Source organism: Pholis gunnellus (assembly GCF_910591455.1).
Source record: "Pholis gunnellus genome assembly, chromosome: 14".
Lineage (NCBI taxonomy): Eukaryota > Metazoa > Chordata > Actinopteri > Perciformes > Pholidae > Pholis > Pholis gunnellus.
Genome location: NC_136541.1, coordinates 8,235,673 through 8,306,368, shown reverse-complemented (window position 1 = coordinate 8,306,368; position 70,696 = coordinate 8,235,673). Strand labels below are relative to the sequence as shown.

General features: G+C 40.0%; 7 protein-coding genes across 11 annotated transcripts in view; 4 read left to right on the top strand and 3 right to left on the bottom strand.

The window, feature by feature from the left end:
• The window catches only part of ccl25a (chemokine (C-C motif) ligand 25a), a 2,423-nt gene extending 751 nt beyond the window's left edge, over positions 1-1,672 (top strand). Inside the window, exons 2-5 of the mRNA XM_079173528.1 lie at positions 1-11; positions 275-392; positions 731-827; positions 1,019-1,672. The exon at positions 1-11 is cut by the window's left edge and continues 75 nt beyond it. Of these exons, the coding sequence (XP_079029654.1) occupies positions 1-11; positions 275-392; positions 731-827; positions 1,019-1,024 (232 nt within the window). The 3' untranslated portion in view covers positions 1,025-1,672. The remainder of the gene's footprint in view (positions 12-274; positions 393-730; positions 828-1,018) is intronic.
• A 3,144-nt stretch (positions 1,673-4,816) lies between these two features.
• LOC306706041 (serine/threonine-protein kinase NIM1-like) lies at positions 4,817-7,298 on the bottom strand (the record flags this gene model as incomplete). Its single annotated transcript, XM_079172952.1, has 4 exons — positions 7,186-7,298; positions 6,790-7,032; positions 5,816-6,084; positions 4,817-5,572 (listed from the first exon to the last, which is right to left on the bottom strand). Exons 1-4 carry the CDS (start codon positions 7,253-7,255, stop codon positions 4,817-4,819), a joined length of 1,338 nt encoding a protein of 445 aa, XP_079029078.1. The 5' UTR covers positions 7,256-7,298.
• A 9,430-nt stretch (positions 7,299-16,728) lies between these two features.
• admp (anti-dorsalizing morphogenic protein) lies at positions 16,729-18,485 on the top strand (the record flags this gene model as incomplete). The annotated part of the gene is made up of 5 exons (XM_079173357.1): positions 16,729-17,023; positions 17,114-17,250; positions 17,362-17,484; positions 17,590-17,779; positions 18,058-18,485. 5 exons carry the CDS (start codon positions 16,729-16,731, stop codon positions 18,483-18,485), a joined length of 1,173 nt encoding a protein of 390 aa, XP_079029483.1.
• A 3,324-nt stretch (positions 18,486-21,809) lies between these two features.
• cib3 (calcium and integrin binding family member 3) lies at positions 21,810-25,520 on the top strand (the record flags this gene model as incomplete). 2 transcript variants are annotated; one of them, XM_079172565.1, is made up of 6 exons in its annotated part: positions 21,810-21,860; positions 22,729-22,763; positions 23,115-23,226; positions 23,667-23,814; positions 25,153-25,348; positions 25,499-25,520. In XM_079172565.1, 6 exons carry the CDS (start codon positions 21,810-21,812, stop codon positions 25,518-25,520), a joined length of 564 nt encoding a protein of 187 aa, XP_079028691.1. The 2 variants fall into 2 exon arrangements, with proteins under 2 accessions (XP_079028691.1, XP_079028692.1); XM_079172566.1 differs by lacking the exons at positions 22,729-22,763; positions 23,115-23,226.
• A 628-nt stretch (positions 25,521-26,148) lies between these two features.
• On the bottom strand, positions 26,149-31,360 carry LOC306705761 (ras-related protein Rab-8A-like). The gene is made up of 8 exons (XM_079172596.1): positions 31,195-31,360; positions 30,508-30,568; positions 29,916-29,976; positions 29,742-29,819; positions 29,543-29,629; positions 29,345-29,410; positions 29,211-29,261; positions 26,149-28,955 (listed from the first exon to the last, which is right to left on the bottom strand). Exons 1-8 carry the CDS (start codon positions 31,316-31,318, stop codon positions 28,866-28,868), a joined length of 618 nt encoding a protein of 205 aa, XP_079028722.1. The 5' UTR covers positions 31,319-31,360; the 3' UTR covers positions 26,149-28,865.
• Positions 31,361-32,277: 917 nt separating this feature from the next.
• Positions 32,278-41,462, bottom strand: LOC306706238 (tropomyosin alpha-4 chain-like). 3 transcript variants are annotated; one of them, XM_079173227.1, is made up of 9 exons: positions 41,180-41,449; positions 38,733-38,858; positions 34,928-35,061; positions 34,264-34,381; positions 34,102-34,172; positions 33,906-33,981; positions 33,452-33,514; positions 33,303-33,372; positions 32,278-32,623 (listed from the first exon to the last, which is right to left on the bottom strand). In XM_079173227.1, exons 1-9 carry the CDS (start codon positions 41,291-41,293, stop codon positions 32,541-32,543), a joined length of 855 nt encoding a protein of 284 aa, XP_079029353.1. In that variant the 5' UTR covers positions 41,294-41,449; the 3' UTR covers positions 32,278-32,540. The 3 variants fall into 3 exon arrangements, with proteins under 3 accessions (XP_079029353.1, XP_079029354.1, XP_079029355.1); XM_079173229.1 differs by lacking the exon at positions 32,278-32,623 and adding an exon at positions 32,676-33,099 and having other exon boundaries at positions 41,180-41,462; XM_079173228.1 differs by lacking the exons at positions 38,733-38,858; positions 41,180-41,449 and adding an exon at positions 36,227-36,523.
• Positions 41,463-46,161: 4,699 nt separating this feature from the next.
• LOC306706237 (AP-1 complex subunit mu-1) lies at positions 46,162-57,440 on the top strand. Of its 2 annotated transcripts, none has more exons than XM_079173226.1 (12): positions 46,162-46,311; positions 47,421-47,577; positions 47,706-47,773; positions 47,902-48,032; positions 48,642-48,789; positions 48,981-49,107; positions 49,415-49,554; positions 50,863-50,934; positions 51,237-51,395; positions 51,630-51,755; positions 56,119-56,194; positions 56,602-57,440. In XM_079173226.1, the coding sequence occupies exons 1-12, from the start codon at positions 46,270-46,272 to the stop codon at positions 56,622-56,624; spliced, it is 1,269 nt and encodes a 422-aa protein (XP_079029352.1). In that variant the 5' UTR covers positions 46,162-46,269; the 3' UTR covers positions 56,625-57,440. The 2 variants fall into 2 exon arrangements, with proteins under 2 accessions (XP_079029352.1, XP_079029351.1); XM_079173225.1 differs by having other exon boundaries at positions 49,412-49,554.
• The last annotated feature ends 13,256 nt before the right edge of the window (positions 57,441-70,696 follow it).

Genomic DNA, 70,696 nt, shown 5'->3' with positions numbered 1-70,696 from the left:
ACTGGCACAAAGTAAGACACTGTCAAAGCTGGCTTCTGGAATTAATGTCCCATTGATGACATTTAATACACAGCAAAGATAAAAAAAGAAGGCCAATGAGACAGGTTTATTGCCTCAGTAAGGGTGTGGGCAGATGTGGCCTCATTGTGCAATATTGCCCTGTTCAGGACCTTTAGTATTTTATTACCTTTTGATTGATTTATTTGACTATGTTGTACACATAATATTATACTGTGGGTTCTGACTTTACTGCACTGGATTTCTTATACTTCAGCGACCTATGAAGACTGCTGTTTTAAGTATGTGAAAACAATGAGCCGGCGCACTCAAAGACACGCAGTGGAGTACAGAAAGCAAGTGGTAGATGGAGGCTGCAACATCCCTGCTGTAATGTAAGTACACATGCATAGATGATGAGGAGATCCACTGTAAAACTGAACTGACTTTAAGTGCCTAAACTTACATTGTTCTCTCATTACTACTCAAAATAAACGTCTTATCAACTATTGCATCTTTTTATAGTGTTGGTCATTGTTGCTTTTTATTTATATATATATATATATATTTTATAATTCCACACATTTGTTTCACTACTTGTGTACATAACAGTCCTGTCTATTATTTACCTTTACCTGTCTGTAGAGAGAGATGCAGAGAAACCAGAGTCAAATTCCTTGTAAGTGCGCACATGGGCCAGTAAAGCTGATTCTGATTATTAATTATCCTCTAGCTTCACCATGAAGAGGGGGCTTGAGCTGTGCGCTGACCCCAAAGAGAAATGGGTTAGAGCACTGATAAAGAAGATTCAACACAAGAAAACCAAGAAGGTGGGTGATACCTCAAAGTGTTTGCGCTGTAAAACTGTCCATCAAATCAAGTCATGTCTGTCCATATTTAATCCCTAACAAAAGATTCTGAAAAACTCCGCCAGTGCAGTATATATATATTACCGGTTTCCTATGGATATCATCATTTTTTATTGTAGTAATATTCAAATGGATGTCTTTGCTCTTCACAGCACTAACGGCCGTACAGAAGCTGAGGGCAATCAGCCTGAGTCAATGGCCCCAAGCCATCTTTCATCTATCTGCCAAATCCTATCATTGAGCAACGCACGGTTTCATGGAGGTTTTATGGTGTCTTACTGGTAGGCAGTCGACATGGTTGGACAAGGAAACCTTGTAGCATTACTTTTGCTTTCACTCTTCACTAAGATAAAGGTCAAAGCTTGGGTAGAAACACAACAGCACTCTGTGGTACAGGAATGAACTGCTGATGCCAACTGGCCACTACATAAATACATAAATGCCTTCCATAGCATGGCTGCTTCAATGCAATATTTGTGACTGTTTTTCTTGCCTTTTAAGACACAAGGTATTCAATAAGCTGTTTAATTAATGGTGATAGAGTGTAAATGATAATATTAGATATGTATGTAACATTTGGAGTATATCTGGCATGATGTGTCTAAATGTCCATCAAATTGTTTATTTGCAGACACAAATTGTTAAATATAAATGTCTTCTGAAATGTGTGTCATAGAAATAGAGAACTCTTATCTTAATATGTTTAAAATATGTTAAACGTCTGTCTTTTCGTACATTTTTTGTATAGGTTTTATTATATGTTCCCATAAATGCATTATAACAATAAACTTGCTTATCGCTTCCCACTGTTTTCCTCTTTGACCACTTTTGCATTTTCACACTATATTTACTAAAACAGGGAACGTTATGTAAAGACAAAGAGAGGAAAGGGGACGCCCCATTCCAGTTCTTGCTCAAACAAGTTTTAATTTTGTGAGGAAAATACTCCTGAAAAATGAACGGTGTATACAAAGTTCAAGAACATATATGTAGTATGAACCCGAGGCATACAGCTTTAATAATCTAAAAGTTTACCTTAAATCATGAGCTCCTTAAAATGAAACACGCATATTCTATAAGGCTGCTATAAAGTATAATTCTCATCATCACCTGATGTTGCCATCATTAAATGTACTTTATGCTGACAGTATTTTACTTGACAAATGTTAAAACACAATTTTAATATGACACAGTTATATGTAACAAGTAGATACATAGAACAGATAATCTGAATGTGAGATGCTTTTAAAATGTCGTTGAGATGCTACAATAATTTCACACTGTTTACCTTCAAGATGCATACAGTCTTACTGTATATATCTGTTTGCTCCCCATTTTCATGTTTTTCTTATCCAATCTTGTCTTGAAACAATTAACTTCCCGGCTATTTGAATTTGCTTTGTACAGGATGCACAGGCAATTAAATCAAACAATTAACAAACTAAAAATCCCCAGATGTAAGCAGAAATATCTGCAGGAATAAATCAGACACAGATGAAGCTTTAATGAGTATGAATGTGTTGTGCTGATTTACAACCAGCAGTATGTGATCCGACATGGTGCTGGATTCACTCATTGATCTACGTGTGTTACTCTCTCATCTCCATGGGCATCCACAAGAACTGCTGGGACATGCAGCTGATAAAATCTCACTATGAGTAACGCAGTGTGTTTGACTGCACTGTCTGCAGTAATGTATGACTTCCACACAGTTTGCCCCGCAGAGGCTTCGTCTTGCAAACTGCTTGTGCCTTAATAGCAACATTATCAGACAATACAAGCCTTGGCACAACGGTGTATTAATTATCCAATGTTTGTTGATTAAAAGAAACGTGAGAACACATTATCTTGACTAATGTACACATGAATGAGAGGTGAGAGTGACACAAAGTTTTCAATCAACATTGAAAACGAAAGAATCCTCCACACACGCAGGTGCAGTATTTGTTTGAATAGGCTGCCAACATTGCCTAAAGGGAACAGTGATAGATAACCTGACAAACACATAATAATTATCATGACATTAATAGCACATCAAATATTGATGGACATTCAAAATTGCATAGGGTATGACTAATAGATGCACCACTTCCAGAGGTCAAAGAATTGGTGCATCTTGGGTTGCAGCATGAAAAGGATTTTGGTGCTGAGGCTTTCGCTTCTTCTTGTTTATATCACAACAATGCTGACAGTTGTGCTGCACTTTTTGCTTTTGCATGCTGAGGCAGAGAGAATTGGCTGGTTGGCATCGGGATCAGCCTTCTTTTATCAAGGGGAAGATACTAGGAACATAAAACATGAGACAGGGAAACAATATGTGGAGAAATTACTTTACACTAAAACAAATGTGATGAATAGCAGGAAATAGGATGATGAAGCACATGTAGACCAGAAAGCAAACATAAATTATGAAAAGTCATGGCAGAGACTTGTTTCCAAATGTTGTATCTCTGCCATCTTCATAACTTAGAAGGCTATAAAATTCATGTTAACAGAAGTCTGGGCAAGTTTGGTGTGAAAGACTTGGAACTAAATCATGAGTTCTGAGTGTACAAAGAGCACCAAGAAAGAAAGAAAGATGAAAGCAGTTGTAAAGCATTGCACACCACTAAGTCATTTGAAAATGACATCATGTGTAGCCATATTTTACAGTGATCAAATTTGTACTGTGTTTGCAGGATCATCGATCATCGATCATGCTAACATGTGACGTAGTGAGTTGTTTGCCGTTCTTAAAGGTCAGTAAAATTCAAAGTTGACTTCAGTTTATTATGGCTTTCAAGAGGTGAGATCAAATTAAGATATTTACATTTTTACACCTTTTGTACTATTTCAATAAAATAAAAAATACTGTACATATGAAATATAATGAGGTATGAGTGTAAAAGTAAAAATGACCTAATTTAATCGCTAACTCCACATCGTCCTTTGTACAAATATCTCTCGGTACATTTATGGGGAAATTCTGTATTTTTATGTCTACAGTATTTATCAGTTATTTTCTTTGAAATAAACAGGTAAGAAAGAAGAATGAAATCTCAATGGATCCCATTGTATTATTGTTTAAAAATACAATATCTAGCACAGAAACACAAGTAATCTAGTTCATATTTAATGTGTTTATTGAAAGGATATTGTTCTAGTCCATTTTGCCCATCGTTCGTCTCTAAAGTATTTTCTGCTCAGAATTTATGGAAATATATTACTAAGAGTTCTAAAAGATAAATAAGTGAGGTTGCAGGAAAATGAAGAAAAACCCCCTGAAAAAATAGTAGTAGTAATACAAATAATTATAATTATAATAATCTGTGTATATATGTATACATACATTTTATTTTCAATATAAAATATATTTAAAAAATATACCAGTGCTATCTATCACTTACCTTTTTTCTGATTAGTATTGTACTCATTTATAATAAACATGGTTTTGACGTTTCCACGTCCCTTTGCTGTACTGAAATAGGAATCTCTGGGTCATTGTCAGCCCTCATTTGCAATTTATTTCATGCTCAGTCGGTTTAATTGCAGCTCACTCTATACAAACTTTGGATGTTATCTTTGTGGACAGTGCCAAACATGATCACAGAGTTTGCCGTTAGGTCTACACTTTCAATCACAGCGACCTGCATTAGTGTGACAGCAGATCTTTTGTCAACATGATACTTTCATGTCATGAGAGATATTCAATATCAGATTCTGTCCATTTATCTCTGCTAAAACAAGAGATACACTGTTGAAGGGTCCAAACTATGAGTCACAACTAAAATAAAAACTAATTGAAACCAAAACCTTGGTCAGGAGGAAATTAGCTTAGCTTATATAAAGACTGGAAGACGGGGTAAACAGCTAGCCTGGCTCACTAAAAAGCTCCAAAAATACACAATACAATACAGCCAGTAAGGAAAATAAGCACATTTCCCAATATGTTGAACTATTGAGAAACTAAACTACATGATGATACAGACCACAGATTGGCGTTTGTTTAAGCGGCCATCTGAGCCTGCCCTCCATGTGAGTCTGTTCTGGGACTCTTTGGTGCAAGTCTGGCTGTAGCCCACAGCCTCCACAGTCCTCCTCTTTTGGATACGGTGCAGCAAAATCCGGTAAGTACCATTGATGGGGCTTTTCAAGTCTAGGCTGCTGTTGAGGACTTGGACCTTAGTAATGCCAAGATCCTCCAGCGCTGCCTTCACATTCAGTTCATCTGCACTGAGGATGTGGGAAGGTTCGACCAGGTGGTAGGGTGTGGGGCTACAAGCCAGGTAGGCCTCGGGGCATTCAATACCTCTCATCCAGTCACTGTCCATGATGTGTTCCACAGTGAGGCGATCCACAGGAACCGGCCTCAGGAGGCCCGCAATGACCTCCTTGCATGATCCGGGTACATAGGGAGGAATGGCATAGGAGCCCTGCAGGATACAACGCCTAAGCCTGCCTGTGTTTGCAGCTTTGAATGGCATTGTGGCAGTCACCATGAAGTAAAGCAAGATACCCAGCGCCCACATATCGGCATATTGACCAATGTAACCTTTCTCTTTGAACAGCTCAGGGGCTGTATAAGGTGGAGAGCCACAGAATGTGTGAAGGACGTCGCTGGGGCAGCAGAACGTGCTGAAACCAAAGTCACCCACTTTAATGCAGTAGGTGTTGGTGTAGAAGACATTCTCTGCCTTCAGGTCCCTGTGGACGATATTATTATCATGCTGGGGAAAAAAGAAAAGAGAGAAATGTTTGAGGCATTACACATTTAATCAGCTCTTCTGCACAGTTGGTTTAAGGTACGGGAGCCTTTATTCTCTAGTGTTATAAATGCCTGTTATCATTATTCTACAGCTCTATAATATTAGGTATATCTTCTAGAAACGTATCTTAAATGGTTGGCCAAGGAATTTTACAACAAAATGCACTGCTCACAGCCTGCACCTAAAGACCAGCTGGTGACTTACCATATGTTTGACTGCAGACACAACCTGAGAAAACACAAGCTTGCTGTTCATGTCTGAAAGGCGCCCCCTGGTGCTGATACGGGAGAACAGCTCTCCTCCGCTGGCATACTCCATCACCAGGTAAAGCCTCTTGAATGTCTCCACCACCTCATACAGGCGGACGATATTTGGGTGAGCCAGCTTCTCCATGCAAGAGATTTCTGAGGCAAAAGGCGTCTGTGATCGCTTGCCCAGACGCACTTTATCCAGGATTTTTACTGCCACTCTTTCTATCAGATGACGACAGATAAGGGCAATGAGGTCACAAGGAACACACACACTTTATTTGTTTCTAGGCTTTTTCTATCAATCAATCTTCCTTATGTTATGAAGTGTTGCTTCTCCTTTTTGCTTTGATCTACGGCTTTTTATTAATTCCTACTGCTGTCTGCCTTTCAGCGTCATCGTCTTGTTGCACACAAGCTGCTGGCTGTGAGAACTGACGACAGTAGGCTGGTTGGTGAGATGTCCTCTGACAGCCGGAATGACCCAAACTGGTTTTAATTTGAGCTGAGCTGACTGAAGTCTCTTCCATGAAATTAATCTGGATGACTGCACATTCATTTTTTCATTCAACAGAGTTTCCAACTAAAATGTATATCGGGTAACAAATTTCACAGATACTTACAATTCCTTTTAATGATTCTTAAATGGAAAATATTATTTAACATAAGACAAATCTCTCATAAAATAACATGAAAACTCGATGAAAAAGTACTTAACACTAATGGAAGTGACAGATTATCTGAAACAGTTATATTTAGGTAAACTAACATGACCCACTTTTATTGGCAGTGTTTGCAGTGGTGCTTCAGATGTTTTACCTGGGAGAGATATGAGAAGTCAGACCAAATTATCTTTACTTTGACACATTTATGGCAATAACTCTGGGACACATGCACTTTATTGGCATCAGCATGCACCCAGCATCTCACCTTTGGTCAGGTCATGTATCCCCAATCTAACCTGGGAGAAGTTTCCGGAGCCGATCTCTCCTCTCAGCTTGTAAAGCCCCACCCGCCGTCCAAATGTCAGATCGTTAATCACGCTCTCTGAATGGGTCAAATCATGAAAAGCTTTCCCAAACGCAGTGAGCTGCATCAACTCCTCCTCCACTGTCGCCTTTGGGGACATCAGCGTGATCTCCTCCTGACGTGGAGTTGTCTTTAATTGAGCCCCTGAGAAGGAGAAAAGAATCAAGGGATGCAACAGAAACGTGTATTAAGAGGCTTGAACATATTATTTACTGCATCTTAATGCCTTAAATATAAATAAGTCTAGCTAAATAATAAAATATTACAATTTCAATTTAGCAGTGTGTTTGTACTCACTTTTCTTCCCTTTTATGTTCTTCTTACTCCTTTCTGTTTCAGTGGCATTATTTCTGCTGTTCAAATACATGATTTGTATCCCAGAAGGCACTCTGTTTTCTTTCGTAATCCGATTTTAGAAAACAAAAAATGTGGTAAATTACAGAGAGAAAAGAAATCCCGAAACAAAAAAGTGATCAGAAATTATTCAAAACCATCTGCATGCATCATGAATAATGCCCTATAGGTGTTCCTCAGATAGCCATCTGTACCACTGCTCTCTTTCGCCTGCTGTCTTCCTATGCTGCTGTATTGTCTCCTGCTGTATAATCCAAGTATAGACTACTGCATGACGCCCTGTAATCCAAGTGTTGGACTCCTCCCAGACAGACAGACAGACAGACAGACAGGCTTTACAGCGGCTTCTTTAAGGCCCAGAGATGAACATACCGCCTGATGCATTTGCTTGATCAGGATTATTTCTACAATACATATGACCATCATTATTACACTGTTAGGGGTCAAGTGAATGAGGAAAGGTTATAAAGTGCAGTTAAAGTGGTTCAGTTTCCTGTGGTCGGAACATTTAATGAAGACTCACTGTAAATCACTTTTACATTATAAATAAATGTTTAACCAGCCACGACTGGATGTACAGTCTTATCTTTTTTTATTTTTGGGCTGCACAAATACTTCAATTCAATAATTCAATTCAATTCAATTCAATTTATTTCTTTAGCCTAAAATCACAAGTCACAAACTCTCCAATAAACCCCTTTAACGGGGGAAAAAGGAAGAAACCTTTGCGAGAACAACATATGAGGGGTCCCTCTCCCAGGATGGACAGAAGGGCAATAAATAGCATGTGTACAGAATGAACAACTTAATAGAATTACAACACATTCAATGCATATGATATAAATAATTGGGATGAGAGTGGTAAGCAGAATAATGATGGAAAAATTACGACTCCTAAAAATAACAGCAGCAGTGGATATAATAGAATAATATCGATAATAAAAGCATTAATGGTAGCAGTAATAGAAATGTAACTAATAATAACTATAAACCATTCATATTCCCCTTTTCCCGGCAAATCAAAACAACAAATTTGACTTTACCCTAACAACCTCAACAAAAAGCTGAAGGAAGATTGTAGCCGTCTGACCCTTCTACACAGTTACACAGTGAGCCAGACACTGACCAGACAGACACAAGGTCACACCGTCTGCACAGTCATCCTGATGAATGTCTGTTACTCGTCACTCCCGTCAACCTCTGCCACCCAGACTGGACACAGCGCTCATCTAACAGTCATCATACATAAGCTGCATGTCTACGTCACAAGCGACTCAGTATAATCCAATCACCGCCTCAGTGATCATCTCAATGTTGGAGGATTGTTGGGATTGTATTGAGGAAAGGTTTACTGTAGTTGGGTGAGAGGCTGCATTCACACAGGTATGTTTATAATAGAGGGGGCATTTTCTTTTTTTTCAGGACAAAAAACACTATATCACTGCTAGGTTATGAAAAACTTGATTCTTAAAAGACAAGAAGAAGCCACTTACTAGGCTACGGTAATTCTTGACCTTTGAAACAGCAATTGGCAAAACAATCTCACCACAATTGTCCATTAAAAACTGTTCTGGAGCTTTCAGTTGTATCACACAATCTTCCTCAACACAGGAATTTTCCATTTTTAAAGTCCTTAAATTTCTATGTCAACTGGGCAAACTTTATTGTAAAACGTTGTGTGACACAATCGAAAGCTCCAGAAATAACACAGCATTTCTTTTTATTAATTAACTTACAACGTTTAGGTTTGGTTATGAGTTTTAAACTTGTTTACCTCTGACCCCTGATGACAGTAGTGAATTCATATTAAAAAATGTACCGTATTTCACATCTTACAAAACAAACCACACAGTTATGGATCATTTCAATAATATTACAGTTTTGTGGACCGCCCTCCGCTCATTAAGTGCCCCTTAATTTTGAAAAACAACAACAACAAAACATTTTTATAGTTTTTTGACAATATGTCATATCATCTACATGATTAAATCAAGTAATCACGACGACTTAATCCGGGTTTTACCGGAATTATGATTCATTACAATAAGATTTGTTGTAATTTAATGAAAGGAATCAACAGTTGAAACTGCTGTTGGTGTCACCTTAATCAAGGTGTCTGAGTGCTGATTGCTATCTGAACGATGATCCGTTGATCCCGGGGCAAATGAGGGGATCATATCAACACTTCAAAGAAGGACTAACACCTTATTAAGACATGAATGGAGAATCAGTATAATGCCAACATTATAACATGGCTAAATGTCTTCCTGTGCTTTAAAAAAAACAACCTTTTAGAATGTAATGGGATATGTCTGAAAAAGGAACAGAACAGAATATCTAGGTTGCCCTTTTTAGATGAATTTACTTGCAGTGTATTCTGGGCCTTTTTGCTAGTTAACTATGTTCTTAGTTAAGTTTCCATTTTAATTTATGAATCTTATATTTAAACAGAGATTGACTTTGTCTGAAAAAAAGTACGTTATTTTAATTTAATCTTGGCTCTTTCCTCTGCAGAGGAAAAAGAAGCAGAGATTTTAAGGGCAGCTCTGAAAGGTCTGGCCATTTGGTGTCATGTTGAATAAACACAAAGGTGCTGGAGAATTCTGAAGGGGAGGCTCAGGCCCCCACGCTGATCCTGTTTATGTGTTTGGGCCAGGTTTTGTTTTAAGTCAGAGGTGCTAAACACCTTCCCCCTGAGATAAAAGATGATTAATGCCTTTGAATGAGCGACGCTTTAATGGCTCAAGGCTACTTAAGCCCTTCATTAGGGTGAGCTCGGGCCGGTCGACACACTCGAGCCACTGGGTCCCTCGCGGCAGAAACAGAAAAACTGAAGAGATTTCCTTTGAAGTGGGCCCTGCTTGTAAGAACTCCATGCCACAAGGCATTCAGCATGGAAATTTGATTAGCTCTCACTTTTTTTTGACCCCACACCACATTGAGAGCTGGTTTTCAGGTGACATTTGGGGCTGAAGCTTGATCCCATATAAATATCAGAGGAATCAGTGAGCAGAGGGACACTCAGTATTTGGCAGCTGAGGAGCAGATTGGGACTAGAGCCATGGATGTATCCGGGCCATTTCTTCTCCTCCTGTGTGCCCTCCACCTGACCTGTAAGTACTGTTTGCACTTTTCTCTACTGCTGTTGTGACATGTAAAGAATCAGCTTTTCACTAACTGGACAGACACAGATTTGCTCAAATATACGTATCCCTTATGATATGACTGTAAACATGAGTGTAGCAGAGGGAGTGATGCTGCACCCGAGGAGGGGTCCATCCACTTTCCATTTCACTAAATATTAACTATTTTTTCATGCAAATCTAAAACAAAAAAGTGTCCAGGTCAATAATAGTAATGCATATAAGTTTTTTTTTTAAATAAATGAATAGTGTGTTTATATGTCTGTCTGGGCTTAAATAACGGACAATTAATGCATTTCATTAAAAAACCCAAACACCTTGAGGAACATGGATCCTGCACTATTGAGTTTTACTTGGATATTTTGGATTTGAATTAGCTCATTTTGGAAAATATAATGTTTTAAATAATCTTTAAGAAAAATGATGCTTACTCTACAACAACTATAACGCCAACAGTGTTAACGCCCTGATGTTTTGTGTTATGTTTTCTAGTGACTGTAGTGTTGAGCAAACACATAGATCACAGAAGCCTGTTCACACAGAGACTGTGCTGCAGAAGACAGAGCCACTTTGTCTACATCGGACAAGGTAAAGCACCACTTCATGTCCTACATCAGTACAATGTATGTTTTAATTTGCCATAGTTCCCTAACAGAAGCCAAATAATGATTTTTCAAACGAACGGGGAAATTCAAATGCAACCGAGACTAAAACTTTTTCTAAAGTAATAATCTTTGAGATAATAATTCACATACAATCTATTATGTGTGTGTCTCTCTCTCTCTCCACAGACATCTCTGAGAGTCCTGTCAGTGTCGATGTGGGAATGTGCAGGTCGCATTGCGGGGGAGCGTCCAGGCCATCACATGAAGCAGGACAGCAGGAATACTCCAAACATTCCTCAATGCTGGAATTTCTTAGGAGCAAGAAAGTAAGTGAAGTTTCCCCTCACGAGCCACAAGGGCGCGCTGTAACTTTGTGATTGTCGTCAGGGTTGTCCTGCTCAATTTCCAATAGAAAATATACTTGATAGGGTAAATAAAGTTATAACGGAAGCGTCACGAATCACTTACGTTAATTATTAAAAGCGTATTAAAATTCTAAGATTAGCATAAGGGGGCAACTCTGCATGAACCAAACAATAAAACCATTTCGTAAACTACACGTGTAAAAACACTCAAACGAAGTAGCGCCACTAAAATGATGCACACAGAAATATGCTGTGACATGTCTGACCCGAACAAACTCTCAACCCTTACAAAAGACGAGGACGCGCGGACCTGCCTCTCCAGACAGCCCGGAGCCGCTGAACCAGCTGCCCTCCTGCGGGATGAACCAGGTGTGTGAGCCGACCAGCATGCGTGTGGACCGGGTGCTTCTGTTAGAGGGACCCCGAGAGGTGGAGGTCATCGAGGGGTGCCAATGTGAGATCAAGCTGACTCTGTGCATCAGGGTCCCCGCACTGAGGACGTACCACTACGAGACGCCGTATGAGACGGTCGTCGACGTGGGAGGATGCTCCCGGTCCAAGGGCTCACCAGGTGTGTGTCTGTGTGTCTGTATGTGTATGTGTGTGTGTGTGTGTGTGTATGTGTACCTGTCTAACAACAATCAAAACAGGAAAAGGGGCTCAACCAAGCAGTGAGCAGCTAATCAAATGAAAAACATTACTGAAAACGAATGAAAAGTTCTTACTACAGACAGAAAAATGGTCGATTAACCTATTTAAAACAAATGTGGATACAAACTATACAGGAACACATCAAACCAAGTCAAGGGGAAATTTAGGAACGAGAGTTTTTATGCTTTCTCTCAATTTAGATCAAATTAACTTGACCTTTTTATTTTATTGCACATCAACATATAGGGGGCAGTGTCACTGTGTTAATGTATTATATGTTTTGGGGCTAAGAATGAAATTATAACAGCAACAGTTATAATGATATTCACTGCAGGCCCATTGTGAAAGCAGCACTACACTGCTAGCATTAGATTCACCACTTCTTATTATGCTGATAAAAATTAAACCGTACCTTACCTTTTGGCCATTTCTAGATTGTGACTAAATGTAATGCATGAGTTTGATTCAGTAATGAAATATCTTTATTATTGTAGGTCTCTTTTCCAAATCTTACTGATATACACTATTCTCTAACAGAACCAGAACAAAACACAACTCATGGCGTTGATGTCTAAGACGCATTGATCAGAGTCACAAAGCTAATCCTGTGTTATATATGTTGCTCGTCTGTTTATTTTCCTTTGGATCACAGATTATAACGCAGCTATTGCTGCTGCTCATAAACCACTTTTCCTTTTTTAATCCTCCACAGAGGGATTCTCCTGTGTCCCCACTAAGTTTGACTCAGCCTTGGTGGAAACCCCCAACAAAGCGGACCTCATCCGGACAGTGGCAGCCTGTGAGCTGAAGGAAAGCTGCTACAGGGTTCCATACGTGGAGTATTACTATGAAACAGTCCACCATGCAGATGGAGTTAAAGAGGAGAGGCTCAAAGTAGGTGTTCATTCTGATTTATCACCACAACTTTTTGTTCTTGTTCTTGTTCATCCACAACAAAAAATGTGTCTGAATTCAACTTTATATTTGTATCCAGCCTTTCAAAATATCTTTCATCTCTTCTTTGATCAGCATGGCATACTTAACACTAGAAGAGTGATACATTTGTGATGCCAGTTTCACACTCTCACTTTTGTAGCAAAGTTGAGAGGAAACAGGGGTCCCGTTAGGTGCCAGACAGTAAGAAGTATTGTTATTCATCAGACACTTGTGTGGAAGACAGCACTTAATTAAGCTAATCCACTGGCCAGGCTGGACTGCAGGATAGGTTGCATGCTTATTCATAAGACAATACACATGCTAGACTGGCAGATTTCAGTTGTAGTTCAACTTTATTCAGGGAAACAAAATCAAAACCTGATTTAAACAACTTTGTTGACCATGTTAAAAATAAAGATTTAGACTCATTATTCTTTCTCAAACTTTTAGCATTCACAAAAGCCCCACTTTGATGCACTTACTACAAAGTTCATCCTCAACCCTCACAAAGATCAAAATAATTCAATGAAATGATCAGACTTTACATGATGAATAATTAGATTTAAGTTGACACAGTTGGTCATATGCTGTTCCTCAGCTCCAAAGGTGCGAGCGCAGTGCAAACACAAATGGCTCCTGCAGGTGTCGAATCAGAGCAGTTAAAATCCTAAACAGCAGCTGGGCTCCAACTCAACTGGGTCAATATTTGTGACCAGCTGTGAGCTGATTGCCCTCTCTCTGTGTTGCTAATTTTCCACAGGAAATAGATGTGGGCAGATGTTTGGGAGGCTGCACTACAGGAAACCGATGCCTTCTCAGGTAAGCATGAACACAGCTGCTACACACACCCACAACCACACGTCCTCTGCCTCTCTTGTAACAATTGCCTGTGAGTTTTGACACTTTCTGCACTCAGCATGTTGTCCCCGATTAATTCCCTCACCATATGTCCCCCTGTCAGAAATCCCAGACTTGTAACAGTGTGCGATAAGAGGTTGATTTGTTTGTACTATTTTTGCTCCTCTGTTCATAAAATAAAGTAAAATGATATGATGAAGGAAATAGATGGTACATTAGGAATGTGAACCTCTTATTCTTTTTATTTAAGTACGATAAACTGATATTTTACAGTTAAAGTAACCCCATCACATGTCAACATGTTGCAGCACTGGAATGAAGCTATACGTTGTTTACTCTGAGTGAAATATTCAAAAGCAAGACCAAAGATGTTTTACGGCTTCACCATTATATCAAGTTTAAATATTCTTCATATAATGTGCCTTTTTAGACACATTTTCTCTATATTCCCCCTAACATGTTTTTTATCTTTTTAAAACGTTGGTCTTGCAACTATAATTTAAAATAAAGCAAAGCGTGAGTTTGTTATCACTGCCCCAACAGCAGGTCATTCTGGTTTAATAAGAGGTTAATGCATGGAATTCATGTTGTGTATTGTACAGTTGTAAACCCTTTATATCAGCAGTTTATTAATCAGACTCACAATACCGTCATTAAAAGCGTAAGCAGGATTTATTGTAGTTAAATTGGACAATAAAAAGTTCCAAAATGTCACTGTACAAACATGATCAATCATAACAATTAAAGCACCTCACATACTAAAGTTAACTGTCACTGTGTCAATAGACATATCAACAGGTGACTAGTAGTTCTCTTGAATACCTATGAATACAGTTATTGTAAGTCATTTTGGATAAAAGTGTCTGCTTAATGACTGTAATGTAACAGGAGGCCAAATGTAGATAACTAACAAAGTGATTTTAAAGTTCTTTCGATTTTCTTTTGCAGGAGTCAGTCTGATCCTGCAATCTGCCACTTATGGGCTGAAAGACAGTCCAGCTCCTGCGCTCCGCAGGGCTACGAGAGCCACAGCTTCCTCAACCAGCATGGTCAGATACGCACCGTCCTCTCCATCACTTCCTGTCTTTGCCAAAACTGAATACGGCGCCCTCTACTGGAAAAACAACTTCCAATCTCTTCTCATGAGAAGTTATAATTCACAGCCCGTTGATGACCCCACCACTACTATAACATTTGTTTAAGAATTTGCTTCCCTAAAGTATTATTGTATTATATGTAATATATGTAAAAATGATAATTTTGTAAATAAATTTAATACAACAATGTGTGAGGACTTGTCATGGGACCATGAACAAAACATGTTTTACTAAACTGCTAATAAAACTTAAACATTTTTGGAAAGGCACAATCCGAAGCAAAGCAAATTCGAATGACATTCAAGACATTCGAACACAGAGTATATTCAATGTGTAGCCCTATTCTAAATGATTATAAAAAACGTATTTAGTATAAAAACGTCATAAACTTTTATTTGAGTTCAGAAAACAAGTTAACATAACGTATTGGGAGGCCTGACAGACAGTAATTTTGACTTTAAGACAATCTATGAATCAATGAAATCTGAAATTGATCTAAATAAGTATCAGAGTCTAAAGTTTCAGAGAGACAAAATTAGACTTCGAAGAATCACTGGAAAGGAGCACATGAAAAGCTAAGCAATTTCGCAAACGTGCCTTTGAAAGAAAACACGTGCAGGTAGTAAATAGCTCCTTATTTGATATGAACGTGTGAAACAACTCTTTTGTGTTTTTTTCTGTCACACTATAAGGGGTTTTATGACTTGCTTACAGGGTGTGATGTAGAAACTTAGATCTTAGATCTCTTAAATGTTTATTACAGTGGGGGAAACGTACTTTTTTCATTGTCAACCTGTCTTTTACTCGTGCGTAATTGTGCGTAAAGTTCAAAGTAACCAAATGGCACAGTTAGCCAGTTTCCTAGGAAGGGATTGAGTTGGCTTTGATGAATGAATAAAATATAACCTAGTTTAAAGAACACCTAACATTTAAAAAATGTTTTACATAGTTAATATATATCTATATCTATCTATCTATCTATCTATCTATATATATATATATATAGATAGATATATATATATATATATCAAATATCAAAATTATTGTATTGATTTATTACAGAAAAGTGTATTTCTTATGGGGAAAATTAGAGAAATTGCTGGAAATTACAGTCATCTTTTCAGCACCACATCCATTTAGCCATAACAGGAGGTCAGTCCAGTTGATTTTTTTTAAACCACAAAACTGCTTGTTTTTGGTGATTATCCAGCTGTAACTGGATAAGTAGTTTATGTAAATCTCGCGACGTGTAGCCAGCGACACCCGTCTCTTTATCGAAGTAATTGGTTTCCACCAAAGACACTGTGACCATTATTATAAATTGATGGATTCATTTAGGAGCAGTTAACCTCCCATGGTGAGTACACTTCCTCAACAGATCAGCTCCAAGTGGATTCTGTTCATATTCGTTACATTCCTCCTCTATAACATGGAACATCACAGAGGAAATATATTCCACAACAACAACAACAACAACAGCAGCACTGGTCAATAAGTATCAAGCTTTTTCAAAGGCTGAAATTAGTTTATTTGAGCGTTTATTGCCAGACGTGGAGACAATGGGCTCGAGTAAAATCTACAATCGGGTTCACACCTTGTTTACGCCGCCATTAGTCTCCCTTTACATTCGCTGATTGGTGATTTACATTTGCGACTAAATAGCATCTTTACTGCTGTTTACCAAGGCTTTGGGGGCACTGAAGAGTGAAGGGGAGCATTTGATATAAAAAGTCGAGCTTCCAGGACCCTGCAGTCACTCGTACTCCAAGTTGCTGGCCGGTTGTGTGGTCCGAGGACACCGACGCACAAGGGATCTACTCAACTTTTAGACATGATGCTGTTTATTATCAGCTTCGCCGCTTTAGCGTGCACCGCCGCTGCACGGCCTTCACTTAGCTATCTGGAGAATCATTTCAGCGCCGAGACTGAGTCAGGGGAAGTACGCTCAGCTGCCATCAAGAGACTTTTGGAGGTTTTTGGGATGGAGGACCCCCCTGCTATCCATGGACACAAGCAAGCCCCTCAGTACATGCTTGACCTGTACAACACGGTTGCTGATGTGGACGGTGTGACCAAAGACCCGTATCTTCTGGAGGGGAATACTGTGCGCAGTTTCTTTGACAAATGTAAGATTTTGATTACTGCTACTGGTTACTGTAGACAGTGGAGTATTATCACCTTTGTTCTGGTCTCTAATGACATCATTTCCATTGCAGTGCACAGTGAACAGGTGGAGTTTAGGTTCAATTTGTCCACGGTTGCTAGAACTGAGAAGGTTCTCACTGCAGAGCTCCATCTCTTCAAGCTGAGACCTCAGTCAACACAGACATTCAATAGACACCATTTCTGCCAGGTACGTACCATTACATACCATTATGGTTACAATTCAATGAAGGAAGTATCTCTCTGTTGGACATTACTGTAACCCCCCCCCCCCCCCCCCCATCTCTTCTGTCTCATTCAGGTCAGTGTTTATCAGCTGCTTGACACCAGCAGAAATAACATCACACAGGGCAGGAAGCTGCTTTCTTCTCGACTCATCCCAGTCCACTCTACTGGTTGGGAAGTGTTCACCATCACACAAGCAGTGAGTATTCACTTCTTTTTAGGGCTTGCACTACGTGCATTCTGAACATAACTTCCTGAATTATGTGTTTTTTTATTGACTAATAATGTGAACTTCTTCATGAAGGTGCGCTACTGGATGGTAGATGAAGGCAGTAACCTGGGGCTCCACGTGGTGGTTCGGACCCTGGGAGGAAGCATGATGGATATGAAACTGATCCGCTTTGCTTCAGGACGCACCCACCACCAGAGTAAACAGCCCATGCTGGTCCTCTTCACCGACGATGGCCGCCGCTCGACTACTCTTGAAAGCATAGGTGAGATTTACGTCTCTATTTCTCTCAAACAAATCTTTTTCACATTAAAATTTGCACATTTCTTACCATACACCAGACACATTTCTTCAGGAAAATTTGATTTCCAATGCTAATTGGCTATCAATACAATACTTTCCTCAGTCGGTGTCTGACATACATATATACATCTGAATAAGAGCAATGTGGGAAGGAAGAAACATTTTTAGAGGCCCCAATTCATAAGAACCTACTGTATAAAATACTGTGTTTTCTAACAAAAGACTCTTTTTGCTCACCAGACCCAAATGACACCACAGCCACAGACACTTCCAGCCTGCCCCAAACCCCAATGTCAGGTCCATCCTCCCGCACCGCCCGCTCCCTGGACTACAGCGAGGAGGAAGGTGCTTTGCCCTGCCAGCGCCAGCCCCTCTACGTCGACTTCGAGGAGATCGGCTGGTCGGGCTGGATCGTGTCTCCCCGGGGCTACAACGCTTACCACTGCAAAGGCTCCTGCCCCTTCCCTCTGGGTCAGAACATGAGGCCGACCAACCACGCCACCGTCCAGTCCATCATCAATGCTCTGAAGCTGATCAACGGCATTGAGACGCCGTGCTGCGTGCCCGACAAGCTCTTCTCCATCAACTTGCTCTACTTCGACGATGATGAGAATGTGGTGCTGAAACAGTATAATGACATGGTGGCTGGAAGCTGTGGCTGCCACTGACATCAACTAGTCTCTGGTGTCGGGCTGCACAGATATTCATTAAAAATACAATGTAAATTAAGGTTTTTGTGCATAAATAGCCAGCTGCCCTTTAAATTAGTAATGTGCCATATGTGGCGTTGTAATATATGTAAATATCTATAAATTATAATATATGGCAGTGATGGAAGTGATATCATGTAAAAGATGTGAATATTTTATTTTTTTCTGTTGTGGAGTCAAAATAAATGGTGTACCAAAAAAAAAGATTATAGAATAAATGTATTTGCTAAATATTATTCTTTCAAAAGTGTGAGATTATTTCAAGGTCTACTGAAGTGTTATTGATTATGACAGAACAACTACACAGTTAGCTATCAAAATGGCCAACATTTGGTCAAAGAAAAGGAAAGCTTTACAATACTTGCTGGAACAATTTCGCCCAATCTCTGCAGTATTTACACGCACAAAAATGGTCAGTCAGAAGAATGCTTGCAATGTTCTCAATTGACTAAAGTTTTCTGCCTACAACAATTTGATTAAGTAGAAAGGTCACAAATGCACGTGTGAATTCCCCCCAAAAGACTAAACTAACTAAACTAAATAATCAGATTTATCCCAGAGGTCTTGCTATGTTTAAATATGACAATTTTGCACAAAATATTGCACAATTTTAGAGAGCATTTCTGATTGAAATTTTCACAAAAAAAACTTGCGATCTTGTTCAGACCACACACGTAAAAGTACAGTGAGACATTGTCACAGCAGTTAATTAGGTCAGATTATACTAATTTTTGGGACTATTGTTGACTCTGATATTGTTTTTATTTTCATAAAATGGACAGATTTATTTGAACAAAAAATATATATGTTGTATTTCCAAAATGTTCCTGAAATTGATTGGATACAGGAAGTTCTGTTGTGAGTGTGACTTGACCACAACCACACACATGTTGAGGAAGTCAAAACGTGACGGCTTCAGATCTCACCTTGCTAAAACAAGCAGCCACCAGATTTGAGGGAAACATATTTCTGCAATATGGTTAGCTTAGAATGAATTTTTACATTTGATTAAGTAGATTGATCCTTTTTGATGCGCATGCACCTGATCAGATCCAGAAAGGCATCCACAGTCTGCACGGCCTTCACTTTACCACCAGAGGACGCTGATGCACCTACAGGTGATTTCCCTGACTGGATGAGAACAACAAGCTCGATGCCGGTGAAAACAGCCATAGTGGTTGTTATTATGTAATAGCTAATAGCCTGGAGCCCCGTTTTACTAGAAGTCTTCCACGTCACAGATGACACACCTGAAATGAAAATAAGGTGTAGCATATGAATATAAATACCACAACAAAATATGTTTGACATGTACTATATGTACAGTATATAAAGTATATTTAGTATATTTGCATCATGCAAATTCTTAACATTTTCACATGGAAAACTTACCCTTACTTCGGCATATATGAACATAATTTAACACGGTTTCATGTGCAATTCATCGAAGCTCAGCAATAAATCCCAAACATGTGAATCTTATAAAGTTGAGTTATAGGCTGTAGCTATTGGTGCTGTTGCTGTTTTGGATTACATTGTATTGAGGATGTTTCTAACATTCTGTACTCTGTACAAATGAGGTGGGAAAAGGCGAAGAATGCTGTTAAACTGAGCATCTGCTAGTGACTAACATCACTGGATTTACAAGGTTGGCAGACTGATAATGTAGAAGGACATGGAGGGTAATATCCTTGTGCAGGACACACTATAATACACATACATAGCCACCCAATTAGGCCATTTGACTGTAACATCCAGGGATCTAACCTGTAATCAGACTAGAGATGATGAGAGGAAGCACCGGCAACTGTAGCATCCGTAACAACAGCTCTCCAGGAAAGTATTAAGTAGTGAAGTATTTTATATTTCTGGCTGTCAGGTTACAGGATTGCAGAGCAAAGCCCAGGCCAATCCCTCAGAGAAATGTAAACAAACTGGTGTCAGTTCATTTTCTATGTTAAATTAGGTTCCACTCCTTCCCCTGGGCCATCTGAGTTATCCAATGGTTTGTCTTTCAATCCACATGAAACACTAACCAGGGTTACACTATTCGCTTAAATGTTCGACTCGTCAGTGTGGATCTATGCAAATCAATGACACTTCAGGACATACAGCATCCTTGTAAAATAATCTTTCTGGAATACAGTCAGTGAGCAAATTTACAGAGAGTCGAAGCTCTACCGCATCAGTGAGATGTGATCGGTTTAGTAAAGTAGCGTATCACATAAAGCAGTGGTGGATTTAAGAAATGTAAGACCTTTTGAATGCCTCATACATTTCAATTAAATATCAGTTTCATGATCATCTACTCAAAATTATAATAGCAAACCAGTGGGGACAATATGGCCTGCAATTATTTATTATCATATCCTATTTTGAGTACTTCCCAGCAGTACATAAGAATAATTCCTAATGATATAATTAATATAATTAACTGTCCCAAAATGCCTCTCCACAAATGACCTCTGGATAAGCAGCAGAAACATGGATAGCTGTATTAACCAGGGAATTGTTATTTATGTATTTATTTAGTGTTGATTTTGGTCCCTGGTCTAACTCTGTAAATGTATTGTTTTTAATTTCTCTGTACAGCATCTTGAACCGACCACCGAGTATGAAACATGCTTTATAAATAGAACTGCCTTGCTTTGCATACAAGCACAACAGAGTGAGGTGATGGTGGAATACATGCAATAGTCATGTAGTGCATGTTCTGCTATTTAAAAATATAAACGCAGGATAAAAAAGAAAAGTTTGATTTTGGTGCCTCAAGTCACACTAAATGAAATCATTTTTTAAATTTAGTTTTAGGTCAGATATGTAATAACTGACCTTAAACTGAAAGGGAAAATGCTTTCAATATTTGGATAAATATTCAATAACGGAGTTCTTAGCTGAAATAAAACTTGTCTCCCATCAAAAAGTCTATTTGCCCACTACAACACTCCAAAACCCTGTCTCTAAAGAGTGTAACCTGAGCTGTGACCGAGGCGTTGGCCATAGAGTGGCACTAAAGGGGGGTTGATACCACTTGGCATGATGCTGGACGACAGCCCCTATTCATTGTCAAAGGGTCTGCTATTCACAAAGGAGAAAACGATGAAATGCTGCCATTATAATGGGGACCAAAGGGCCCGGTGGCAGCCCGACACCTGATCTCCTCTTTGGCTCTGGCTTCCTTTTGTCCCAGTATTTCATATCTGACATATCCACACACCCTAAAAAAAGCACTTGATGCTGGAGCAGCGATGGACCTGAGGCTTGGTGTTTGCGGGCTCAGACATGGGGAATAAGCAGACCATCTTTACAGCAGAGCAGCTAGATGCCTATCAGGTTGGTGTCAATCCTGTTTCTTTGTGAATGAGACGATTAGCCGTAAATGGTGCTTCTCTTATCAACACGAGCTACCGGCATCTGTAAACAACGTTAATACACTCGTCAGACTTCACGACACAACCTCCAACCCAGCTGTTGAGAAAAGTCTGTCTTCCGACATTTTACAATCAACACTTAGTTAATGATAGGATGCATATAATTCATTATTTCTAATCAAGTGTTAAAGAGTTGTTTGTATAACAGATATGTTTGCATATAAAACCATTGGTGGAATTTAACGAAGCACATTTACTCTACTTAATTACCTTACTGGAGTTTGTATTTAAGTATTATTTTGAGGCCCTTGTACTAGTATTGTAAGTATTTGCATTAGAGGCTACTTTGTACCTCTACATTTTATAGAAATGTTTATAGGAATTTGCTTTTTTACCTCACTACATTCATTTCATAGCTATACAGTAGTTATTACTACCACTACTACTACTACTACTACTAATAATAATAATATGATCATGCACAAAAAAAACAGACAAATATGTGATGCATTATTATAGACGAAACTACTCAAAACTAGGTAGCTATCTAAATGCGTACATGTTAATGCAGCAACTATACATTCTACATAACAAGTACTTTTGATACTTTAAGTACTTTAAGTGTTATCAATATTTCTTGAGTAACATTTTGAATGCATGACTTTTATTTGATCTGAAGTATTTTTATAGTTTGGTATTACTACTATTACTTATGTAAATATCTTCTTCCAACTTATATCCACCAAGTGATTTAGAACACTTGAACAGCTGCGTCCTGCTGGTCTTTGCAATAACTTGACTTTCCCGCCCTAATCTGATTGTATTCGCAGGACTGTACATATTTTACAAGAAAAGAAATTCTCAGGTGAGCAAATTATTTCACGGATATCAGAATGTTTTACATCTTATTATATCGGAGTCATTGCTGGTGTGACACATATGACACAGCTGAATTTACTACTCTGTAACTTTAAACTACAGTATCAGGACGCCTGTCCTACTGTGGGGCAGGCTAGCATTGAGATCACATGGTATTTCAAATCATGCTTTCAGAACTTTACAGCACTGAAATTAGTTTCAGTGTGGACCGCAATATAGAGAAATAGACAGCATGGGAGTCTTTATCTAAAGTTTTCTTAATGACGCTCTAAAATACTACATAATATAGAAGATATTTCTTAGTATAATAATAATAAATTTTTTAAACCTTCCCTAGACTGTTCGACCGCTATCGGGATCTGGCACCGCAGCTCGTTCCCCTTGACTACACCAGCCAGCCAGATGTGAAGTTACCATATGAGCTGATTGGCTGCATGCCAGAGCTGAAGGTAGACCCACTGGTCCACGCACACCCTGCAGACCCGCTCTCTCCCTGTGTTCCCAATCCATAATTAATAGCCAACTAATCGACAGAATTCTTTGAAACATTATATGTCACCCGACTCCTTTAAACTTGAAGGATGCTGGTGAGTCCCTCAGGGCACACTTGTTGGAAATGGATAAATTATATGCCTCTTTACACAATGACAGCAAGGTAAACAGGTGTGTTAACACGCTGATCTCTGATAAGTCCTGAGAAACTTTCCCCTCACGGTCATTCATTAATCAAAATGTTAAGAGCTTACTTGAATTCTCATTAGAAAGACAAACGAGACAAAAATCAAACGAGAACATGCGATATGAGTTGAACAAAAACACACAATCGTGAGCACCAGTTCATAGTTATGTAGGATTGACTGCTAGAAGGACTTGTGTCCCCTCTGTTCAGGACAACCCGTTTCGTCAGAGGATCGCTGAGGTTTTCTCTGAGGACGGAGAAGGAAACATGACACTGGACGACTTCTTGGACATGTTTTCGGTTCTGAGTGAGATGGCGCCGCGCGACATCAAGGCCTACTACGCTTTCAAAATTTATGGTAAACTATATGAGGAAGTGGTACAATTACAATTTACAAAAATCATATCAAGAAGTTCCAGTTCTCATAATTTCAGTTGGGATCGGCTTCATTTCCTTGTTGTTTGGGGTCCCACAGATCACAATGTTGTTTTGTAAAAATTAAAATAACTGAAATTAACCTTTTTTTTTTTTTCTTTAAATACCACCTTACTTTTCTTCTGATCATTTAAAACCCAATACGTAGAAAAGCATTGACGTGGAAACTCTTCCCTTTGCCACAAACAATTTTGGTGGCCCTAGTGAAATTTCCTGTGACCCAGTCTTTGCATATTATTGTTTTATATGAATATATATATATATATGAAACTGAAATAATGCACCTTTAAGGAATCATGTTTATACATAATTATAATAAAATTAAGAAAGACATTAGGTATCATGGTGATAAAACAAGTAAAGTCGTTTTTTTGCTGTCAAAGACGGCCCGGAGTCCCATAAAGGGTAACATTAAGCACCCTGATACCAAAATAGTTTTGTGCAACAAATTAATTAAATCGCTTGTATAAATTTTAACTATGAAGCAGGTTCAATAACAGTAGCTAAAACATGGATATCTTTTGAATTTTAATATGCTACAAGCATATGAAAAGGGATCATGGTGAAAGGTTTTGGAGCTGTAAGCATGATGGACGGTGCATGGAATGTCATAAATGATTAACCAGCCCGTCATAGAGGCGGAGAGCTCGTCAAAGGACAGTTTGTCCTCAGCACTAGAGTCCCCCCTAATTAACAAACGCTGACGGATGAAGAAGTTACGTACACATCGTCGCCATGGTCATGGGTCAAGGAAACCTTTCATTCATTATTCAAACCAAAAGAGGGTGAAAAGAAAACAAGAAAGTTGACATACTGTAAAAGCATAGTCACATCGGCTCAGATACCTATTATAAGGACTGGATGTGTTGGGTGAATATTTAAGGCTAAACATATATATTCAGTCAGTATGGATCAAGATATTCCTTTAACATGATACTAACATTGCAGTTTCTACCTTGACAATAAAACTATGGAAGTTTATGCTTTTTTTTTATTTGGAGAGAAAAGTAAAATTTCAATACACTGAATAGTGTCACAAAATATCAGCTGCATCTGTATGTAACCCTAATTATTGATTAATCTGTTTATTAAATTGTTTGGTCTACATAATGTCAGAAATGTGTTTTGTCTAACCAAATTAGTCCAAAACCCCAAGATATTTAGTTAAATATTATAGAGTACAAAGACAATAATCAAAATTGTTGCTCAACTAATGATCGAGCAAATATTTCATATCTCCTTCGTTTCCATTTTCCGGAAGATTTCAACAATGACGACTACATCTGCAAGTCAGACCTGGAGAAGACGCTGAACAAACTGACTCGCAACGAGCTGACGGAGGACGAGGTGAGGATGGTGTGTGAGAAGGTAATAGATGAGGCCGACCTGGACAACGACGGACGTCTGTCACTGGAGGACTTCCAGCACATGATTGTTCGAGCTCCAGACTTCCTCAGGTAGGCCAACGGTAACCATTACCAGCAATGCAGAAAGATACATCTTGTGTGTACCAATCATTGTCATCTAATGTGCATTTAGCTACTTACATCTGTTTTTAACAGGGACTTCTAATGAGGAAATCAATCTATTCTTATTTCTGTTCACAGCACCTTCCACATAAGGATCTAAAGAAATGAAGCAACCACGTGCATTTCTTAGTTTGAATATCACCGAAGGACGGACTTATAATACGGCAGAATGTCTGGAAAGTGGGGGAATCATGACACCACCCAAAAATCAACCATCTCATCTCGTCAATAACTACATTGTTTTCCTTCTTTGGAAAGATAAACATTCTGATCTTCATCAGAGATAATCTGACTTTGACATTTAGTATCCAGAGTAAATACTTAAGAGAATTGTCTCGTCTTTACCGGGGGCATTGCTGTAAACACGTTGGATTTGTATGAACATAGTGAGCCCACGTCCGATTTGTCCTTTTATTATCATAGCTGCAGAAATAACACCGGTCATGGAGTGACTGCAGCGGGTCCATCATCACGAGGAGGCAGCAACCAACCAATCAAGACAAGGCTCATTAGTTATGACCATCGACAGTAGATTTGCATTTTGTATCAGAGGGGGTTCAGTTACAGCAGAGTATAAAAGCAGAATATTCCAGTGGGTCATAGCGGGCTAATAAAAGGAGAGCCATTTGTCATTAAAGCAGTCAAGCTCCATTGTGGCAGCATGGGGTCAACTGACAGTGTAGGTTCCTCTGACAGCCAGCCAATAAAGACAGTGGATAGAGGTGAAGCAACTTTTATAATCGTATTTTATTAAATCAAAAGTACACATATCTACAAATTGTAGATACATTTTCATATGGGTTTAGAAAGTACAGTACAATTTAAGTAGATGTCTTTTTTTTTTTTTCAATGTGATATTTACAATGTATTTTTCAAAATGTATTTTATTTTTCTCCCCGTGTACTTCACAATCGATGGAATGAAAATATGGCTGTAAAAAGGGATGTACAGTATATTATTAAAGGATAGGATTTCAAAAAAAACAAAATCAAAGTATCATATCAGCTGAAAGTGATGCCGTTTGAGTCCCACAAAAGGTCTGCGCTCTATGTTTAGGACTTAAAGCTACAGGATCACTTGAAGGAGACACCAGCACTCTCTCCACTGTCTCTTCCTACTCAACCTTCCGTCATGATCAATTCCGCTGGCATTGTGGAAGCAATGCCATTTCTACAGAGTCCCGTGTTTGACTCAGTGAACGACACAAACAAAACAAAAAGCCCGTCCATTCAACTGTATAGGTCTACAAGTATGGCTAAAAGGTACATCACACAAACACGCACAGGTCCAAGATTCACAATGCATAGCTCGCCTATGACAGAACGGAGTATTAGCGGTTAAGACAAATGGCCATGGTAGTCACGAGGTCCCGAATTATTTGATATTGTAAAAAAAAATAAAAGGAAAGTGCAGGCAAGCAAAAGCAAATCCTCCCTCGATATTGTGCATATAGGAGTTTGATTTTCAGAATAGCAACAAATGTAGGAAGGATTCACGAGGAACAGATTGAGACTCAACATCAATGTTAAATAGTGGGTGCATGTTTGGATCGCTGTAGCTCAAGCTGTTAATAAAATACTGATGCAAATTCAGATGGCCACCTATAGTGCACACTGTGCCTCTGGTGCCACCTAGCTGTCAAACTAAAGAGCCACAGTCAAACAACAGACACGTGACAAAGTGTTCGATAATACCAACGGGGCCATCTTCCAGCGTCAGACGAGCCAGCGTTCATGTAATAAGTCAAGAAAACATCACCGTTAAACTAGCACGTTGCAGGGCAGTAGCATGGAAACAAAGGCTCGCTAATTCTTCTTTCTTTTATAAATATATATTAGTATGTTAGGGCAATGTTTTTCAGTGAACTAATACCAGGACAGTGGATCACCAATAGTGAAATAGCCAAAGAGATGAAGTCATTTATAAGTAGGTGTAATAGAAAAAAAAAAAAGAAAAAAGAAAAAGAGTAGAAATTAGGCCCATTATATGAGATTCAAAACGTTTTTTTTTTTTAACTAAGTAATTGTATTGTTGTATTTCAAAACTATCACTTGGCACAGACTACATACAAAACACGAGTTACTGGTAAAGTGCAAGGAGAGCTGCATGGATAGCAGGAGGAGAAGGGGCTTACAGTGAGAAACTTCTAGTGATTTGAATTGCTGATGAAATAACCGGAGACATCATTTAGCTTGACTGTGAATCAGAGCTGCAACAAAACCGTCAAGTCAAATTAAAGGAAACACTTTAAATTACTTTGATAAGCTATTTAAGTCAATTTTCAAACAAAAACACTAAACATTCGCTCGGTCCTGCTACTCAAATGTGAGGATTTGCTTCTCGTCTTTGTTTTATGCGATAGTAAACTGAATGTTTGGGGGATTCGGACTGAAAACAAAATGACACATTTTAAGACGTCACATTGAGCTTTAGGAAACTTTAACAACTTTTTACCATTTTCTGATGCTGTATAAGAACATATAAGAATAATTAAATGCAGCCCAATCAAATTACACAATTACAAAATGTTGGATTATATATATTGTACTGTGTGCACATCCTAATAGTTTCCAAATTGTGTACTTACATGTGGGTCACACTGCAGTGTTTGCACACAGTGTACAATACTTTCCAGCAGGTAACTACACCAGAGAAAGCCTAAGCAGGAGAACGTCACCTCACCAACGTTCTGAATTGGATTTTTAGGTTTTGTGCCTTCCAGCACCTGAAAGCTTTAGCAGAAAGGGTCAAATGAGTTGGAGGCACTGTGTTATGATCAGGACAAGATGAAACAGACATTTTAAGTCACATCGAATGATTGTCAAGGACTACTTGCAAACCAATGAGCAGAACTCAAATGGAAAACCTTTCAATTCAATTCCTCTCTGGTCCTTGACTGCCTGATGAGTGATATGATTCACAACTCCTAAAATGAAAGCATGTGCAACTCTGTTTCACTAGCGTCCAAGCCTATCAGTCTCTGGTTGACATTTACCACTTAAAAATGGAAAGGGCACTAATAAAAATAGATCTCAATCTCACATTTGTATTCGCATCACCAAAACCTTGCCATTAATTTAATGATTTCTCATCCCCGGCTGTGCTACCGGCTGTGTGACATATGAGTGTGTAGAACAAAGAGACTAACACCAGAAGTAAGAGCCTGTCTCTTGTGTGATGAAGAACATCTGGACAATGCTCCTGGTGGAGTCCTCTACCAGTAAAGCACTCTGACACGTGAAGACAACAGATCTCCTTAAAATGGAAGAGATGCACCAGTGGAAGTTTTCAGAAGAGGAAGAGAGGAGGGGGAAGTCCTTCGCTTACTGGGAATATAATGGCTCGTGTGGACTGGGAGGACAGACCGTGGATGGGAAGAAAGAAGGAAGTGCTAAGAGCAAAGCACAGTCCATTTATGTCCAGCCAGTACCGAAGACCTCGGTCCTCAGAGAAGGCTACAGCGGAAGAAGCTGCTCTTTTTCTGAGGCTCTGAGATCTTGACTCCGTGACTGCTGCCCTGCGCCGTGTTGCCCTCCTGCAAAATGACAAATGAACAGGTCAATGCTGACACGTAGAACTGCTGGCTCAGCAGCTGCTCTCATATAGTTCAGCATCGTCCTCTACAGGAATCCTCATGTACTTCTTAACAACCAGAGGCCCACTGCTATTGATAGTGAACGTTTTGTTTTACATAATAGAATATTGAAGGAGCTGCTGAAAAAATGAATTACTACATTTATCAATTTCTCACATTGCAAAGAACTAAGATGTATAATCAATGACTTCTTACCAATTTTGTGTCCATTTTTGATTTGATGTCTCTGGCAAGTGTCAAAAATGCCTGTAAACCAGAATAAATACACATGTTGTCACATTGATGACGTATGATCTCATATTATAACTCAAGGAAGAATGGCTGCTTACATTTTCAACATTGATGTTGGCCTTTGCACTGGTCTCCATGAACTTTATTCCATACTCCAATGCGAGCTGAAAGAAAAACCTTACATTTTACCAAGTCTGTTGACGTGTTTTACTATTTTATATAAATCTAAGTTTTCATTTATTATCAAATATAACCTAGTGACAATGTATTACTTTAACTTAAACCAAGCGTCTCACCTTCTCGCCCCTGTCTTTGGACACCTGCCGCTTGTCGATGTCACACTTGTTGCCGAGGACCATCTTCTCAACATCTGATGATGCATGCTGGATCAAGAGAAGAACAATTCAATAAAAACAACACTCTACATGGTGCCATTTGGATATTTGAAAAAGTAGCAAGCAAAAGCAAAGAGGGTCTATTTGAGCCATTAAATACCTCCTCTATGTTCCTAATCCAGTTCTTGATATTCTCAAAAGACTTCTCGTTGGTGATGTCGTAGACAAGCATGATGCCCTGTAAAGAACATCAAATGTGTTGACAATAACAGAGCTCATGAACTGTGGTTTCACAGTGGAGTGGATTTGTATGACAACACTTGGAGACACTCACCATTGCTCCTCTGTAGTAGGCTGTTGTGATTGTTCGGAAGCGTTCCTGACCGGCCGTATCCCTGAAAAACACCAGAATTGTGACATCTCATATATCAGAGAGATCAGGACAAAGATGAAACGCCTCTAAGACCAATATTGGGATATATCATTTGGAAAAGTTAAAAACAATATGTCACTGCTGTTAGGTATGCCAGCTATGTATTAAGAAGGTTGGTTTATGTTAAATGTACTTTTTCCAACACGCTAGTATTGCAGGAAGGTAACAGGCTTTGGTATATTAGCTAGGGGTCAATGTAGAGGTTGGTATTAGATTGATGATTTTTTCAAGGCTACAAAACCTGCGATTGTGTCACTGAAGAGAGAAACTGTTAATAAAGGGTGAAATCAATTATGCTTAAATTACAACAATGAACGTGTAGATTCAATCCTAAAACAATTGAACAGTCTTTACTTCCCATTTTGAGAGCGTAGGCAGCCTATTCTACATCTGTAAGGACACTTAGGTTAAGTGTGAGTCATCCTCTCTTTATTAGCCACACACTGCTAGCATGTCGTTCTGAGTTAAAGGAATTACATTTTAATAAACTTACCATATCTGTAGCTTTATCTTCTTGCCGTCAAGCTCTATTGTTCTAATCTTGAAATCAATGCCTGGAGGGAAAAAGAAGGATCGTGCACGTCAATCAAAACGTTAACTTGCTAGCTTACTGTAGCAACCTGTCAAACATTAGTCGACACTGCTGTGATACAAAAATGTCACTTGTGGACAAAGAAAAACGGCAACTCGGCTTCTTGTCATTGCATACGACAGTATTATGTGCATTTAAGAACAACAGAGCTGATTTCATGCTTAAATTAGCCAGTTACGACGGGTTACATGTCAGGCTTTCCGGTTTCATACCAGAATATAGACGGCACCTGATGGCTAACGCTAGCGCTAACAGTTACTTAGCTAACCGCAGATGTTACCGCTAGCTGGAAGGGGAGCCACCCGGCATGAATTTATAACACAACTCTAACGTTCGTACTCATACATTTGTCTTCTTGAAAACACACCGGTTACAGTATTTCCTCTTGTCATCTGGTATTAATGAGTTACTTATATGTGTGACATTTAAATGAAGTAAGGGCTCTTTTTTACAACAAAGAGAAACTAACGTTACTTCCACCCTTAACCCTAGCATTCCAGTAAGTAGACGGCGCCACTGAGACAGCTCTTTGGCGTGTTGTAAACAGACAGAAATACAGTTCCAACGTCACGTCACCAAAAAACGTACCTATAGTTGAGATAAACGTCGAGTTGAAGGCGTCTTCTGAAAACCTGAAGAGGACACAGGTCTTCCCGACACCAGAGTCGCCGATTAACAGTAATTTAAACAAATAGTCGTATGTCTTCGCCATACTTGATATTGTTGCGGAAATCCCGCCCGGCGGAACAGCGAACTGAATGTACAGAATGTAGACGACACGCCCCCTGCTGGCTGTTTGTATCTCACTTTACTAACTGCAGGCTCCATCAGTCAAGTGGCGTCGTCTACTTAAGTATACTTTCTAGGTACTTGTACTTATATAGAGTATTTTCATTTATGCTACTTCACTCTTGTGCTTACCAGTGACATCCTAAATGTTATTCTTTTTACTCCACTACACTTATTATGCAGCTATAGTGATCTATTATGCAGATTCATATTTTACTTGCAAAACACATTTTCAATTTTTAAAATATGATGCATTACAAGATAAGATTACAATGCTGCATACATGGTAATGCATACATAATATATTCATACAATGACATACAATAATACTCGGTAGCGGGCCATTTTAGATAAGTAACCTACTTCTACTTTTGATATTTTGTGTATTTTATTCATGATAATCCTGCTTGGTATTTACTTAAAATTGGGACTGCACTACTTTGTGATATTACATTTTAGAAGGCCGTCACTTATTTTGGCAAACAAATCTTAATACGAGGTCCATTTTAGTTTCTGTTTTCGGAGTTTTCAATCACATCGCATGGACCTTCTTCAGTCGATGAAGTTGCACAGTTGCCATGGAGAGAGTTTAGTTATTGTTTAGTACTTATTACTCCTTTATACCCTTTTGTGTGTGGCGCTTGTGTGAAACAATAATGTCAGAATCAGTGTCATTGTTGTTGTGGGACCTGCAGCTGAGCCATATCTCCAGTTTAGAATTTGACGAATCCTTTGTCTTAACAGAGCACAAAGAAAACACTGTGCATGTCAGCACATGTAAACTGAAGGGATAGGTAGTTTATGGCTCCGTGTTGAAATTTCCAGAAGGACACGCATGCAGAACCGTGCATACATAAACATAGTCGACACGACACATTAAACTCACTTCATCATCAGTTTTATTTGCGCTCAGAATTCGGTCTACAACGCAATTTCCAGCACCGAAACTGATAAGCATATGGACCCAAAACCATTTTAAAAAAAGGAAAAGAAACATAAAGAACCATAAATATATAAAAGGGGCACATGTGTTTTAACATCCAGGATTAAGAGTGAAAATGACAGAGAATGGATGGCATGTAGAAAATATCTTTTGCAAAACAAGTGTTTGCTTTTTTTATTTGCTTGATGTTCTTCTTGGCATTTTACAAGCTATTCAGCTCCTGCAGTGTTTGGTCCAGGACTTGATGCATTCCTACGTTTTGCTCTTTTTCTTTCGATAGGCTCTCTGCAATAAAAAGTAACAGCAGATATGAAATGCAATGGCTTCGTCGGTGAACAGATTATTGATCATATAAGAGCAATGGGTGATCCATTAATATATGGTTAGAGCAGAAATACCAAAAGAAACACACTTGTGTACAATACGTTAACCTACAAATTTGACCTTTTCGTAACGGCCAAACAATGTGTAAACTATTGCAGCTTCAGAGTGATGAAAAGCAGGCAGAACTCAAATGACAGAAGACAGAATAAAAGAGATAAATATCTTTATTGAGCTTTAGTTTAACGCAAAAGGAGCAAGGGGCAGTGAGAGCGAAGGGGGAGAAAAAGAAAAGACAAAGTGCTTCCAATCGGACGAGGGGAGACAAAGGGAAAGTAGAAACATCATGAGCAAGGTTTACAAGGTGTTCATATCATTGAGGGCATTATCCAGCTCCTCGCTGATAGCCTTGTATTTCAGCTTCTGAGTGTACAGTTCGTCTGCAGGTCAAAGGGCAGAGAGAGGGAGCAGGTGGAGGAGGTTCAGAGGAGAAGGCAGAATTGTGCAGACCAAGGAGGAAAAAGAGAAATCAAAGATTAAGAATAAGAAGATTAAGAACGTTAAAGTTTGGAGCAAAGGTTGAGTATAGAAACAGTGGATCACTGAAGGATTGAAAAGAAAAAAGGATTCAAATGAAGTGTACCTTCTAAGTCATCTATGGTCTTTTCCAGCTTAGCCACTGTCCTCTCTGCGAATTCAGCGCGGGTTTCCGCCTTTGAAGAGACAACACACATGTTAACCATCCCGACACGGCTTTCCTCAGAGAATATAGTATAGTTCGCATGAATTTACCTCCTTAAGTCTGTCACTCAGGACTTTAATCTCCTCCTCATATTTGTCTTCTTTCTCAGAGTACTATAGAGAGACAGAGATATAATAGGTGACGAAAATTATCTCACAGCCAAAACAATAAATATAGCAATCTTATCATAAGGGAACATTCTTCATTCTGCCTTTTTGTGCTCAATATCTATGTCGTAAACATCATCGATATATGTGTTACATGAAATTTGTCTCTTTTTTTCAGAATGTCAGATGAGAGTTTTACAGTCTTGAAGCTCATTGAGAACAGAGTATGGATACGTAGGCAGCTGAACTGAGTGGGTAACACTTCCTCAGCGTTATAAAATGTGAAGATACATCAAGATGCTCTGCTGAGTGGTCGCACTGAGCCACTCCGTTGATTGTGAATGTGTGAGGTTGTTTTAAAAAAGGTCAAACAGCTGGAGAGATTAACAACACTTACCTTATCAGACTGAGCCTCTAGCGACTTGAGGTTGTTGGTGACGTTCTTCAGCTCTTCTTCCAGGTCAGCACACTTGCTGTATGAATAGAGGAAACACATTTGCATTTTCTGAATAATGTCTGAAGTTGACCCGTCATCTGATAACAACTGAGTGACATCTGCAAGCATTCACATAACTTCTTCAATTTCTGCTTACAGTTCTGCAATTTCTGCCCTCTCCTCTGCTCTCTCCAGCTCCCCCTCGAGGATTACCAGTTTGCGGGCAACCTGATATCAAAAGAAGATGTTAAATCACAGTTAAGCAAAAACGCATCTGAAAACCGAAAGTCAGCTGAAATGTGATCTCAGTGCCCCGTACCTCCTCGTATTTGCGGTCCGCCTCCTCAGCGATGTGTTTCGCTTCCTTGAGTTGCATCTCCTGGATCTCCATCTTCTCCTCATCTTTCATTGCTCTGTTCTCGATCACCTTCATGCCTCTGAAGATCAGAAAAGACAGACGGCCTTTAGTTCAAACACAAATGGACGTCCTCTGACATGCGTTTGTGGTTTCGAGTATCAACATTATTCGGATGCTTGGAGTCTGTTCTGCACCGTATGCTGGCATGCAAATGAGCTCACTGGACATACTAAAGTGACAAAAAACAACAACAACTGATTTGACAGAAGAAGAAAAACCGAACAGGCTCTTGTCCTGTACTTTGTTTTTGTATCAGTGTATATTTTTATTTAAATTTATATTAGCTTCCTTATATTTTGCTCTAATTTGATATTTTTTCGATCTTTATCTGGTCTGTTTCTTGTGCATCTAACACCCAATTTTACTCTTGGGAGATCCTATTTCATTGTATCTTATATTTCCAGAACTAATAGCTCTGCCACTTCACTGCTCCAAAACATATGAAAACATGGGCAATTTTTGGGACCCTGAAAGCCATGAGATGATCATTTTCCAACCTTGCAGCTGATGGTGTGTCTAGAATGTGTGTTAATACATTATGACTGAGGTATGTGTGGATTCTCACCTTTCACTCTCATCTGCAGCCTTCTCAGCCTCCTCCAGTTTCTGCAGGGCTGTGGCCAGTCGCTCCTGAGCGCGGTCCAGCTCCTCCTCCACCAGCTGGATCCTGCGGTTCAAAGACGCCACATCGCCCTCCGCCTACAGCAACACACAGAGAAAGAGAGGTCAGAGGTCAGCCAGGAAACAAGCTGCTGCCACAAGAGGAAGGATACTGTTGAGGACAGCCAAAGCTGCACATTGGACACTAGTTATGTAGATTATATTGGTTTTGAGTGTATTGTCTTAATAGTACTGCAGTAACTGTTAGGTATAATCAGTTTATGTATGCTGTAATGCAGTCAAATGGTCTGAATATTATGAGCTGTATTTTGATGGTTATTTAATTATGCATATTTATTCTTTGGAACCAATCGCAATACTTTTTTTTTTCCCAATAAAATCAGATTTCTTCCATGTAAATCAGTTTCACTCACAACAACCATTGCTAGTTCTGGACTTTGCAGTTTGACCAGACTCTTTGAAAACTGCTGATGCAGATTTAACCCCTGTTGTATCCGAAGTGGCACAGCTGGTCTGACGGTTTGTAATGTTAACCCATTGATGTTTGAGGGGACAACAGATTGCTTCTTCTGGGCCCGTTTCCTGTGGGACTGATATCACAGATAACAGCCTCTGCTCTCTTCTTCCTGTGCAGAGGCTGAGGAGGTGGAGGAGGGATTATACTCAGCTCCTGATTTCAAATATGTGTCAAAAGCTATTCAGGTAAAAAGCTCATAAGGCGAGCAGAACAAAGATTACTGGAAACAAACCATTTAGGTGTTTTTTGTTTTTTTTACATCGTTTTTGTGAAAATTGCAGCTTTTAAAAACGTCATAAAACTGCCACACCTTAATATTAAAACAACCACGCTGGCGGTTGATGCAATAGGCTGCCGACGGCTCTCGTTGCAATTGTAGGTGTTTGAGAGGATCTAGGGCGGGTTTAAGTTAGATAACGACGTCGAACAAAAGTCTGAGAAGGAATGTCGCTACCATGATGCCCCAACTTCCCATAAACCTCAAACGACCACATCGACACATTACAAGATTAAATCGACACATTTACTATCGGGATACGCAGGAAACGTTCGGAATTCTCACAGGAGTGTTATGCGAGTATCGTTGTCGCTACCTGCGGTCCACCACTTGACAGTCTGCGTGTAAATGATTTACAATATACAGTAAACATGTTCAACTGGTATGAGAGCAGTACATGTAAAGTAAAGAAATGCGACTGAAGTTGGATAAATTATTAATTATCTCACTTTTTCATGCTGCTCCCGTTCAATGTCCAAATCCCTTTGTACTGCCAGTGCACGGTCTTCTGCCTCATCAACTTGTTGCTGGAGGGATTGGATTTTCTTCCTCACCACCTCCATAACGTCGATTACTTTGTTTTCTCAACAAACAAAAAGAAGGAGCCCAGATAATGTAGCGGTCTAGATCGACCTGCTGCGTCCTTAAAAGTTATTGATTTGCGTAAAAGTCGTAGGCTCCGATGGAAAACTTTTTAATCTCGGGCAGGAAGTCAGGGACGTGTAGGGTTGGGATGGGGAAAGAAAAAAAAAGGGGTTGGGAGTTTTCAGGAAATTTATGGCGAGATCATCCAATCCTGTGAGGAAGCCTGTCTCAGAATGACATCACAGGATTTAGGAGGGGAAGGCGCTGCTCGTTTCCTCCACAAAAGAGGTGTGTAAAGTCAGTGCGCGAGTCTTTCTATTGTGGACTTATATGGCAAATGTATACGGTGTTGCTGCTTAGGCTGACTCCGATTAGAAGGAGGGAGGGCACAGCGATCATGAGAGGAAGTTGCCTCATCTGATTCAGAGATATGAATCATATCCAACGTGAAGCACACGGATATGAGTGTGTGTGTGTGTGTGTGTGTGTGTGTGTGTGAGTGAGGGAGAAAAGATAAGACAAGTTCAAGCTTGAGTGGGTGGAAGAGAGAGACGCGAGTTGTAAAATTGTTGTTGAGTTGTAGAAATCAAAGGTTCAAAGATTTACTCCTGGAAGGGTGAGGAGGGCGGGTCAGTGGCGGGCCGGTTATAATGCTGCTCAACGGGGGTTGTTGACCTGCGGCAGCTTGGAATGTAAATGGGTTTGTTTGCAGACATGACCCGCAGTCATCGGGTTGGCGACACATTCCTTCAGCGCCCCCTTCGGTCACCTCCTCCCCTTCCTTACTTTGTAGTGCAAAACACGGATTTATTTTCTCTGTCTGTCCTTGTTTGACATGTATGTGTATTATGAGCAGCGTGAAATACATTAGGAGAAGAAGTAGTGGTGGACAGACATACAATAAGCAGACCAGCGGGCATTCGATGGGTCACCTGAGACAGAAATAATTAGCATTCTTGTAGTCTGACCTTTAACCCTGGGCTTACTGCTTTCACTAGTTTAAGATTCACTGTGAAGGCTACTTTTATTTCATGCTAATATTCAATTGTTTCAACTGAAACTTAAATTCATCATTCAACTATTTTGACAATGGATCAATCATTTTACTCATTTTTCAACCGAAATGCCAAACATTTGCTGGTTCCAGTTTCTCAGCTGTGAGAATTCTTTGCTTTTTAAATAAAATATATATTTTATGTAAAAGTGAACAGAATATTTTGGAGGTTTTGGACTGCTGATAAGACAAAATAAAATCGTATCGTTGCTCCTAGTTAATGCATCATCCTAAGAATGTGAAAAACTAGATGGTAAAAGAAGGTAATCGTCACGCATCACTGATAAAACCACATTCGAAAAGTATTTCCAGTGTTATATCAATAATATTGGACATTATTGCCCAAAAAACCATATTGTTTTTCTGAACCTTTTGCTTTAGAGCCAATATAACCAGATTTAATCAGATATCGTCTCGTTAAGGTAACTGAGATATTGTTGTTAAAGAAAGACCATGTTAATGCTCTTTGAAGGCAAATGATTATTCACCATTGTTGCTGATAAGGTTTGTACTGTAAGGGCCGGACAGAGCAGAGTGTCATATCTCTGCCCCCCCCCCCCCCCCAAAGAAAAGGCCAGAGCATTGATTTCATTAGACACTGCAGTATGGAGTTCTCTGTTTGCTTAAGCAGCATTCCTGGGATTCCTGGTCGGCTACAGGCCGACCAAGTTGTGTCTGTGCTTGAGAAAAGGCTCTTACAGACCTCACAAAGACACCCACAACTCAGTGATTCTCTATGTTCTCTATTCTCTATGAACACTATGTGGGGTAGAAGATAATTAGTAGCTTTGTGTAAATTGTTTCCAACATACATACTGTAGTACAAGGCAAACCTTTGGTGTGACTTGACTGTATTTTTTTCCCTTTGTTTTGTTGAAATCATAGAAGCCAAGGGACCTGAAGATTGTGCTCTTTGTTACAAATAAACAAATAACTTTTAAAGCAGTTTTTGATTATTATATGTTCTGAGCGTCACTCTGCTGCTAGTTTCATCACTCAGGAAACAACCAAACTATTAAGGCGAGTCCAGACATGGCCTTTTTTAGGGAGTGTAAGCAGTGGAGGCCACACTCAGACGGAGTGTATAAGGCACTTAATTCAATGGTTTTCTTAATACATTTTCATAGAAAAGAACATCTGTCTGCAAATTCTGAATGTGTCTCTTTTTATTGGTCTTTCTCCAATCCTGGAGTGATATTTAGTTTAGCCTGTCTGAAAGGGTGGTAATCAATATGTTATAACACTGAAACTCAGAAGTTGTGGCGTTCCACTGCAATGTGGTTAATGTGTTTCAGATGGCGTCGTGGTTAACTCACATCAGTGGCCTTCTTCTCCGACAGTTCCAGTTTCTCCTGAGCATCCTTCAAGGCCTCTGAGTACTTGTCAAGCTCATCCTCTGCTCCCTTCAGCTTCTTCTGCATAGCGAGCAGCTCATCCTCCAGCTGAAGGAAGGCAAACGTGACAGAGAGTCAGGAAGGATACAACAAAACCAAACCAAGTATGTCTGAATAAAACACTGCTTTGTACAATCCAGGGTTGCTTTGATGTAATGAATGGAAGGGAGTGCTCATTCGTTGACATTTTTAGATTAAAACCACTTAAGTAGAGCTTTTCAATCCCCAGAAGCATTATGATGTCAGGACATAACTAGTGCCAACCGCAGAAAGTTAGACTCAAAACAAGACTAAAGGTCTAAAGCAATGACAGTGACTCTGTGGTGCTCTAACAGCAATGCTTTGAGCTAAATGCTAATATCAGCATTCTAACATACTCACAAGGATGATGTTAACATGTTGATATCTAGCAGGTATAATGTTTACAATATGAACCATCTTTAATGTGTTAGCATGCTAACATTTGCTAATTAGCAGTAAACAACAAGTACGGTTTAGGCTGATGGGAATGTCAGTTTTCAAAGTATTTGGTCATAAACCAAAGTATTGAACAAATTGCCATTTTAGCCTGAAGATGGCCCTAGATGAAAAGTCAGAGGACCACCATTGTCATCAGTATTCATCCTCTGGGAACCATGAATGTCTGAACACGATTTAATTGCAATCCACCCTGATAGTTGTTTAAATATTGCATACCGGACCAACGTGTATCTATAATCTACAGAACCAGCTGTCAAACGTTTTCATCAGGGCTAATTCTTTGGGATAAAGTAGTTACAATGTAAACCGTCTGTGAAGTCTGTGGATTATCAGGAGTATGCATTGCTTCTGAAAAGACATATTGCTGCTGAATTGCTGCCGGAGACTGTTGTCTGTGATGTTTGTTAAGATTGAGCATTACTTTTGGCCTCAGATATTCGTGCCATCGTGCCAAGAATAGCAAAGAAAGCATTTCTTAGCACTGCTTGAATCAAAGCCATCAAAAAAAAAACTAAAGAACTCTGCATAGTCTTCTAGGATTTCATGCTGACTGTTCCTTGATGTGGAAGACATGATCGGGGTCCATCTGTGCAGTGCCATAGACAACTGTCACTCCTCGGGTGTGATCAGGGCATTAGAGACCAGAGAGAAGATTCTTTCCACTTGCTTCAATGTAGATCTAGTTTTGTCTGTGCCTTTCCAACTCCCTGCTCTCCAGCATTCCTCTCGTACCGCCGTGATGACGACCCCACGTCTCACTGGGCAATAAGTAGTTAGGTAGCCACAAATGTCATATTACATCTCCAGATTCTTGTGTCAAGTGGTACAAGTACACTATCATTAAGTTAGCCCTCGACATATCAAACTCTCTAAGGTTTTTGCACTGCAGCACCAAATATGGATGTGCAGGAATTTGTGAGGTTGCTGTTGATACATTGCAGATTTAATTTCCGATAAGAATGCTGGCTAATGAAGTACTCTCCTGCTTAAGAGTCAGAGCAACAGCTGCTATAGATGGGTTGTTTAAACTCCTGCAGCACCACTTCTGGTAGCTTCAAGTAATCCCTCTGGTTCACTGTGGATGCGGATAGCAGTCGTCACTCTGCCATTCTGTTTGTGTGTCCCTGTGGACATCCTCCACCTTCGTCTGCCCACCAAGAGGCAAGACTCAGGGGCTCAGTATCAGCTGCTCTCTGTAATTCAGCATTTGGTGCTTTGGGAAATACTTGACATTTTATGTTAAGCCCCTCTGCAGTCTGGACAAGTGGTTTGGTATTTATTCATGTATTTTTTCATCTAAGAGCAGACCATAAAAAACAACAATATTTTAAACTTATATGTGAATAGCAAATGAATCACATTGGGCTGTTTTCACAAAATAATCAAAAATAAAGCTGGTTTATCAGTGAATGAAAGAGACTCAAAATACTTGAAGGAAATCATTTAAATACACATGAACCTATTTCCAACTTTGTTACAATGAGGCTTATATATTCTTACCACTCTAGACGGAGCTGTATAATTAGAAATATAGTTTGAATCAATAACGTAATCATATTTTTTGATATTGATATATATCATGATAGGAAAAATGTACACAAAATTACATATATGATATTCAAGTTATTGAGTACAATCATAAAAAAGTTTAATTTTAATTACAGTTTGCTTAGATTAATCAATTTGGACAATTATAACCATATCGTTGCAGTAGCTCTCTATACTTGTATTTATTTCTTCAAGTACCCTGTGTGGGATCAATAAAGTTGATCTCATCTTGAAAGTCAATATATTATGATATCTGATTATTATCCAACTAACAACAATGAGTGTTAGTCAAGAGCACACATTGCTCTGTCAGTCAGTCACCTCCACCAGCCTTGTCTCACCAGCTTGCATTTATCCTCCGCCGCCTTCTTGTCGGACTCGGCCTGTTCTGCCCTGTCGATGGCGTTCTCCTTGTCCAACTTCAGCATCTGCATCTTCTTCTTGATGGCCTCCATGGTGACAGTTGGGTCTCAGTGTCTCGCGGGCTTCGGAGGTTTGTATTGCTTTAGGTGAAAAGCTGTTGCAGATGTTCAGAGGAAGACGCCTCACAAGAGCCCGCACAAGGTTGACGGGAAAGTGCAACTAGCAGATGCAGAGAGGAGGAGAGAGACAGAGGGAGCTCAGAGCGAGAGGGCAGAGAGGAGGATGCAAACTGAGAGTCGGCGGAGCTCTATGTGATTTAAACTTGACTGGAGGTTTGGAGACAGCCCCAGTCTCTAGTGACAGCCCTTTCCCACTGTTTACCCCTTGCGCCACTCCCCTGCGTTGGCTACTCCAGAACTGTGCCCCCCTCCCCTATTAACTTCACCTCTTGAAGGCTCTTTGGAGGAGCAACATGGTGTAAATCTCCTTATTTGGTTCATGGTCCTTTTGTTTTGAACAGGACAGAAGAGAAACAGCAGATAAGAAGAAGGAAACTGATCCAGAACTCAGTTATCAAAGGGACATTGTTCACATTAGTAACTGGAGTTTATTTTCCCCCTTTGGACTGCATATCTATATTCCTGGGCTCTTACTTAGGAATGTTCAAATTGATGTTAATACCAGAGTTGGTTAGAAAGGACATAGTTTTCATTCTACCGCTGCATGAAAAAAGGGCTTTTGGAAAATGATCCAGCCAAAGAAAATTTGGAGAAAGCTGTCTGCATGTGATCTATACCAGGCAGCTGGAACGTTCCAGTCGAGCTACACACATAAACCATAAGTCTACTGCAATTAAGATCCTCTCAATTACTATTGGTCTGAAAGACCTTTATTTAGGTCTGTCTTCTGTTTGTAAGGCACACAACATAAAAGGCATTGTTGACTGGTGGATACAACTCGTGTTACTCGAGATGGTTTCCAGGAATTACATTTTCTGCACCAATACGAGATATTTGGAAAGTGGGTCATGCATGGTGTTCCCTTCATTTATTTGAAGTTTAAAGTTGAATAAAATGGCAAGAAAATCAAATGTAAAAAGATGAAAACAATTTAAAGTAGATATTGATATTTTTGTAACTTCTGATTAATCTTGGTGCATATGGTGGTACATTTGAAATTGCTGTAGTGAGTGGGAGCTGTGTGTGTGTGTGTGTGTGTGTGTGTGTGTGTGCTGATGACATCAGCGCTAATGGACATGTCTGCTTGCTTTCAACTCCTCTGTGCCAGTTGCCCCAGCTAAAAATAAAGATTAGAAGGAAACTCAAAGAACAGTGAGGCATTTAAGTGACATCTTAAGATAAACTTGGACACATGCGTCTCATGTTTTTCATATTGCGTTGCCACCATTGCAGTCTGTATCCCCTTATTAGATGTCATTCCTTGTACAGAAGAGGGTTTTCTGAAGTTTTGAGGAGCATATTGCTGCAGTGATATCCACGTGACAAAAATTCTTCTTCGGTTTAAGCTACATAAACCATTTACAAACCCATCAATTATATAAAAAATGCTTTCATGCAATGATATTTTTCTTAGTTTGTCACTTTGGAGATTCGTGATGGTTTTCACAGGATGGTCATGACATAGCAGATGGGATCATTCGGTGTGAGGTCAGAGCCAGTTCTGCCTCATATATCACAACTGCAGCCTTTTTGGCATAAGTTTATGAAATTGGTGTTAGTTTGATAGCTTTACAACCCTGAGTTCAACACAAGCTGACATCACGACAATGTGACTGTGTGCCTTACTTGGTCTGTCAGGGTGTTGGCTGCACACAGTGTTAGGATAACAGATTGCTCAGATACAGTTCTGACAATTTAATGGAACAAATATTGATTTTGGAAGTGTTTTAGTGATGCTTTCTTTTAATAAAAGTATTCTTGGGTTGTATAGTGAGCAGGAGGTTTGGAGCCGAACCGGGAGAGGAGAACAGAGAGAGGAGGTATAAGGCAGAGAGAAATAGAGACGGAGTGGATCAGATGCAGAGTGAGAGAAATCAGAACCCTCCCACAGGAAACCGAGCTAAACTCCTCTTCTCCTTGTATGGTAAAAACTCCCCCAAAAGCAACAGGATCGCCTTGGGAGTAGAGTCAAAGTCCTGCTAAGTATAAATCACAAAGTCATGGGAATAGTGGAACAGATTAGAGTGTATATGAACGCTACCATGAAGAATTCAAACTAGTAGTTTTAAGGAGCCTTAAGTGCTTGATGTCATGCAAGGGATATGTGGACATTGACGCTACAGTTCTGGGTTAAATGTCCCCACCGATAACTTTTACTAACTGAAAACATATTTTTTGCAGTAATCAGTCCAAGGCAACAATAATGAACGACTAATACTCCTAAAGTTTGCTGTGGCAACACCTCATGTGACTTATCAAGTATGTTACACCCGTGTGATCATAGTGTACTGAGACAAGCCCATTCTGCAACAGTAAACATGTCAGCTCTGCGGCTTCTGTACAAACATGTCTTTATACGCAGCCGACATCCAGAGATCCCCACCTACAGCCCCAAACACAAACACTGTGTATAGCGTATTGAAGTAGCTGAGGGAAGTGGCAATCTGTTATATTTGGCTCTGTAACTCAGTCCAGTTGTATCTTTGACTTCTGACAATGTCTCGACTCCATCTTACCAGCCAAGGGATCAGAGATCTGTCACTTTAATGAGGCACAGTTGTCTCACACAAGCTCAGCGCTGAAAGGCGTTTCACACCAAGAGGGGGAAAAAAATTATTACCGTCCCTGCTTCAGTTGCCTCTGTTTTTAACTTTATCAAATGTCAATGTTTCATACTGTGCATTTTCCAAAACTGTTCATTCACACATCACACGTATCTCTGCTATCGGTTCACATCTCAATCTCCATCATACACTGAGGTGTAAAGTACCAGCTGCTTGTTAGTTTACTTGAGCAGGCTTTTAAACCTAAGTTATTTTAATGTTAAGCCTGTACTACCTCAATAGATTCTCTAGTAGCTTTGTGTATTATCACATAGTGACATATTCATAAGTGGTATATTTTTAGATGTATGAAGCAGCAATGCCTCTCAGTATTTGTTGCTTGGCTGCCATTTAAGACTTGCAGTGTGTGAGATGATCAACTTCATTTCAGTATGACGTTAAAGAACTGTCTCTTGTGACAGTGAAGACTTGCAGAAACTTAGAGCAGTTGAATGAAAATCTGAGTTCAGCTTTAGTGAAGCTAGACACATATTTGCACCATTGCAATGGAAAATACATAATGATTGTCTGGTTATGCAAGATTCACCATCCGACCACCCAACTAATGACACTATATGACCAAAAGTATGTGAACATGCTCGTCAATGTACTTTTGTGTTGTTTTTCCACAATAAATAAGGACACAAAATCAAAACATAACAGATATACCAATAAAAACACAGAATAAAAGAAAAAGAAACATGATGATCATGGTCATCCTGTCATGCATAAGCTACATTTCTTCATCAGAAAGTACAGAGTTGGTTGGGTGACTTGGTTTTCCAGGTAGTTCATGCAGCGCTTTTTCAAATGTCTGTTTCTGGCCTTTAGTAGCATACGTCAGTATTTCCATTGCAAGGCAGCCATTGATTATTAGTTGGTGCTTCAGATTTCTTCCATTGAAGAGCTGTAAAATACTTTGCCAATAGCATTCAAAAACTGAGCAGTTTTACCTCTGATTTTGGTAGTTTCATATCATCAGAAAAGAGACCTTATGTGCAAAGACATGGACAGAGAGGTAATGTACGGAAACAATATTAGGTACCCAGAGAATATGCATCTCCTGGCGCTTCCACATGCAGTGTACCAAATATCTCCTCCTCTGAGACACATTTGACACAAGTCTCTGGATTTTTTTCCATTAATTTTGTGTAAAATAATCTAGTGTTCTTGTAGTCTGGGACCATTTTTCACGGCCTTGACCTTTTAGTTGCAATAAATGGAAATCTTAGTACTACAGCATACAATTATATATGAGACAATAGTGAGCTTTGTGGGAAGTGTTTGCATTGCAGTTTCATCAAAACATTTGAAAATGGTACTATTGTTCATTATGTGACAAGAGCTGTTTTACCCTAAACATTGGTAGCAGTGAAAGTTGTCTAGTGCAGATCAACCATTCAACCAGCAGAGGGAACTACAGGATGAAAACAAGGTTGATGACAGAAAGAAGCAGGTCTGTGTAACATGGCTCAGAAACCATGGAAGCTTCAAAGAGCGTGTTTACATGGAAGAAATGCAAACTCTGGATTTATAATGGTCTTGGTCAAATGTAATCTATTTCTGATGAGTGCATTGTCTTCTAAAAATCTGAATAAATGAACATTGCATTTCTCCATGCACACATTATCTAACACATTTTACACACACTTTACTACAAAAGATGATATAAGGACAATTTAATAATCCATGTCCATTACCAAACTCAATTTTGTTGTATCACTACAATGACAATAAAAACCTCTTTATCTTATCATTATCTTTATTCCATATTCCATAGAAATAGGATGAGACTAAAACATGGGCACGGGCTTATAGTTTCTGTACTGTTGTCAGGTTAACAACAGGAGAACAGGTGACATGTTGCATCCATCAGTGACCTTGTTGCACAGGTTTATACGCAGAAAAACACTTTAAATTGTCACACAAAGCAAAGATAATTGAACATTTACGTGATTTAACCTGATGCACGCTCAATAAAACAAAACGTTTTTATGTGTATCAAGATACCAGCCATTATCCCCATTCATTCACAAATAAATACGTCTATTAAATGGTATTGGAACTGCTCTGGAGCACTAACAGTACACCCTCCGGGCCACAGGGGGCGCTCGTCAGATGCCCGGATGGTGTGAGAAACCATACAGGGAAGGGTTGCTTTCCTCCCTTTACAGTATTATGAATGAAAGTCTGTTCTTTGATTTTAGCCCCGAAGTAGTTATTATCAAACGTTATCAATAAGCTGCTGATACGGAGCTGAACTAAGCTCGTGTAGATTAGTTCAAGATGTCTGCGAGTGCGGTGTATGTCTTGGATTTAAAAGGAAAGGTAAGATATCGCTACGTTGCTAAACTGGCTTTTAGCCTAGCTAGCATCTCTGCTAACACATTCTTCGCTGACAGATCACGATGTGGTTTAATCTGCAGTAGAGCAGCTATGGCATCGGCATTGCTTGATATGCGATGTCAAGGTTTTGGCCTTTAATTTAAGCCAGTAAAGCGCTCAAGGAGGTCAGATTCATGTGACGGTTTAACAGGAAATCAGTAGGCCACGTAGCGACAGGAAAAACAAAACAGGTGACCAGCTGTTAGCAGCAGGGACATGTCAACGGTGGCCAAAACTCCCTTCACAAGTCTACAGTTTAACGGCTGTTTGCTTAGATGCAAGGCGTTACATACAGTTTACGATGCTCCTACAACCTACTTTAGCCCTTGTGCGTCTTCTGGTAAATACTGCGTAAAAGTGTAGTAATTGAGATGCATTTACATCCAGAAAAATCACGTTTGACAGCTGTTTGTTGCTACCACGCACAGATGTTTCAGTTTACAAATAGGTAACAGGTGCATCAGGAGACAAGGCAGCTGCTTGTTTGACAAATTGCAATATTGTAAAGATGTTTGCATGTTCTATCTAAATATAGCATTTCATCATGGATGAGTAAAGATGATTACAAATGAATGAACCCATATGACAATATGTTTAATTGACTGTATTATAAACTTCACCCATTGGTAACTGACAACTAACATTTTAATAACTATTTCATTCATAACTATGTACCCTTGAAAGGCTCCAACAGTACTGCAGATGTTTTTTGTGATCACTTTTTGATTGATTTTCAAGTAATGCATTAAAAATCAACAATAATTTCAATGAAAAACAGGACACAATTTAAGAGGAAATGTGTATATACATATATATATATATATATATATATATATACACATACATATATATGCACATATACATACATACACATATATATATATACTGTATATATTATATACATATACATACGCATAGTAATACATAATAAATAATAGTAATAGTAAATCAAAAATATATAAATAAAGTACTGTAAAATAGTACTGCAGATGTTTCTAACATTGAGTCGGATCGATTTTGCAAGCTAAACAAATACGATCTGTTCCTTTCAGGTCCTCGTGTGCCGAAATTACCGGGGAGATGTGGACATGTCGGAGATCGAGCACTTCATGACCCTTCTGATGGACAAAGAGGAGGAGGGGACCCTCTCTCCAATCCTGTCCCATGGGGGAGTTCGTTTCATGTGGATCAAACACAATAACCTCTACTGTATCCTCCACTCTGTGTTATTGTACTCAACCAGCTGGTCAGCATTTGGTATTATGTCTCGTGTGCCGCTGTGATGCTTGTATTTTTTCAACTCTTGTAGCTAAAATTCTTAACACACATCACACCAGTGGTTGCAACATCCAAGAAAAATGCCAGCGTCTCGCTGGTCTTCTCCTTCTTGTACAAAATTGTCCAGGTGGGACTGAACTCTTTTTCACCGTCTACAGCAGAATTAGACAGTAAACGGCACCAACAAAGCCGTGTGTACGTGATGTTTATAGTGACGGACAAATAGGAATATAAAACAGAAGTTGTGTTTTTCAGGTGTTTTCAGAGTATTTCAAAGAATTGGAGGAAGAGAGCATCAGAGATAACTTTGTCATCATATACGAGCTGATGGACGAGCTGATGGATTTTGGCTATCCTCAGACTACCGACAGCAAAATTCTGCAGGAGTGAGTTTCTTCTTCTTTAGTCTCACTGCAGTTAACTTTGTATACATTCTTTACAGATGCAACTAATGAGTACTCCCATTATTGATCCATAAAATATAAATATTCTGGCAATGAAAGAAGATTTAATGTTTGGTATTTCTACCTGATAATCAACTTTGGTGATTTTATGACATTGTCAATTGTTGATTGTTCTTTAAGTGGCAATATTCAGAATGACATTTCCTCCTGTTTTCACCACTCAGTTTAGCACACGGAATTGAACCAGCTGTCTGATGTAACGTTTTTGTTATTCTTTGGTTGTTGTGTTCATCAGGTTTCACGGATTGTCATTTCTATAAGTCAAAGTGAGTTTAGTGTCCTCACCATAAAGTACTGCAAATGACCGTTTAAACGTACGTGACTTGTCTGTGCTTGCTGCATGTAGTACGCTAACTCTGGATTTCCCCCGAGTGTCGTGAGGAAGGACAGTCAGACGATCCTCCCTCAGTAACCATAAGAGTCTCTGCTTGTCTTTGATGCTTTCGGGGGAACCCGCCTCCGCAGACAGTTGATTTTCCCTTTCCTTTGTCTTGCCTCTGTGTTTACATTTCTTTTTTTTTTGTCTTTCAGATACATAACCCAGGAGGGGCACAAGCTAGACACTGGCGCCCCGCGACCCCCCGCCACGGTCACCAATGCTGTCTCCTGGAGGTCGGAGGGCATCAAGTACAGGAAGAATGAGGTCTTCCTGGACGTCATTGAGTCAGTCAACCTCCTGGTAGGAACTCCTTGTTTTAGAAGCGCTGTGTTGCTCAAGGAATGCCAGTCACAGTGCTTGTAAACTTCCTCCCTGTGTGCGTCACGACATTATGCTATATTTTCTGTGGGCTGCTGTGAGAGCGCTCTTTAAATAGCCAATGCTTTCTATGACGGCGTTCTCTGTAACACTTTTTTTGCTCTATGTTTCAGGTTAGTGCCAATGGTAATGTTCTACGTAGTGAGATCGTTGGCTCCATTAAGATGCGTGTCTTCCTGTCTGGAATGCCTGAGTTGCGGCTTGGCCTGAACGACAAGGTTCTGTTTGAAAACACTGGAAGTGAGTCCTCTCTTATAACAGACTTCGGTTATTTTGTGTGAACAAATGATTCGAGCTGGGTGACGAGCTGCCTGACGGACGATTTGATGATAATACATTTCCCTTTCAAACTATACAAGTGTGAAAATTAGACTATTCTTCCTGGCGCTCATATCTATCACCTCATACTTATCAGAGAAAAACATAAAAGTTATCTACGAATGCAATTTGACCTCGCCCTGATTTATACCAGTTAATGCAGTGCAGGTACGCTCGTGTCTCTCTTTTTTCTTCTTTTCATTTCATCTCTTGTTTTTTCATGGAGGAGGAAAGAGTAAATCCGTAGAGCTGGAAGATGTGAAGTTTCACCAGTGTGTCCGTCTGTCTCGCTTTGAGAACGACCGCACCATCTCCTTCATTCCTCCCGATGGAGAGTTTGAGCTCATGTCCTACCGCCTCAACACTCACGTGAGTACTGTAGATCTATCAGCGGGGTCTGGTGGTCCGATAAACTGACCCCTAACAAGAGGAAGGGTGTCAAATTTACGCTTGCCAAGCGCCAAATCCCACCACACTTGCTGGTTAATTTTCTGAGATGATATCAGTTTTTAGTTCCTTGGGTTCCAGTAGCCTTTTTCGACTTTGCATGTTGCATATCAACCAATGAATCCGCTGTAGGAATTACAGGCAGACAATGTATTTGGAATCATAATGAAGCAGCCCACCACAATAACTCCTGGTGCTCTTAACGGCCAGTCTCCCCCTAGTTGCAGGTTAATATTTACAAAACTGTAAATCCTAGAGAAAGCTTGAAGGCTTATATTTAGCAAAGGTGTTTACAACAACTTCTTTGGGAGGCACAGTCAGTGCCAGCAATTGCTCAAATTGGGAGGCTGAATTGCTTCATCATCAACCGAACCAAGATCATTTCAAATACCAAAAACATAATCCGTGGAGAATCATATGGAAGGAGGACAGGGGGAGGATTTAGGAACTCACTTAAGGTTAAGAACATTTAAAGTGACCTTAAATTCTCAATACAAGTTTCACAATAGAAGTGCCAGTAAGCTTGTGGGAAAGGAAGTAGCACAGTGGAGCAGAGGTCTCTCCAGTTTGTAGCTACTAGGGGTCAAACTTGAAACTTCTAGAGTGGCACATTACTCAATCATACCTGTCATACCTCCTCCTTCCCCAAATTCACCCCAATTTCATATATAAAAGTATCGCTCAGTGTGTATCTTGGTCTCAAATTAAAAAAAAGACTAAAATAGGGGATCAAGATTGTTTTCATGTTCAAACATTTTGTGCCTCATTATCTTCTGATCGGCTGATATATCTTTATCTGATTTCTTTTTTTTAAACTCCCTAGCATCTGCCGGGCTATATACTATATATATGTTTAATAAGAAACATGTTGCATAACGACACAGGGTGTCAAGTAGCCCCCCTCCTCCCCAAGTTTTGCGCAATCTGTGTCTTTCCCTTGATTTCCTCTGCGACTCTGAGAGCACACAGCACTGACTTCACACAATGCAAAGTTTGAGTTTATGACTTTTCAGTTGTTTTTGTTGGTAGTAAATGTATGTATGCCTACAAATGCATGTCCTATTCTTAAACGTTTAATGTTGGTTCTTGTTTCAGTAATATCTGCTCTCCACCAGGTGGTGACTGCGTCACATGTTGTTATTTAAGCGGACATGTTCAGTGTAATAGAGCCTGTTCAAGATGAATTTGATAGTGGGTAAAATGTTTTTTTTAATTTTTTTTATTTCTCAGGTGAAGCCCTTAATCTGGATTGAATCTGTCATCGAGAAGCACTCCCACAGCCGGATCGAGTACATGATCAAGGTAGGTCACTTTTGCACTCGTCATCCATAGCAACATTGTTGTTGTTGTCAAATCTGGTTCCCATAGTTTATTCTTAAAGTAAAAAGTAAGAAAGAAACATTTGATTTGACGGTAATGCACTTCAGCCCGACTCAAAGTATGTGAACCATCACATCAGGGTATCAGAATTGGTTTTTCTGGGACTTAGTTGTTGCTTATGTTGTGTATCTAGTCTTCACGTGAGGCAAACCTTATTTAATACCGTCATCAAGCTTTGGTTTGATGACTGTTAAAACTGGACCTGCTTGTTTTTCTCGTCTCAGGCGAAGAGTCAGTTCAAAAGGCGCTCCACAGCCAACAACGTGGAGATCCACATTCCTGTGCCAACGGATGCTGACTCACCCAAATTCAAGACCACAGTGGGCAGCGTGAAGTGGGTGCCCGAGAACAGCGAGATCGTCTGGTCCATCAAGTCCTTCCCTGTGAGCTTAAATCCTGACTCATGAGTGTCGTGCAGATGTTAAAAAGCGATTGCGTGATCTTACGTTTGGGTTTTAAATAATGCAAGATGTTGTGTTGCAATTTGCTTGTGTTTCTCAACTGACTCTTGTTATGGTGGGTTAGTTCTGTGCTATAGATAATGTTTATGATAACTTAGCAGTAGAATATCAAGTGTAAGTTTTGTGTGAATGAATCGGCGTTGTGTTTTCTCACAGGGTGGAAAAGAGTATTTGATGCGCGCCCACTTCGGTCTGCCGAGTGTAGAGGCTGAAGACAAGGAGGGGAAGCCACCAATTAGTGTCAAGTTTGAGATCCCATACTTCACCACCTCAGGCATCCAGGTACTCTGTCTAACAGTCTTTGCATATAGTTCCACAAGTAATTTGTTCAAGCTTCTTGCAGGAGCAAGAGGGTACAGGTAGAATAAGCCGAAACTCAAATTGGATAGAAAATACGAGTTTTAATTTAACAGGAAAATACACTAAATCTGTTTACAGTTCGAACTGTGTTTATCATTCCTCTTTAGTAAACCATCTGGGAGCAGGTTCAAGCAAATGCCGCAGTTTATCTGCACCTGCTGTGTGATTATCGCCCAGTGTACATGCATGCGTAGTCCACATATCTTGCGGTGCTCGGTTGTTTCCCTGTAAACCTGGATTTAGAATTTATAGTACGGAGCAACGTCTCTCTTATAAACTCTCTCTCTAGAGCAGGAATTCAAACAATTCATATTTGACCTGTTTTTGTCCAGAGGGGGCAGTACGGCAGCACTGTTGAACTGTGAGACTCTTTTTTTTTTTGTGGTAGAGAAAATGTCTACAGTTGAACAAACCAGAAAGCAACTGCTCATCAACTTGGACTGAGCCCTCTGCCCTCATGTTAATCACAGTGATAGAAAATGTCATTCTTAGTTACAGGTGAGTAGATTCATTGGAATTTGATTGTGATTCCCATGAAAATGAGAGAGGAGGTAATGTTTTTCCTTCATGTTTGAATAAAAACTTGCTGACCACAGACTTACACAGATGGGCTAAACTCTCTGTATACTCCCAGTGGTCCTGTGATCATATGTGTCGCATTACAGCAACACAAACGTATGTTTCTCCATGTCTGGATGTGAGGAAACAATGGCAACTTGACAAACTCCATTTGAAAATAGAAGTGTTCCACTTCAGTGTTAAATCAACCAGAGCTCAACTCACATTGTGCTTCATCGTCTGAAGCAATAACTTTTGAATTTCAATATTTTCAACTGAGGTTTAAACCAGAAGTTGTAAAATACCGGTGCATTCATTTAAATGCTGGTTTTCTAAAGACATAGGACAAGTTATCAACGCCACTGCTGTTCAGAGCTTTCATGTGATGGATGCTTTATTGAGCAGTAATTCGTTCTTAAAACAGTATTTCCTTCAGACTGTATATAAACGTCCTATTCACAATATTACTTTTATAGCAATCTTATTTTTAATATTAAGCTCGTTGATCAAGCTCAGCTAATGTGGGGCCTGAATCTCTCCTTCTTACACTTCTCTTTGCTTCTTGACTTTTAACACTGCTTTCTGTTTGATTCAAATTAAAAGAGCTGAGTGGTCATATGTTCCAGCTTCTCCACATTTCCTATGATAGTCAATAAAACCGTACTAAGCTGTATGGACATCATTATGCAGCCCACTCGGAAACGAGAAGCTTGAGCCCACGATAATTGAAATATGTGATACTTTTAATTGGGGTGGTTTTGGCAGCACAAGAATGCTTGCCATTTTCCAAGGTAATGTGGCAGCTGAAAGATGTAATCTTCTTTTCCTTCCTTCCTTTCACATCTTTGCCAATCCACAAATGAACAGATGCTTGAATGAAAGGAAGCGCATCAAGTCATTGTGCAGCGAAAAAACAGGTGTTGAGATGCTTTGCATATCCATGAAATAGAGATAATGGATAGAGATTACTCCATTGCTGCTTGTGGCTTTAATTTGTAATGTTATTTATAAAAATGATTGTCCAACAACAACGTTCCTTTGGGCTCGAACAAAAGTCTTTTTTTTTTTTACGATAAGCCTCTATCGTACGGTTGAAACGTGCATAGATGGTAAACATGTGCTTTATTTACAGTGAAAGTGCACTTTCAATAATCCACTTCTTTTTATGGACCATAGCAATGTGTAAAATATGTTACACACAACATACGCATGAATCATTGAATAAGTAGAATTAAAAAAAAGTAACTAAAGGTAATAGAAAAACAACCAAAAGTCACATAATACACAGTGCAACTAGATCAGACTAGCTCATCTGTTTGGTTGATGGATCCTCTTTGTGGTGTTCTACAAACCGTTGTTGGCTTGTATTCAAACACAATGTGTATTTATATACAGTGTGTGTGTATATATATATATATATATCACAGTGATATATTCACTTAAACAAATTTAGAATATAAAATGTACTATATTCACACTTAATAATCAGAAAACTTTGTATTTCTAGGCAACAATTCTTAGCCGTACTACCTTAACGATAATTGGACATCTCAACTGATTGATTGATTGAGCACATTTTTAGTTTTTTTTAAATAGCAAAAAGTGACCTGTTGAGTTATTCATTTACATACGCCTGGAGCTAAACTTAATAAAAGCAAAGGACTAGTACTGGAAACCGCCGTGCACCCTGGGGATATTGTTTTACGGGGAGGAGGGCTAACATACTTGAACATACTTTAAATGAGTGCTAAATGGTTTTCAGGGTAATCTTTTCAAGAAGACGTGACATGTCAACTACATAACCGAAACTTGTTTGAGAAGTTAAAAGCGATTTAGGAATCCGTCTACAATATTGGTGCTTTAGTTGTAGCAGTTTACCAGTTCCCAAAATTGTTGAACCAAAAGCTTAAAAAAACGCCTTGCTCAGCGTTTGCAATCACTCTGTGGTGCACCCACCCATCTCAAAGGCAACTTATGAAGAGCCATATTCCCATCGAACTCTCGTGTCAGGCCAGTGACCTTTTCCTTATTACAGGGCACCAGCAGACTGGGTCTCAGACTCTAATGCAGCCAGGAACACCACTCTCTACGTGTGAGAAGAGGCTGTGAAGCTTAATTAGACACATGTAAATATCAAAGCATGAGAAAGTTCCTCTTAACTCGACCACTAAGTGTAGGGGAGAGCACATGTGAAGTGTGTATGATGCACGTAACTGCACCTTATAAATGTAACTAGAAATGGAGTAACCCCACACTTTGGCCGAGTGGCAATAACAGCAGAAGTGTCGCTGCGTTTCTAAACGTCCCGTCTTTAGGTGATGCCGAGGGAACGTTGGCAGATGCATTTTGGGCCGTCGCTTCTACCAAAAGCCTGATGGATCCAGACCACACATGTAGTCTGTACTTACCAAACGAGATACAACAAACATCCTCCTTTTCCCTTCTCATCTTACAACCCATAATGATATTTTGCGGAGGATTGCTTTTGATGCCGTTTTGCTGACTGCGTACCCACGGTCAGACCGACTGCATGTTTGGCTGCCGGGGTTCAGGGAGAAGTGCTGTGCTGGGCAGACTCGGTGATCCCGCGTCCACATGTTTGTCGTCATGCGTCTGGTGTCCGAGGCTCTCTCTCTCTCTCTCTCTCTCTCTCTCTCTCTCTCTCTCTCTCTCTCTCTCTCTCTCTCTCTCTCTCTCTCTCTTTCTCTCTTTATCGCTCTGTCTATCTGACCTCACTGTGTAGTGGAAGGTAATAACAAGGCGGCCCCTACCGAGGCCTTACCAGAGGCCCGCCGCCACTCGACCCACAAATTCCTGCCCTGTCTGTCCAGCTTTTGGCTGGGAACGGGCATGACGGAGACATGGTGGCAGGGCAACGTCTCCCAGAGAGGGGTCATGTCAGGCCTTTAGGTGACCGCTCTCATCCCTGCTAATTGTGAAGAGGACAGAACCGAATGTTTGTGTGAAAGGTATTACTTCTGTAATATTTGTAATAGCAGTGACAGATACTCATTGCTACCACAAGGTGAATTGATATACCACAGAGACGTGAATTCTCAATGTCATTGTGGTTGAATTGTGATATAAATGATGTCCATAATGCATGGAAAGTAATATTTCATAACTTATGAAGAAAAAACGATGCGCGATCATGTTCGGTGATGGACGCGATGACATGGTATTTTTAGAGTGTTTTCTCGAAAAATCAGCTCTGTTGTAACACTGGTCTGGTGAAATATCAGTTAATGGCTTGTGAAAGTTGTATCTTAATAATGCTGATGTGCATTTTTTTTCCCTCAGAGGCCTAAAAAAATACAGTTATGTAAATGAACTTAGTTTCCCTTGAAAGCTGTTCTGTATCTGCTTCCCTTCTCGCAGTGTGACTCATACTACTACTTCCTCATCATCAACACTACTCTTACTACAACTTGCAGCTCGCTACAAGCTTAAAGGAGCACGCCACTTAAAATGTGCGAATACTCGCTGTAGGTTTGAAAGGAGGCTCTGAAAAGTTTGTAGCTTTGCTCCTTTGCAGACGATGTAGGCACAACTGAGACTAAAAAAAATCTAAATACTGTTTAGAAATATTCATAAGAACTTCTCAAACCATAATGCACTTCCCCACTCTCTATGTGCATGCTGGGATGGGCTCCAGCCTGCATTGAGACCCTGCACAGGTTAAATTCAGACTGTGAAAAGACTCATTCACTTTGTTTTCCCTCAACAGGTGCGTTACCTGAAGATCATTGAGAAGAGCGGGTATCAGGCCCTGCCGTGGGTGCGCTACATCACCCAAAATGGAGGTAGGTTATGATTTCACTAATACTTGTGCAGAGTGCCCGTATCTGCAGCTCTTAGGCAACAGTTGGGCAATGCAGTGCAATGTGGTGGGAACCAGCCTTGAACTGATGCAGTTCTATGAAAAGGGGATACAGTGTAGAACATGAGGCAATGTGGCAACGTCCTGCGAAATGTGAGAAAGTGAACTTTTTTTTCTGTCGACCTTCCCTGATCTTCATACCGAAATTTCGAACGTTGCACATGTTGGTCTTTTTGCTAATGTTGCCACTAATTGCCAAACATCCTTATCTCATTTCCTTTGTATTCCATTCATTCTGGGTGGAAAGCATCAGCTGCCTCCACTTGATTTCTCTCCGATTCTCTCTTTTCTTTTGTCCATTTGATTACATTTGATCCATTTCCTCCTCAGATTACCAGCTCCGGACCCAGTAGGCAGCGCCTCAGCCGGCAGTAGGCAGGTGGAAATCAGAGGGGGCGGCGTGGAGAAGCTAATGCGCTGTCAATGGCAGGTGTCAGTCATGAGGCCAGAGGACTGTCTTTTTCTTTAGTTTTTGTATCTGTTGAAGTTATACTGATTTCTGATCAATGCAAATATTAGTTGGAGCCTTTAGTTAGGTAAGATTATCAAATGAAAAGTGATTTTGTTTTATTACCGTGTGGCTCCTAATGTGAGCGAGGCCAAGGATAGCAGGAGCAATGTTTACATCCAACACACATAGCGCAGAGATGTATACAATCGTATCACAATGGGTCAAATGGTTTAAAAGAGTATGTTACAATTCTCCTTTGAAGTTACTGTAATCACATCCTCGCAGGTTAATAACACACTCTCCGGTCAGTCTGAGTAGGATGTTTTTTTATATATGAAGCTGCTTTGTTCTGCCACAATTCCTATTTGTTGATTATGTGTATATATTTGTTACATGTTGATGAACTTCAGTGTTATTTGTTTGCTAATTGTAAATTGAAAAGCAAAGTTATCTGTCTCTTTATTTTTTGTAGTTTTATCACCTGTGATGCCATTGCTACATGCCAGAGCATTGCCCCCTCGGCTCCATGGCTGTTGTGCTTTTCATCAGTTTGACACCTCTGACATTCAGCTTTGCAGAAAACATGAAGTTTAAGTTGCACGATAAAAAGAATACCAATTGAAGATCCCTCTTTTCCAACCCGACACTCGTTTCCCTTTTCCCCGTCTGTAACCACACACCTTTTAAATCATTAAATGTCTATTTAGAGAAAACCGTTCCACCGGCTCCCTGCGTCATTTTGTTTGTGATGTCAGCGCAGTCATTACGGTGAGCTGACAAAAGCGTCATCTGCAGGCACCTGTCCCACAGACCAATGAGGAATGCTGAATGGAGGGGAAAACTCTGCAGAGGAGGGGGGGGGGGGGGTTTCCTGTATCAGGCTTGTGGGTGTACTTGGTTCTTTCCACCCCGTCCTGGAGGTCTTTTCAAACAGTGCGACCCTTAATACCCAGGGCCCGTGATATCATAGGCAATTGAGCGCCAGCACTCCGTAAACACGCAGGAGAGCAGGGAAGGATGTGACTCAAGCTGTGGTCAACGTTCACAGACATGCTAGAGAGAAACGTAGGATGGACCGGCACAGACTAGCTATTGTTCGTGCCAAGCCAGACTGCAGTGGTCCTGCATGAGGTCATTCCTTAAGTTTGTCCTGTAAGGGGACTGTGATACTTTGTGTTCATGTGACTCAAAGCAGGTGCTGAAGGTCCACGTCACCATATGACCTGTCATTTTTGAACTTGTCACATGATGGGCTTGATTCTATCGTTGGTGTTTTTTTTCTTCTTCATTAAATTCTTCTTAAAAGCACCTGTTTCTGTTGAAACACCTACAAAGCAGGTGTTCCTTGTCTGTGAACAAAATTCGACTCACTTTTTAAAAGAGAGAAAGCTATGTTATTTGGCAGCCAGTGTTCTCGATAGTCATCAAGTGTTAACCCGCCTGTAACCGAAACATGAAAGCTGCTAAAGTTATGTTCTTATCTTCAGCTATTTAGATCTTCTTGTTTTTCCCCACCAGCAGCACATTAACCTTTTTTTCTGAGATAACGTCTCAGATATTACAGTAACACGTCAACCAGCATTCTCCTGTCATACGTGAGACCGTGTGAGAAAAGAAGTCTGCAAATCTGCTGAATTTGGAGATAAGCGAAGTGAGTTTATTGAGCCTTTTTGCAGACTTGCAGACCTGATCTCTTGAGTGAGCGCCCGCATTAGAGTGCAGTCTGGAATGTGAATACTTGTCCTATCCAGCAGTGATCTGAATGACTGCATGAGGCTGGTAATAACACCTAGTCAGACCAGATTCCATTTTATCTCGTCTACATCAACCTCTTAACAGTCTGATGTTAGGAGAGCTTTGGTTCTGGATCAAATACAGACATTTTTACAGGATTGTGCATTCATGTAGACACTTTAACTACATGATAATTTAAGATTCTCTAACATAAAATCCCCGCAGCACAGCTGTTGGTAGAGCAAACTTACTCTTCTCCCTCGCTGGGGAACAGTCTCTGTGATACTTGGCAGAGCATGTGAATATACTGTTTGGCACATGATGAGAACGTTGCATTCATGAGGCAAATCCAACCTCTGGGGAGTCAGGGGAGACACCTCATGTTGCAAGATTGCTTACAGAAGTTACAGGAAAACATGAGTATCCTTTTTATGTTCACACATATTTAACATTAACTATCTTATCTAACATTAACCGCAGGGTTATAATATGTTTCTCAGAAGCACAGGTTCCTCATTTTTGTTAAAATGGTGTGAGATTATGAGAAAAGCTGTTCTTTACTCGGGTAAAAGTAGCAATGCGGCCATATAAATATACACTGTTACAAGTTAAAGTCCTGCATTCACAATGTTATTTAAGTTCACGTTTGAGCAGCAAAATGTACTTAAAGTATCAAAAGTAAAATCACTCATTATGTAGCAGAATAGCTTCTTTCAGTGTTATATGATCATGTATTCATTTTTGAAATACGATTAAATATAATTATTTTACCTACTTTATGTACAGTGTTTATTTAATCAACGTATACGTTTTGTATCTAAACAGATCCAAAAGCAGAAACAGAAGAAAAAAAGTTTTCTTTGGATCGTGCCATTTTCAATTTTACACAAATATTTAAAAAATAGTCACAAGCTTCCGTCAATGCACTGTATTTTATCATTTCATGGTATTTAAAATGACAGCGTTGTCGTTAACTGAACTTCATTAGCTCTGGAATTCATAGTTTGGAAAATGTTATAATATTGCTTGTAAAAGAATCACAGGATAACTTCAAGGAAATAAAGTGCTTTTGCATTAACCTCAGGGTTAAATAAGTCAAATGTACCTTTAACCTGCAAAATAAATGAACCCTGTGACACATACAGCACAACTAAGGCGAACAGGTAAATGAAATACAAGCTTCACCTTTCCCCTCGTGGAGTTATTTGGTTGCCGTGCCAACACACCATTGTTGCTGATTTTATGGCAGAGGCCTCACTGTAGTTATTGTCGATGGAAAATAACTATGGTTACGCAACAGTGTGACGCAGCAACAGGTAGAGAGGTCTGACAGCGTGGCAGTGTCGACTTCAAACACAGGTGTGCCACGAGGAACCCCGTGTTTACCCACACACCGGAACCCCGGCGCCTAGCAACCGAGGGAAATCCTCTTGTGTCGCATCAGGACTGTGATCCCGGGCGTGACGTCAAGACAGGTCGTTCCCCTCTCTGGCACGCAAAGTGCCCCTATAATCACCGCCGCTGAGCCTCTCACCCTCAGTTGTGAAATACAAATACTTGAGTCACCGTCAGACAGTAACTGGAGAAAAGGTATTTCTCTCGGTGAGGGACTTCCTCCCACAGAAACCTGAAATAGTTGTTACACTTGAATAACACCAGGAGCTCGGTGTGTGGTCCGGCCTGGCTCTGCAGTAGGGTATTCCTCGAGTGTGGGGGGGAAATTTCCTTCGTCCTGTGTAGACTGTAGAACAATATTGGTCTAAAGAGCGCTGAGCTGAGCGTTCAACAGAGCTGGCCTTGAAACACTATTGTTAACCCTCGGTGCCTCCAGGCCACACATCGCTGACAGATACAGACCAGTGCAGGACTTCATTTTAGGTCAGTTACTCGTAGCGTCACGAGGTGAAAGTGCACATCCGGGTAAACATATGGCACCGTTGTTATATTTACCTACCATTAAGAGCTCTCATATAACAAGTGTTTTGTTATGTCTTTGCCTTGGAAACTGACTCATCAGCAGTGAGGTCCAAAGTCTGAAAGATCAGCAAGTACAGTAAAGCACGCACAATCTTATTATCAACCATATTATCAACCTCATTTCACAACACACATATTATTATGGACTACCAGAGCAATGCATCACAAAGTGGGGGTCGGACCCCCCAAGTGGTCCCAAGATTATTCACATAGGTCAGCAGATGATTAAAATAAATGTTAGACATTTTGTGAAATGCTCTTATTCACTTTCTTACAGATTGAGATTACAAGATCAAGATCACCCTCATGTCTTGTGGTTTTGAACCCAATTAGCATAGCTTTGCATAAAGACTGGAAAGTGGGGGACACAGCGAGCCTAAAGGTAACAAAATCCACCAAACGGAAGATCGGGAGTTTGATCCCCTCTGAGAGCCTCTAAAAATCTTTCAAACAAGACAAGCCTGTGAGTAATACATTTGAACTGCTCACAACTCATGGCCATAAACTGGGATGAGGGATCACAAGTAGACACTTCGAGGCTGCAACGATTATTTTCTCGATAAATTGTTTGGGCAATAAAATGTCCATTAAAATATCCCAGAGCCCATTGTGAGGGTCTTCAAATCGCTTGTTGTGTCAGAGTAACAGTAGCAAACCCAGAAATATTCTGTTTAATATCACAGAAAACAGAAAAATGCAGAAAATGCGTACAATTGAAAGGCTGGAACCAGCAAATGTATGGTAATATGGCTTAATCTGACTTTTTATTCAGCCTAACTTTCAGAGTTCTGTGTTTTATATTCCTGGAAAACTACCCTGGATACCGTCTTGGTATCCAAAACAAAAAAGGCACTCACCGCTCGCTGTCAGCGGATCGCTGTTTGTTTTGTCAGTTAGCAAACGTGTCCTCCTTTTACACTTATCCAAACTGAATGTCAATACAAGAGGCATAGCTTTCTAAATATGCCCCCGGTCGTTCTTTCTCTCTATATTTACATGCTTGTCTTTCCTCTGTGCTGTGGAGTTACAGTGCCACGACATGCCCGACGCTGCTGAAGGATTATGTGAAAATTACATATCTATAATGACGGTTCTGTACAACCTGAGGCAAAATCTACAGGCCAGTTTGAATCATGTTTTTCCTTTTGACAACTGTCTGTAATGGCGAGTAAACAACCCCCCACTAAACAAATATGGATGTGTCCGGCTTGTATGAGAAGGATGTCGTCTTGGAGAAAAAAAAGATGTCTTCCTTTATCAAATACATAAAAAGAGAAGAAGCACCTAGTGTGTTCACATAGGCACTGGGCATAATGTATGTATTATTATAAAGGAGGAAGTCTTTCACTCTTCTCTGTCGCCGAACAAAACCGTCAAAATTAATGTTGCTGGAGGCAGAATGCTGATTGAGAAGTCCTTTCTTGTAGCACAATAGATGGTGAAATCCTTGTCTGTCTTCTTTGAGAAAGCACAGGACACCTGGCTGTTAGATGTAAGTTCAAAGGCCCGTAGGAGCTTTCAGTAACCTTCTGTTCTTCTTTTATATTTGGATAAAGAAAGACAAGTGCACAGTGGACACAAAGACACCTTGCAATCTGGATAATGACAATTGCAGACCTTCAGCAGCACCACAGAGGACTAACCTCTACTCCCTGTCCGTCAAATTGCTTTTTTAACCAGCTACAAATCTACATCTGGATATTATCTGGACAGCAACAGCTGTAATAAACATTGACACACTCATCACAAACCACCTAATTCACTTTGATTGTCCACAAGAGCGCCTTTTGGTTTCGCTCCCTGCTACTGAAAATATTTGTGTTTTCCCGTCTCTCGCTGCTCTGGACATTTGATAGGCCTTGGACGGCGTCTAACATACTTTCTGCTGTCTTAATGCCGGCCTGTTGCACCAAATGGTATTTTAGCACAAGTGCATGGCAACAGCAAAACAAAGAGGCACAAAATGAATTCTTTGGCCGACCACTTTTTGAATTACTGATCATGTAAAAACCCGCTGTGGCTCCCAGATTGCAAACATCAGTCCTTGGAGCCTGCATGCAAACCAGCCCTCTAAATAGGCTTGTCTATTTCTGTTGGGCTGCGGGGGGAAACATGTGTTTGACATCAGTGTCACTCGCTATGGACGTTTTGCAGTGGGGCTTCCATTGTCCCCTTACAGCAACTCCACTTAAAATGAACGGGTGACAATAGCTGATTTTAAAGAGTAATTACAGTCCAATCAATGAGCTCATGTTTGAGAACAGCCCTGCTTACTGAGGTTACATGGTTTTTGGATCCAATCTGGTGTTTCATTTTGAATCTGTTTGGGCTACTGTTTATACTACCTCTTAGAAAAAGGGCTCTGGATAGACGGCAGCAGAGTAAACACACGCACAAAGTACAGCGTGTCCCGCGCCACAAGAAAGTCTCCAACACTATCAAGCCATGTACAACATGCTCAACATCAAAGAGCGAAGTCGTGAGCAACTTTAAATCACTGAATTACTCAGAAACCTGATGCGCAGGGACAGTTCGGGGAGGCGAGAGTGAATGAGCAGCTACATCCTGCCATAACAACTATACTGTTGAGGAGCTCATAATAAAAACACTAAACAGGCAAATTGCTCAAGCTGTGCTACCGATGACCCAGTGGAAAAAATGCTTAGTGGCTCCCCAGGTGTAGATATGTAACATGCTACAATGTGTTTCAGCTAATACATAATATTAGGTCACACAAGACTTAGTCTTATGAAATGTTTTGAAATGAGAATGACATTAATATTCAGTCCATGCAGGGAAAGTCTGAGAGATACTTTTCCCAACATAGAAGGATTACATGAAGGAGACATAAAGAAAACAGTGGACTTCAGGAGGATTTGCCTTCAAATCTCTCAGATTTTGACTTTTACTGCAAGTGAAGTTTTCATTTTCAGTTTGTCTTAAGTAATTCTAACCTTACTTCATTCTAAATATATATATATATACAAGTATATATATATACCCTTCACATCCTTTGTTTTTTTAACTTGTTGTACTATTTCAACTTTAAAAAGAAACCTTTTTACACGACATGCACATGGACATTTGCGGTGCTGCCTGTCACATGATCCTGTTGCGGTAAAGGAGCAGAACCTTCATGTTATTCATGTCCATAACACAAAGTCTGCTTTTTGGAGTTTCATACAATTTTGTGAATCTGAGCTGAATGTCAATGTGAAGTAAACATCTGAAAAAGAGCAGCCCGCATCGCAACTCTCTGAATGAAATGTTCAAATAAAAACTCTCCAGTTGAAAAGGCAGGTGATGCTTTTGACCAGTATCCTCATGAACCCAACCAGTAATTGTTTCCCAGTCGCAGAGTGTATTTACCCAATCAGCTCGTGGAGAAGAGGAGGAATGAGAGGCCTGTGTGACACCAGCTCTCTCCCTCTATAATTTCCGTCCCCATTTTCCACCAAGACCACTCAATCTTACAGCCATATGGCGGTTTGCTGCCATAACCATTCACAGCTGAGTAAAAATAAACCTTTGGGATGCATCCTGGGACAGGGGTTTGAAAATGCATTCAGTACAACTTGTGCTTGACTTTGAGCTGGTTACGATAACCTACTGTGATTCATCCTATCTGCAGATGATTCCCCTCATATAATTTGCAATGGGAGTACGGTCAGGGTATACAATATCATTCAGTTAAAATTCAAGGGTGAGGCAAAAATAGACATTCAACCACATGAAGGAGTTGAGACCAGAAATAGCTTGTTTGATGGGTATATATTTCAGTGGTACAATGATGGGGTCTCTCCAGAGAGCTTTAAAAGCTCCCCCTCATTTATGATTTGGGGTAGGGTGGTTGCGCACATGGTTAGCTTACTGTGTGCTTCTGCATAAGACACAGACAGTTTAAGAATTCAAACATCCTGAAGCATTTAGATAGGGGAAAAAAAAACCTGTCTTGAAATGTAAATTACACACACTCCCAAAATAAACTGACGTGTTGAGAATGCCACTTATTGTTAATCTTGGATAAAAATTAATTAGATTAGCCGATGCTCTTTCTTCAGTCTTTCAGCAAACACTGCATGTCTTCATACCGCAGTCTGATGTAGTAACTGCTGCACATTAGGAGGTGTGGCTGCCTCCCACGTTGATTAACCTGTCGATGTGGTGTGAGGCATGCAGACATGGAGGCACGCTCTTCGCCCACCTTCGAGCAATTACAGAGATTACCGTCTCTGTAATTATTGGGAGCGATTTATGGCCTAGTATTGTAACAGTTAGTATTTCACAATGGGGAATAACTGTTGAAACATATGTTCATTAACAGCTCAAACGCTTTTGTGCTGACAACCAGAGATTTACAGTTGGAACGTTTATTTAGTTATTAGGCTCTTTAAACTCTGATATGAAGACTATGCGGGAATAAATCTTATTTTTCAACGAACTAAATTCTCTTTTTGAAATGGCACACCGGGATTGATAAATCACAAATGTAGGTTGTCAACCACACTGGTGCCATGACTCTAAGATGGCGATGTCGGTCAGACGCTTTGGTCTGGACTAAAATATCTAAACTATTGGATGTATTGCCGTGACATTTTTCACAAACATTTGTGGTGCCCAGGTTTAGGAGTTCTGACTTTTCCTCTAGCACCATCATGGGATTCACATTTGTAGTTCTGACCAACAAAAATCTAGCATGCTGGCGTTAAGTACAGCCTCACAGAGCTGCTTGTCCTGTTTCATCTGTAATCCTTAATTTCAAAAGCAGTAAAGAACTGGAAGTACAGTGTATTCCCTTGACAAAAGAATATTCTAAAAAGGTGGTAAAAAGAAAAAAGGAAACTTATACTATGTATCTGAGAGACATGAATATGTGACTGTGAAAAGATCTTTTTAAATGACCTCTTCACCCCCTGGTTAATTGACTTTTCGACTCTCAGCGCTCACAAGTGACTGAAAAAGCTTCAGCTGCCATCTGTCAGCATACCAACGCTGAGGTTGTAGTGCTGTGATCACTATCTCAACATCTACACAGCGGGGCAATTTACTTGCATGCCCACAGGAGATCATGAGGCACTCAAGCGATAAATTACAAGACTGAATCAAAGACTGCGGTTCCAAGTGTGTGAACTGGAAATATTTCAAAATAATGTGCCCCTGACAACATTTCAGCAGCGTGGACATTTTTCACAGCTATTCCTGTTTTATGTGTCACTGTCACAATAGGATGTGCTTCCTCACGCTGAACTTTTTGTTCTAACAAGAATACACCAGGGATCTTTCAGCCGTATCAGCATTGACATTGGTATTGTTGTCTTAAATGAATTGATGGGAAATAATTATTAAAAAGTGATGCAAATCCCCTGGCTGCTCTACCCAACAGGACACGTTGTTGAGTCACAGCTTGGGACAGCATGCCGATGTCTTCTGTCAACTACACAGGAAATCCTACTTCGGTTTCATAAGTCTACATGAGCTCTGACTTTAAATATGTGTGTAGCAGTTCATTGTGGAGGGAAAAGGAGTTAGAGTTTGAGTATAATAAATGACCATTAACGTGGTTTTTCACCTATTAACAATAAATCACAAACTTTACATTACTGGCAATCATTTTCCAAAGAATGCCCGTAAGTGAGATTGACTTTCAGGCACTGGTTTCTGCTTATCACACTATGAAAATCAACTTGGGAAATCTTTCATTGTTGCATGGGAATATTGAATATTGTTTGGGGAACGCACCAACAAGAGTTTCCACAATAGTTCTTGCTCACAGCTGAGTCATGGAGAGATAATGTAAATATTTGGGGGCACTTTTCTCTTTGTTAGATAGTAGCCAATGAGAGATGCGATGGGAAATAAGGGGAGAGAGAAGGGAGATGCAAAAGTTGATCTATCTTTGCTGCTGCCTTCAAGAAAATAAAATAAGGGGATTTAGTCCTTTCTTAAATTAAAACATTGTTGTTTGGATTGAAGGGAATTCTTCACCTGCTTCCTTCTTCCCTTCTCTTGATATCTGTCACACCTTAGACATCCACACCTCTCTGTCTCTGTCTGTCTCTCTCTCTGTCTCTCTCTCTCTCTCTCTCTCTCTCTCTCTCTCTCTCTCTCTCTCTCTCTCTCTCTCTCTCTCTCTCTCTCTCTCTCTCTCTCTCTGTCTCTTTATTTTCCTCCCCTGTCCTCCACACACACATCTGACAGGACAGGTAAAGCGAGGTGAGGTGAGGAGCAACAAGAGGCATCAGCATCCCTCAGGGCTGAGACTCCCCTCCTTTGATCCTCCACAGCAGATATGATCATTGAAGGTAACTCACCCCCCCAAAAGACCTTTCCGAGTCATCTCACTGAATTCAAGCTGCACTAATCTCAGTGATCTTTATCTCCAAACTTCCACACAAAAAAAACGACCAAAGAACCAAAAAAGGACTGTTTGAGTCTTAAAGTTCAACAGAATCTCTTTGCCTGAATCCTAATGAGGAGTTTTACTACCAAGGGATGAAGCAGTTCAGCTTTGCCACCTGTTTGTGTGCTATCTGGGCTCCATTCTCCAAAGGAGGCTGAGGGTGAGCCAGAGTTCCCCTGTTTATGTCAAGCTCATATAGCTTTTAAACAGATGCTGAACCCGCTGTAGCCAAACCAGCCTCACTTTTGGTGTTGACCCATGTGGTGATTCTATTTAGCTTCTTACAGACCCCATTAAATTTACCCAAATGACTCGAGCCAAATGCAATTTCAGTTTATATGGAGTCGACTTTAGTGAGTTACTTTTAGTTTTACCAGCGTGCACAGGTTGGTTTGAAGGAATACTCCAGGAGATATATTTTGAGGATGATTTTAAACTCAGGGGAGTTTAACTTGCTTTACTCCCACAGGAGATGTGTTAAAGTGTTTGAGTTATATTGTTAGAAGCTTGTGGGGGGAAAGTCCTCAAACATGTGTTCCCTTAGAAAGAAAACTGTGTGAGTGCCCTTCGTTGACTCAAGCTACCATACAATGTGCAGCATCCACTCCCTCTGCATCTGACTGAAATTGAGTGATATATACATTTCAGCCATGGTAGAGAATTAGTGGAGTAGTAGGCGGGTTACAGAGGAAGAAATTAGTCAAATGTGTTGATTGCTCTTTTCTAATTTAGCAGAACATCCCCTTAAACTCATCTGCACTCCCTCATAATTATCTATTACCCTCCTACATGGACAACAACAACAAGAAAGTCCATTTCCCTCTGCGGATGGTTAGCTGCAATGGTTTTATAATGGCTTTCACGTTGAAATGTCCTCTTCTACAAAGAAGGAAAAATAATAACAGCAACATTCCTGAGGGGCTGTAATTTTCTTCCGGCTGGTAAAAGTTGTCCATTATGGTCAGGGTCAAGGAACACATGCAACCCCGTCATCAGGGCCGCGTGGTCGGCCACATCAGAACCGCCCGTCACGACCAGTGGAAAGGCCCTGTCTGTTAGCACAACACACAGCCAATCACCAGCCAGAGGCCCCAGCGCCTCGGTACATTTGCCCCCTAACCACGCCGCGCTCTAATTTAAGCACACATATTCCATTGAAATTACAGTATACATACCCACCCTTCCCTGCAATTTACATGATTTGCACGCCGATGGGGTGAGCCTAGACAATGCTGATGCAGTGCATATTCAGGAAGTTTCTTTTTCTTTGTTTTGTTCAGGTCAGTGGAGCAACCGAAAGCTCAGAGACAAGCTTGCCGAGTTCACAGAAAAGCAAGAAGGCAAACCATTTGATTCATGCGTTGATGAAATAGCAGCACTGTCACAAAGGAATGGATCACTGAACAGTAAAAGTCACTCACTGAATTAATTTGCACATATGAGATCGGCTGCCAAACAATTTTATGAGTGAGCAAAAAGAAGTGAGAGAAACGCACACCATTTGTGCTGCAAAAACGTACTCCATCCAGATGTGCAACAGACACAAAAGTAATGAGTTTGACACTTATTGGAAGAGTTTAAAGTCACAATGACAGTCTGTCAAGATTCATGCTAAAATATATGTTGATGGATGTGAAACATACAAAAATACTCTATGAAAGATGCAAAAACATACGACATAATAATGAATAATAAAGATAGTATGAAAATTTCAACAAGGTTAGACATTTTTACAGCCTCCAAAAAACGTGTACAGCTAATAACTATTGACCTGAATACATTTAAACAATCCTCATATGGCAAGAGATTTGCAAAATCAAAGCTATTGTGACGTATTGTTCCTGAAAATATGTTTTGACTATTTACGCATCAACTGTTTGTCAAACTCAATCAATGTTTTGGAAGCTCTTGTATACAGCAGCATGAGTAAAGTGAAAACACAACACACCCTGGCAACATGTCTGGATATCTGCTGGTGGAACGAACTGTCAATAACAGCGCTCAAATCTTGAGGGTTTTGGTCACACAAGACTACACCTCTCTTATCTGAAGTATGAGCAGTTGTTGGCTTGTGTGGGATGTCGCTTGGCTGCATCAACTCTACAATCCGTAGTGGAATTTTACAGGTATCGTGGGAATGTGAGGCTCCTCTCTACAAAAAAAACCCCCAACATCTTCATACCTACACAGTCTTAAACCCTCATAGCTGTTGTTGGACATGAAGTTATACGCTATCTCCCTTTGAGACGTTGACAGAGAACACCATCAATCTCACAAGGGCTGTCTTTGTGTAATAGGCGCAATGAAAGACATGACAAACAATCAGACACACACACCTCACCTGGGAATGCTTCAAAAACCACACACCGCTGCCCAGCGTGTTGCATCCTGGGATAGACGGGGGCAATGATGAGTCACTGTGGCATTCTTGGAACCTGAAGGGGGAAGTGTGTTGTGGTGTTTTGGTATTTTGACTACAGTATCAGATCGGACATGATCAATGGCATTTGACTCTATTTTTAGAAGGCTTGTCTGTTGTGCTTTTCATTTGTTGTTCTTTAGTGTTTCCTGAAGCAGATTAGTGTGCTGTACAGAACACAATGTGTTTGCTTTGGACACCAATAAAGATGACAAGGGCTGCACACAAGCAGTTGGCAGGTGTCCAATGCAGGGGCGTATTTAACTTCTGGTCACCAAGGAGACAAAGAAGTAATAACTCTGACCGGTGGTTCCCAACTTGCTTGCATCCCAGGGGCCGCTTCTGCAGTTGGGAACCGAAATTGTAATCTAAAAGTAAATAGTTGAATCTAGTTAGATTGTTGAAATTGAAACAACTGTTAAACATTTGAAATAACTAGCTAAAAGAATAAACAATTGAAATAGTAAGTTAAAAGTACAAACCGTTAAATAGTTAGCTAAAAATAACAGCTAGACATTTCAAATAGCTAGCTAAAAGAATAAACAGTTGAAACGTTTAGCTAAAAGTAACGTTTACAGATAAGCAGTTGAAATAGTAGTAACAGATATATAGTTTAAATTGTTTTGAAAAGGTTGAAAAAGCTAACCAACACTATAAACAGTTGAAATAGTTAGCTAACAGTAACAGAAAGATAGTTTGCTGAAAGTAATGGATAAATGGTTCACTTCCAGCCATCCGCCAGTCCAAGTGGTAACTGTTAGTACGATGAATGAAAAGTTGACCAAAGCAACTTAAACACTGACAGTTCAATAATATTACTATTATTATTATTCTAATTATTATTGGGTTCTTTTTTATTTACAAATAATAGCATTTATCTACAGTACAGTAACATCTATTTACACATCTGGAATGATGGGTGTTGGGTGAGCCAGACACTTCCAGACCGATTTATTTTATTTAATCCCCAGTGAAACGTCTTTATTTTGGCCTGATGTCAATGTGTGCAACAGGTTTTTGAGAAATTAAACAAGGCATTTGTCCAACAGCATCATACATGTTTGTCACGTTTACAGTTCAAAAAACCATAAACATACTTTGTCCCACATATAGATGAGGTTCATTCATTTACTCAGGTGTGTTGAAGACACCACAATGCTACGCTATTGCACAGTAAGTGCTTTTGAATAGGAATTTGTTCATTGTCACATATGATGGAGAGCCGAGGGGGCCCTGGCATTTGAAAAGGCCATATTTGAGGGCCTCCTCTGTGAGTGTTTACTTTCAAGGACAAATGAAGCCATTGAGTCCCTGTGAGCTGTGAATGAGCTCCTTCTGCACACACAGGCTTTTTGAAATCACATCAAAACAACCTCAGCAAACCCAGGAACGAATTCCTCAGGCGTTTAATGTGAGGGCAAATAGGCAACCACTTCAATAAAAT

What these genes read in the sequence shown, in the direction of transcription:
- LOC306706238 (XM_079173229.1), bottom strand. Translation starts at nt 41,293, where the DNA reads ATGGAGGCCATCAAGAAGAAGATGCAGATGCTGAAGTTGGACAAGGAG. An exon ending in CGGAGGATAAATGCAAGCTG is followed by an intron (nt 38,859 to 41,179) that starts GTGAGACAAGGC and finishes GCCTTCCTTCAG; the next exon opens with CTGGAGGATGAGCTGCTCGC. An exon ending in GCTGCAGATGAGAGTGAAAG is followed by an intron (nt 34,382 to 34,927) that starts GTGAGAATCCAC and finishes TCTGATCTTCAG; the next exon opens with AGGCATGAAGGTGATCGAGA.
- LOC306705761 (XM_079172596.1), bottom strand. Translation starts at nt 31,318, where the DNA reads ATGGCGAAGACATACGACTATTTGTTTAAATTACTGTTAATCGGCGAC. An exon ending in GACGTTTATCTCAACTATAG is followed by an intron (nt 30,569 to 31,194) that starts GTACGTTTTTTG and finishes TTTTCCCTCCAG; the next exon opens with GCATTGATTTCAAGATTAGA. An exon ending in AAGATAAAGCTACAGATATG is followed by an intron (nt 29,977 to 30,507) that starts GTAAGTTTATTA and finishes GGTGTTTTTCAG; the next exon opens with GGATACGGCCGGTCAGGAAC.
- LOC306706237 (XM_079173225.1), top strand. Translation starts at nt 46,270, where the DNA reads ATGTCTGCGAGTGCGGTGTATGTCTTGGATTTAAAAGGAAAG. An exon ending in TTGAGTCAGTCAACCTCCTG is followed by an intron (nt 48,790 to 48,980) that starts GTAGGAACTCCT and finishes TCTATGTTTCAG; the next exon opens with GTTAGTGCCAATGGTAATGT. An exon ending in CCTACCGCCTCAACACTCAC is followed by an intron (nt 49,555 to 50,862) that starts GTGAGTACTGTA and finishes TTTATTTCTCAG; the next exon opens with GTGAAGCCCTTAATCTGGAT.